Genomic DNA, 72,089 nt, shown 5'->3' with positions numbered 1-72,089 from the left:
ACCTGGTGGTTCACAACCTTCTGTAACTGCAGCTTCCAGGGATCCAGCAGCTTCTTTTGACCTTTACATGCACCATGCATGCACGCTGCACTCACACATACATTCAGGCAAAACATTTATATATGTGAATTAAATGTTAATTGAAAGAGTGTGTCTCGATTTCTTCTAGTGACACTAGAGAGATAAGTGTATAATATATCATAAGACGATGCTGTTATAGCCCAATAATAAGCAAAGGTGCTACAAAAAGCATATGGAAACAAAACATAACAAAGCATCTAGTTGGTCTTGTGACATGGCTCCTTGGGCAGACAGAAACATGGGCAGACCTATTAGCCTGAGTTTGATCCCAGGAGATCAGCTAGCAGATTGAAGATTGATTCTAAGTAAGTGACTTCTGATCTCTACATGTGTTTATATTTTTGTTATTTTTTAGTTGAAGTAATTAATTTTAATAAAATAGTGCAGTTAATCATGGGTGTATTCACCAAGTGATCTGTAATGTGGGGAATATGGACCCTCTGAATTAATTAGAAAAGTCCGAAGAGAGGGGCACCTGGAGTAACTCCTCTGAAAACGTATTATTTGCAGAGGGGAAGTCTATCCATTCAGGGAAGAACAAATAGGAAGCTGTCCAGATGAGAGAGCATGACCAGGGTAGGTGGAGAGGGGACTCGACTGGAGGATAAATCAGAAGTGAAAAGAGGAAAATTTGGTTAGTTATGTGGGGTCAGATTCTGGAAGAGAATGAAAGCCACTTAATTGTCTGAATACAGAAATAGGAAATTAGAAAATCCTTGAACCAGTGCACCTGCTGTTGATAGAGTAACAAACATTGCTCTAATCAAAATATTTTTCCTTTCACCCTTTGCTTTATATTTTGGAATTCTTCGATGGAATAGAAGAGAACATCTCACTGCTGAAGTGATAGGTGTGGATCTTTAAGAATTTACTCAGTTCTGAATAGCGATTGTCACCTGAGATTCTAGAAATTATAATCCAGATGCTCAAACTTACAAGGCTACACTTGCTAAAGTGATGCAGCAAATCAGTAGCCAGTGAATGGCTAAAAAGATTATAGACAAGGAGTGAATCAGATGACCTTGTACTTGGAGTGTGTGTGTTTATAAATGCAATGTGAAACTGTCAAAATCTGACCTTGGGCATGATAGAAAATATATTTCCAACACCTTTCTCCATGCACTTGCTACATTCATGAAAAATATCCATTTTCTTTAATTCCCAAATGTATTTTTATAAAATTATAGAATTTTAAGACTGTAAGGAGCTTCAGAGAGCCATACATGCTGTTCTCAGGAGATGCACTTGTCTTGGGGCAACTATACAATGAAGGGGGACTTTTCTCAGTCTGAAATTTTATGTCAGCCATAATTTTGTACATCTGTACCTGACTTACTATTGACTCCAAACTGAAACATCTCTTGTTTCTGATTCTTTGAACTACCTTTGAAATCTCCATTACCTCTTACCCAGATTATTTCCATACAAATAAAAATTCTTTTTTTTGAGATCTGTTTTATTTTTTCTTTTTTAAAAATTATTATTATTAAGAATTTTTCTATTCATTTTACATATCAACCACAGATTCCCCTCACCTCCCTCCTCCTGCCCCTCAGCCTTCCACACTCAACCCCATCAATTCCCACCTCCTCCAAGGCAAGGTCTCCCATGGGGAGTCAGCAGAGTCTGGCACACTCAGCTAAGGCAAATGCAAGCCCCTCTGCCCTAAAAATTCTTACCTCCTGTTTCAGGCTTCTTACAGGCTGATCTTTCCAAGGCTCCATTCCTGATTATAAAGGACAAGAAGAATTGTTTACCTTTTTATGAGACAAATAAAATATAGTCTTTAACTCATGTAATAGAATATTTTTCTTTTTAAAAATTTATTTTTCATTTTACATACCAACCACAGTTCCTCCACCCTCCCCTCCTCTTGCTCACCCCCACATTCCCTCCAGGCCACCCCTGATCTACTCCTCAGAGAGTGTATGGCCTCCCATTCAGAGTCAGCAAAGTCTGGCATATCACATTGAAGCAGAACCAAGCCCCTACCCATGGATTGAGGCTGAGCAAGGTATCCCTCCATAGGGAATATGTTCCAAAAATAGAATATTTTGATTCAAAAACAACACACCATTTAATTATTCAGCCAGTATAGCGGGAGAAACCAACTTTATCACTTGTCCAGATCCAAATTCAATGTATTTCAGTGAACTTCTCCACAACTAGACTGACCATTCTGAAGCTGTGGAGTGATTTTTTTATGGTTTTACCCTTTCAAGATCAATATTACAGACTTAAAACTAGGAACAAAATAATTGCTTTGCATTCTAAATCCTGTGTCCTTTTGTCTGTATTCTGTTCTTCCTCTTTACCTCATTTTGCTCTCACTTGTTCTCCGTTCTCAATTTTATACTCTACGCACATTTACACATGTTTACACATGTGCCTGGTAGGCTAGGATACACAGAGGAGAGACATGTGGTTGTGTGTTTGAGTCGTTCGTTTTTTTTCTTTTTAAATAATTGTGTGGTGCTTTTATTTCTGAGGCAGCTATACCAAAGTGATCTTATTTTAAGCTAATATAGATGGAGTGTTAATGATAAGCCATATACTGCATTCAACTAGACAAATATGTCTTGTATTTCCTAAATCCTATAAGACTTTACAACATAAGAATCAATATTTGTAATATAAATCTGAGCAATAAAAATAGTTTTGTTTATATTTAATATTTTTGGAGATAGAAAATATATCCATTCCACTTTTGTGTACATATATGTAAGTAGATGCATTTATACATAGACATGAATATCTTTGATCAAATAGATTAATATCATAAATGTAAACAATTTAGATATTTCAGAAGAGAATCTGTATAAAAATCTTTAATGCTATAATTATTTTGGTAATAGTATCTTTAATGTTACTGTTCTTTATTTTTTTCTAAAATAGCCTTTATCATAATTTGAATTTGAATTGAATTGAATAACTTTAATAAAGAATTTCAAATTTTTATCAAATTTCTATAGACAGTTCATTGTCTATAATGGTGTTTTTCTCTTAAGAAGCAACTCTCTTTCCATAAACTACTTAACATTGACCAGATGATGCCCTGAGGTTACAAGCATATTGATGGTGAGCTCTTAGGATGTTTGTGAGTATTAACTGAGAACACACACACACACACACACACACACACACACACACACACATGCACTCGCACATTCATTCACATAAACTCTTAAAACACTCTTTAGAGGCCCATGTAGATATATGCTCCAAGGAGACTATGAAAGCTATCACTTAATACTTGTCAAATGTTGCTAGTATTCACAACTAGTTCTAAAATTTTGCATGAACAGTCACATAACACTTTGAGCTAAATTAGTCTCAGGTTCCATTTAAAACTCTTATGACATTGATCCAGAAACTCTCTACAGATGTTTTACCTTGCTCCACTTCAACATAACTGAGTTTTGCCAGAAAAATATTGACTATTGTACTAAAAGGTAAAGCTCATGACAATGTATAATGAAGATGTTGCTTTGGTTACTTGACAAAGGAAGTTAATGGCATCAGGGATTTGAGTTTGTTCAAGAGTTATAACATGGTAATTAGGATCCCTCTGCCACTTAGATAGGATTTGAATGATTTCTAAAATGAATCAAATTCTTGCAACACTTAGGCTCTTGGATATTACTTTAGTACCTTACTATATATGCTTTTACAGATTAACACTATGTAATATAGTCACCTAGTAACCACTCTTTTTTGACTAAAGTGAAAAGGAAGGATTTTAATGGCTTATAAATGTTACTATGCATCATAACACTAGATTGCTTATTGAAGAGCCATTACTAATTCTTGCCCCCTAAGAAGATCGCTCTTGAATGACATCAGAGAAACGACAATTGTAACAAGTCCCGAGCACTGTGCTGTTGTCACTTTGGATCCCCATTCTGAGAGCAGCTGCTCAACTCTCTCCAAGGCCAACTTGTCTCCTCGTATTCCTACACATTTCTGTCTGCTTAATGACAGTTTTGTTTCTCTCTCTGCTTAGAAGAAATTCTGGGCTTCTGTTGCACACATACAAACAGATATGGAAATGTACTGACTTGTGTGTCAGACACAAAGGAAAAGATCCAGCTCAGGTCCAAGTATTTCCCAGTCAGGCTCACTCTTCAAATTTATATCCTCTCTTTGCTTCATCTTCCCCTGCTTATGAGTATTCTTCTGACTGTTCTTGATTCTTATACCAGTCTAGTGCTCAAGGATCACCTGTAATTCTGTTATTTTATACAGGTTATTTTTCTCTGTCTGTGATAGTTAAAAATGTCAATTTGTCAGGATATAGACTCACCTAGCACTCAAACCACAGGGTGTGTTCTGTAAAGGACACTAGCCCATCTGCATTTTTCCCAATTTCCAGGCTTTACCCTAGTTGCACATGTTATGTACCACCCCAGTATGATCAGATCTTCTCATCCTAGCCACATGTACTGTATCCAACCTTCAGATCTTTCCTGGGCCAAACATACTGTGCTCTGATTCAATCTGATGAGTTCCTGTACCCTACCCTGCCTGCACCCTTCCCAAACTACACGCTTGCTCTATTTTAAAGACTAGGTCAGTCTGATGAGTCAACTGGACCATAGGCCACCCAAGACATATCAACCTCCAGGCTTAGCCTGACTCATACATTTTTTTTCACTGGTCCAACCTAGTGAGTAACTAGAAGATTGCTTATTAGTACCATCCTCAACACTCAGGCCTATCCTCAGTCTCACACATTGCATGCCAGGATAGCCTGATGAGTGTCCATGAAACTTGCTTATACATAGTATTCTTAAGCTTCTAGCTTGAGGAAATAGCTCAGGAAATAGAGCTTGCATACCAGCTCAAGCAGATGTAGCCATTTATCCTATGTACATGCTCTTTTGCTTGTGACTTAATAGGAATCACCCACACTCCATTAATCAAAAATCAACAATGAGATTGTAAAGAACTGACCTACAGGCTCCTCATATCTGATCTGAAATATACTAAGCTTGGGCTACAACAAAAACAAAACAAAACAAAATAAAACTTCCACCCAACTGAGTAAGCCTAGAATCTCGATCAGATACATAATCAATAAAAGAAGTCCCCAAGCCCAGGTCTCATCACAATAAGATAAACAATGTGAAAGGCCAAAATAATATGTGCTCCTCCAATATCCACCAGTATTACTGAATGCTCTCCAATGAGAATCACCTATATACACCAGGACACAGAAATTGAAACAATATTCATAAGCTTACTCAAAGAAATTTAGAAGTTTAAAGAATATACAAGCAATCCAATGAATATAAAGAGAATTGTAACAAATACAAACATAGGGTGAATGAAATGCCAAAGTCAACTTATGATTTGAAAACTGAATTCAGTTAAGTGATGCTAAATATTTAGCAACAATCTTGGAGCAAGGTTTTACAAAATCAGAGTTTAGAAAATGTGTGCCTGAGAGGACCAGTGTGAATCTACTGGGGCCTCAGAGACAGAATTTGATTTATGTAGTTTTCTAAAGACTGCTTTTATCCAAACAATATGGACACTCATTCGGGTAAATTACAAGAAGGTAAGAAAATACAGAATTAGTGGCTTTGGAGATGGCTTTGCAATTAAAAAACACTTGCTCTTGCAGAAGACCTAGATTAGATTCCCAGTACCCAGATGGGAGCTCACAACCATCGGTAGCTCCAGTGTCAGGGCATCTGGCACCCTCTTCAGTCCACTGAAGGCAACAGACATGCAAGTTTTGCACATATGTATATACAGGAAGAGCAATGATATTCTTGAACAATAACAAATAAATGAATTAAAAAAGAAAGAAAACAGAGAACAGAATGAGCACCAAATCTGAACTGCGCATCCCACATTTTCATTCAATCTCAGAACAATATATGTGCATTTGATAATGCAAAATTTGTATATTTTTTTTTACTAAATTCAAAGGAGGGACTAGTCATCTTCTGTGCTTATTTACCTGAAAAAGAGACCTGTACATCTTTAAAGGGTCTAGAAAATATCACAGGTTTAAACTACGATACTTCAGTAAAAAGCAAATTAAGATTTCTTCGTTTGCAATTTCTTCTCAGCTTCTGGAGACTATTGGCAGATTCCTAAGGTTTGAAGTTTCCTCATTTTGTTTTCGGTCTTATATTTCCTCTCTGTTGGTAAACAAAACATTATTTCCTCTCTCTTTTTCATGTCCGATGTCATATGTGCTTCACAGTCAGTCTGTGGTTGTCAACTCTCTTTCAAGTTGATCTTGCAGACACTTCCCAAATATGTAATTTGTTTATTGTGAAATAACAATTCTCTTGCTGATTATGCTGTGCTCTTTCCTTTCTTTCATTGAATTTTTTTTGTTTTTGATTTTGTTTTTCAAGACAGGGTTCTCTGTGTAGCTTTGCGCCTTTCCTGGAACTCACTTGGTAGCCCAGGCTGGCCTCGAACTCACAAAGATCCAACTGCCTCTGCCTCCTGAGTGCTGGGATTAAAGGCGTGCGCCACCACCGCCCAGCTTCTTTCATTGAATTTTAAAGTTTTCTTATGTTTGAAATTGTTCCAAGTCAAACAGTAGGTGTGCTTATTTCATGATCTTTTATTTAAGAAATTGTTCTTGGAAGTACCTATCTTGTGTAATTACCTTTTGCAAAACACATGCACACACAAATAAACACATACACAATTTGCTAATAAATCATAACTAGATATAATTCAATTCTTTCCATCTTTCCTTATTTGGAAATAAAAGAAAAAATTCAAAACCTATTTCCCTTTGACAGTCAAGGAAGTATGGAATATATATATATATATATATATATATATATATATATATATATATATATCCTTTTAACAGAAATGATTAAAAAATGTTTCAATAATATTTCAATTTATACAGACATTCACTTAAAATCTGTGGCAGCATGACTGTGAATCATCAACTTAAATATTTATATAACTAAAGACTTTAGTAATTCTTCAGAAGATCTATCTTATTGACAATGATTATTGAAAATAGTAAGCAATTGAACTGTATCACCAGTCATTTCCATAGTTTTTATGATAGTATAGTTTGAAGAATATGTAAAATTTCCATTTTTGGACTAAAAAAATCAAACTTTTATTCATAGAAATTCTATGGATAAAATAGAGAGTCTCTATGGAATAAGTTTTAATATTTGACAGAACTGTACATTTAAGTCAATGTAGAGTTTAATTTCACTTCCTCCCAGCAATGCATAGCAGTGAAGATTGGTCCTTCATTATGGAATATTTGGTAAGAGATTATAATTTATAATGGATACACACAGAATCCCATATATCATGTAGCATTTCACTCAGTATTTCATTTTCTATGTAAAATTCTTAGAGCATGGTTGCTTATCTATTGCTCTGCACTAAAATGTTTACTCCCTTAAATGTAGGGCAAGTTGCAATTCATGAGGGAAGTGTCCATCCACAGGAGAAATAGCAATCCGCATGGGAAGTGATAATACATACAGGAAGTGGTAATCCTCACAGGAAGTGGTAACACATAAGGGAAGTGGTAAATCCACAGGAGAAGTGGCAATACATAGGGGAAGTGGTAGTCCAAGGAGAAGTAGTAATACTCATGGGAAGTGGTAATACATATGGGAAGTGATATACATAGGGGAAGTTGTAAATCCCACAGCCATAGTTCAACCAAAGTGAGAGGTTTCCACAATAGACATCTCCAGAATCCCTGAATCTCCTAAAGTTTCAACAAACAATGGCAGAGTTCAAATCATTCTGAACAATTATGTTAACTTGATAGTCATTGTTTCACTTGCTACAGATGGCTTACCAATTATACGGAACTGGCTTATAACAACTTGGAAAGGTGGTTAAGGAAAGGAAGACTTATACTGATCCACAACTCCAAATGTGCAGCTACAGACTCTTTAGATGAAATTTGAAAAACTATAATTTGCAAAAAGTTAAAACACTGGGGCCAGCAAGATGGCTCAGTGGGTAAAAGCACTTGCTGAGCAAGCCATGACCTGAATTTGATACTTAGAATTCAATGAGAAAAGAAAATAAGTGCCTGAGGGTTGTCTTTTGTCCTCAATAGAGAGGTGAATGGAGCCCAGGCACGTGCTTGCCCCTCCCACTCACAAAAACACCATACATAGATACACACACACACACACACACACACACACACACACCACACTAGCAATAACAGTAAAAAAAAAGAAAACAACACTTTCTTTGAAAAATTAAATTATTGATTTTAAATATATGATTAGATAAATGTAAAGATATATGTATGCAATATATGTTTATATAATAACCTTTATATAAGATCATACAGAAATCTTAAACTCAGGCACGCCCACTTTGTTGTTCCTTTTCTAAATCCATATTGGGTCTTCTAGTCTTACCCTGAAATATACCTGCATCTGTAGCCATATCTGTATCTATGTCTGCATCTGCATCTGTACCGAAATTGACATCTTCACCTCTATCTGCATCTGCATCTATATCAACATCCACATCTATATCTCTGCACATGCATTGGTATCTAAAACTACATCTACATTTGCTTCTATATCTGAATCGTTATTTATTATTATTAAGAGATTTTCTATTCATTTTACATACCAACCACAGATTCCCCTCTCCTCCCTCCTCCTGCCCCCCAGCCTTCCCCCTGCCCCATCCCTCATTCCCACCTCTTCCAAGTCAAGTTCTCCCAGGGGGAGTCAGTAGAGTCTGGTACATTCAGTTGAGGCAGGTCCAAGCCCCTCCTCCCTGCACCAAGGTTGTGCAAAGTGTCCCAACATCGGCATTAGGCTCCAAAAGGCAGGCTCATGCACCAGGGATGGGTACCAATCCCACTGCCTAGGGGGGCCCTAAACAGTTCTAGCTAAATCACTGTCTTGCCTTTCCAGAGGGCCTAGTTCAGTACCATGGGGGCTCCTCAGCTATTGGTCCACAGTTCATTCATTTTCACTAGTTTGGCTGGTCCTCTCTGTACATATTCCTGTAGCATGAATCTTAACAGGTCTTATTAATAAAACAAACCCAGGCCAGGTATTGGGGTGAACACTGGAAGATCAGAGAGACAGAACAAGCCACAGCTAACCTCACCTGGCCAACTTCTCAGCTGGTCTTGTTTCCTCAGACTGGAAGCCTCTGTGTCCTCATATCCGAATGCCTCTCAGCTGAACTGTGCTGTCCAAAAGCCTGAAAGCTTAACAAGCCAAATGCTTCTAGTTTCTGGTTCTCACGCCTTATATACCTTTCTCCCTTCTACCACCACTCCTGGGATTAAAGGCTCGCTTTCTGGGATTAAAGGCGTGAGTCACCATGCTTGACTGTATCCTTTAACAGATGGATTTCTGCCTCTGGAATGCTAGGATTAAAGGCATGTGCTACCGCTGCCTAATTTCTATGTTTAATATTGTGGCTATTCTGTCTCTGACCCCAGATAAGTTTATTAGGGTACACAATATTTTGGGGAACACAATACCACCACATATTCCATTGTGATCTCCATGTTACAGCTCATAAAATTCCTCCTCTCTCTCATTGACTGGACACCTGGAGCTCGGCCTGTTGCCCAGCCAAGGATCTATGCATCTGCTTTCATCAGTCATTGGATGAAGGCTCTATGATGATGACAGTTAGGGTATTCAGCCACATGATGACCAGAGTAGGCCAGTTTAGGTACCCTCTTGACTATTGCCAGTTGTCTAAGGTGGGGTCATCCTTGTGGATTCCTGGAAACTTCCCTAGCACTCTGTTTCGCCCTATTCCCATGATGTCTTCATTTATTGTGGTATCTTTCCTTGCTCTCTCACTCTGTCCCTGTTTCAGCTCTAATGTCATATTCCCCTATATTCTCATGCCCCATCCCCTGCCCTCCATTAGTGCCCCAAACCCCCAGTTTGCTCCTGTAGATCTCATCTATTTCTCCTTTGCTGGGCGATCCATGTGTCCTTCCTAGATACTGAAAAAGCCTTTGACAAAATCCAATACCTCTTTATGATAAAGATCCTAGAGAGATCAGAAATACAAGGACCATAACTAAACATAATAAAGGCAATTTACAGTAAGCCAACAGCCAACATCAAATTAAATGAAGAGAAACTCAAAGTGATTCCACTAAAATCAGGAACAAGACAAGACTATCCACTCTCCACATATTTATTCAATACAGTACATGTAGTTCTAACCAGAGCAATAAGACAACAAAAGAAGATCAAAGGGATAAAAATTGGAAAAGAAGAAGTCAAGCTTTCACTATTTGTAGAAGACATGATAGTATACATAAGTGACCCCAAAAATTTTACCAGGGCACTCCTACAGCTGATAAATTCATTCAGTAATGTGTCAGGATACAAGATTAACTAAAAAAAAAATAGTAGCCTTACTATATACAAATGAGAAATGGGCTGAGAAAGAAATCAGAGAAACATCACCCTTTATGATAGTCACAAATAATATAAAATACCTTGTGGTGACTCTAACTAAGCAAGTGAAGGACCTGTATAATAAGAACTTTAAGTTTCTGAAGAAAGAAATTGAAGAAGATATCAGAAAATGGAAAGATCTCCCATGTTCATGTATAGGTAGTATTAACATAGTAAAAATGGCAATCTTACCAAAAGCAATCTACAGATTCAATGCAATCCCTATCAAAATATCAACACAATTTATCACAGACTTGGAAAGAACAATACTTAACTTTATATGGAAAAACAAACAAAAAAACAACCCAGGATAGCTAAAAGAAGCCTGTACAAAAAAGCAACCTCTGGAGGCATCACCATCCCTGACTTCAAGCTCTACTATAGAGCTATCGTAATAAAAAGCAGCCTGTTTCTGGCATAAAACCCACATGTGGACCAATGAAATAGAATTGAAGACCCTGACATTAATCTGCACATGCATGAACACCTGATTTTTGACAAAGAAGCCAAAACTGTATAATGGAAAAAAGAAAGCATCTTCAGAAAATGGTGCTGGCATAACTGGATGTCAACATGCAGAAGATTGCAAATAGATCCAAATCTGTTGCCATGCACAAAACTCAAGTTCAAGTGGATCAAAAACCTCAACATAAATCCAGTTACACTGAACTTGATAGAAGAGGAAGTAGGAAGTAGTCTTGAACACCTTGCACAGGAGACAACTTCCTAAATATAACACCAGTAGCACAGACACTGAGAGCAACAATTAATAAATGAGACCTCTTGAAACTGAGAAGCTTTTGTAGTGCAAAGGACCCGGTCAATAAGACAAAATGACAGCCTACAGAATGGGAAATGATCTTTACCAACCTCACATCTGACAGAGGGCTGACCTCCAAAATATATAAAGAACTCAAGAAACTAGACATCAAAATACCTAACAGTACAATTAATAAATAGGCTAAAGAGCTAAACAGAGAATTCTCAACAGAAAAATCTCAAATGCCAAAAGACAATTAAGGAATTGCTCAACATCCTTAGTCATCAGGGAAATGCAAATCAAAACGATTCTCAGATACTATCTTACACCTGTCAGAATTGCTAAGATCAAAAACACTGAAGACAGCTTATGTTGGAGAGGATGTGGAGCAAGGGGAACACTCTTCCCCTGTTGGTGGGAGTGCAAACTTGTGTAACCACTGTGAAAATTAATATGGCGGTTTCTCAGAAAATTGGAAATCAATCTTCCTCAAGACCTAGCCATATCTGAATTTTAAGGCACCTAAATATTTTTACATTTTTTATTGAACTGTTCAAAGACTGATCTTTGATTTCCTTTTCCTATTTCAAAGCATTCCTTAGTTATCTCATTTCTACACTAATCTTCCATATGTCCATGATAAACAAAACATGAATATGTATGATTTTGGTATGGAAACTAAATAAAGTGATAGTATGTGAGTATTCTAGAAACTGTTTTCCTCTCAAATTAATCAATTATTGATATAGTGCTAATTTTTTAAGCTATAGTTGTAGTTGGTTAATTTTTTTCTGTTTATTTTGTTATTTTTCTTCTTGCATTATTGAGCTCTGTTTTAATTATAAAACATTTATTACTGTTGGGTTTCTAAATTCATTGTCACTTTGTCTTCTTTCTCTGCTTCTGCTTACATTCTTGCGTTGAATCTACTTTATTTCTTATAATACAAATTGTAATGTTTTCATTGGATTACTCTTTCTCTTTGCTATGGATGTCTGTTACATTTATTTTAGTTTTGATAAATAAGCAGTAACTGTAAACATTAATGTATTGTTCCTCATGGCTTGCTCGTCTATCTTTCTTATATCACTCAAGACTGTATACTTAGGTGTGGCACTCCTCACTGTTGACTGGGACCTCACATATAAATCACTATTTCAGAAAATGTCCTACAAACTTCCCTACAACAATTTCATGAAGGAATTTTCTCAGTTAAGATTTTTCTCTTCCCAGATACACCTATGTTTATTGTCAAGTTGACAAACACCAACCAGGACAGTGAATTTAGATAATTTGCATTTAATAGAATTATTGATGCAGTTGCATTTATGTTTTATATTGTTCCCTTCTCTAAGTATTGGTCCCATATATTTAATCCATTTTCCATACTCATTTGTGTTGAACTCTTTGCATCTCAACCATATCTTCTCTATTGGTTAATGTGTTGAAGTCTTATTTTGATAGTTGCTACAGGATTTTAGGTTTATTTAAAAATCAGTTGGTGTCTCCATTAATATCATTCCACCTTTCCAGCTGCACAGCATCCTTAAAACTGTGTACTATTGCCAATATTCCTTTTTAACTTTTATACTATTCTCACCTTAGTGTTACTTAATTTGGCTGTGCATGAATTCTCTTTTCCTGTGCTGACTTGAAGAATTGTTCTTTTGCTTTCAGTATTCTGAAATGCTTCCTTGACATTGTATTCCAGGTTAACAGTTTTTAAATATTTTCAGTTCTTTAAAATTATCTGCCCTATATAGTTTCTGATAATAATTCCCTTGCAATTTCTGTTTTTATTCCTCTGAGCTCCATGTGTCAATTGCTTTTGGAGTTTTGTATCAATGGTTTTCAGCACCTTTCACATGGAGTGTGTAAATGTGCTTTTGCTTGTGTGTATGTGTGTGTGTGTGTGTGTGTGTGTGTGTGTGTGTGTGATAATGTTTCACTTTTTGTTCTCTAACCAGTTTCTCTGATATGGAAAAAGGTGTATTGTCTCATTAAATTAGAAAAGTTTTAACAAGTACTTACTTAAATGATGCTTTTGTTTTTTCCTTTTTATCATTTCCATTTTTGAAAATATTTATTTCTATTGTCTTTAATTACATGTAGGTGTGTGTATCTGCAACCTTGAGTGCAGGTGCCTCAAGATACAGATCCCCTAGGGCTGGAGTTAGAAATGATCATGAGCAACCTGATATGGGATCTGAGAACTGAATTCAGGTTCTCTGGAAGAGCAGCAAATACTCTTAACTGCTGACCTATCTCTCCTTTTCATTTGTAATCCCCATTTTCCCTTATGTGAAACCATTTTATCTTGATCCATGTTTCTTGAGTTTGTGCTCAGCGTTCTTCTTGTTTGTATTTTTTTAATTTGGTGCATATTTGTGACTATATTTGATTAGTACTTTTAATTTTTTTCAATTTAAAGTTTTGATACACTATATGTTGATCATGTGTTTTCCTCTCCTCAATTCATTCCAGATCTTCCCCAACTTCATGTTCTCTCCTCCTTCTCTCTAAAAAAGAAAAAACAAACAGAAAATCTGTTTAACTCTGTTTTTAAGAACATCAATAACTTGTTTCATAGTAAGTTTCATCCCATTGTGTTCATATTTTTTTTTAACTTAAACCTGGTGCTAGGGAAATTCCCAGGAATCCACAAGGACAACCCCTGAGTAGACTACTAGCAATAGTGGTGAGGGTGCCAGAACTGGCCTACCCTGGTAATCAGATTGGTGAATACCCACCTGTCATCATAGAGCCTTCACCCAGTAACTGATGTAGATGCAGAGACCCACAACCAAGCACTGGGGAGAGCTCCAGGAATCCAACTGAAGAGAGGAAAGAGGGATTATATGAGCAAGCGGGGTCAAGATCATGATGAGGAAATCTATAGAGACAACTGAACCAAGCTCATAGGAACTCATGTATTTTAGACTGACAGCTGTGGAACCTGCATGGGACCTGACTAGACCATCTGCATAGATTTCTGGACAGTTGTGTAGCTGGGTGTGTTTGAGGAGCCCCTGGCAGTGTGATCAGGATCTATCCTCTGTGCATGAACTGGCTTCCTAGATCCCATTACCTATGGTCAGACACCTTGCTCACCTGTAATGCAAGGGGGAAAGGGCTTTATCCTGCCTCAGCGGAATGTACCAGACTTTGCTGTCCCCCCATGGGAGAACTTATCCTTTTGGAGGAGGGAATGAGGGATGGGTTGGGGAGGTTAGGTGGGGGTGGGGGAAGCAGGAGGAGGGATGAGAGGGGGATCAGTGGTTGATATATAAAATGAATTATTTTTTTTAGTTTTAAAAAAGATACTTTGCTTTTCATTTTTCTGAAGTTAGACTTGGCTTTTCATTCGTGATTATGTAATTTCAATATTATATTTGCATTTTCCTTTAGTTCCTTGTATATATTTAAACATCTAAATAGCTATTGCCCTTTGTTATTAATGTAATGTGTTTCTATTGATAAATCTGATTTTCATTGCTTTATGCTGTTATTTTACTGCTCTTTTGTATATGTAATAGTTTTCTTTTTTCATTAGGATTCAACAATTGTAAGTCTTTTTTTTTTTTAAAGGGTATATGGAACCTGTCTTCATTTAAGAAAATGTACTGGGTGCTAATCCAGCAAGATATTTATTGAAACAGTTTAGTCATTTCATGTCGTTCATCACACTTTTAAAAATTAATTCTCCATGGTTTCATACAATATATTTTCATTATATTCTGCCCATCCTCCAGTTTGGACCAGATCCAACCATCTTTCCCTTCCCATCTGATTTTATGTCTTTATTAAAAATACAAAAACTATTGAGTCCAAATTTTGCTTTCAAATATACCCCTATGTCTGTGGCCATCCACAGAAGCTTGTTGAACCGGACAGAGGTCAGCTCTTAAAATGAATGCTCCTCTCTCCACAGTTATCAATTGCCAATGGCTCCTCAGCTAGGGGTGAACCTTTGTGTCCATTTTCCCTCTCCATGTTGGGATTTTGCCTGGCTTATACAGGTCTTGTGCATAACAGCATACCTGCTGTGAGTTTATATGTTCAACTGCCCTGCTGTGTCCAGAAAACATCATTTCCTTGTAGTCACCCACCACCTCTGGCTTACATTCTGCCTGACTCTCTTCTTCAATGTTGTCTGAGCCTTAGGTGAAAGAAGTGAGTTATAGACTTCTCTTTAGGGCAGAATGTTCCATAGCCCTTACTCTCTCCACCTTGACCAGCTGTCATATTAATTATATTATTATCCATATTAATTATTTTATATTGAATATAGAAGCTTCCCAAGAAACAAAAAGAAGCTAAAGCTTCTCAGATGACTGTTTTGATATGCATTAACCTGTGGGTAAAATTATAAGTAACTAGGAGTTAGTTTAATACTTTGTCCAGTTCCAATTATCAGAACCTTAGTAGGGAGATCTATAATTTTTCTACCTACACATTCTCTGCTCCAATGATGGTGCCAGCTATAAGTTTCATCTTCTGGAAATGAGCTTAAATTGAATCAGAAAGTAGTTGGTTACTCCCAGAACATTTGTGCCCCCAATGTCAGTCCAAATTTAATTGAATAAATTCATCTGCTTATTTTTTTGGTTTCTTATGGTTTTTTTTTTTTTTTTTTTTTTTTTTGGTTTTTCGAGACGGGGTTTCTCTGTGTAGCTTTGCACCTTTCCTGGAACTCGTTTTGGAGACCAGGCTGGCCTCGAACTCACAGAGATCTGCCTGGCTCATTTTGGAGACCAGGCTGGCCTCGAACTCACAGAGATCTGCCTGGCTCTGCCTCCCGAGTGCTGGGATTAAAGGCGTGCACCACCACCGCCCGGCAGTTTCTTATGTTTTAAACATCATAATTAACAAACCATTACATGTCAAAAGCACAGAAAGACTTGTGTCTTGTTTTATTTTTAAAGAAAGATTTATTTTTATCATTTTTATTTTATTATTCAATTATATGTATGTATATATGCATGTAAAGGAATGTGTGGTTATGTGGACATGAGTTCGGATGTTCTGAAAGTAACAGGTGTCAGAATTTCCAGGAATTGGAGTTAGAAATGCTTGTGAGTCTCTTGACATGGTTCTGGGAATGAAACTTAGCTCTTCTACAAAAGTTCTATATGTTCTTCAACTTGGAACCATCTTTTCAACCCCAGGCCTTATTTTCTTTAAAGAATTTTGTTGTCATTCATTGTGTCTTTAATTAGTTGAGTTAGCTTTTTTTTCATGGTTTAATACAGGCATTTAATTTTATTTTTGGCATGTGGGTATCTTATTTCAGTACTATTTCTTGAAAGGATATTTCTTTCTCCAGTGATACTTCTCGACATTAAGGTGAAGCATCAATTAGTAAGGTACAGATTTAGTTCAGGTTTCATTTCCGTTCATTGATCTATAGGTTTGTCCATAGTCATCTAGTACACAATGTTTACTTCTGTAGAAAGATTGTAAACCAAAGAGCACGAGTCTTCCGTGGTTGCTTTTCTTTTCTAAGATTTCTTTTTTTTTTGTTTTGTTTTTTGTTTTTTTGAGACAGGGTTTCTCTTGTAGCTTTGCACCTTTCCTGGAACTCACTTGGTAGCCCAGGCTGGCCTCGAACTCACAGAGATCTGCCTGGCTCTGCCTCCCGAGTGCTGGGATTAAAGGCATGCGCCACCACCACCCGGCTTTTCTAAGATATTTGTGCTATTCTTGGATTTTTAATTTTTCACATGCCTTAAAGGATTAGCCTATGAATTTATCCCAGTAAATGTAGCTGCGATTTCCAGAGTAATGTAGGCCATCTGTTGACAAGTTTGGGGTTTACTGCCATTTTAATAACAACAACTCTTTCAATCTATGAATACAGGATGAATTTTCATCTATTCAGTCTTTTTATAACCTTATCGAACAATTTAGTTTTTATTTACTGTTTTCCTCTATTTTTGTATTCTTTATTTTATTTCTGTACTGAAATCTTTATCCATCCTTTTTGCTTGCTTTTCAAATTTTAATACTGACATGCATATGGAATGCAACCGAATTTTTTGCAGCTATAAACTCTATAATGATCTAATCTTCTTCATAGTTTGTTATGTGCTGAAAATATATGTGTTTATATTGGTGTTATTCTGAAGATAGAGTAAACTTTTATGATGATCACATGTCATTTTTGTTCATTCAAGATGCTGTATTACTATTTTATTTTGTCTAATGCTCCTTGGTTTGTTTAGTTACCATGACATATCATTTCCATGCTGTAGCTTTCAATCCATTTATATCTTTAAATGAAATTATGTTGTTTGTATCATTTTATTAAATTTATTAAGAGGGTCTCTGTCTTCTAACTGGAGAACTTAATACATTTAAATTTAGTGTAATTACTGCCAAATCTATACTCACACTTGCCACTGTGATATTTCACACACACACACACACACACACACACACACACATACGTATATGTATATGTATATATATGTATATATATATTTATGGTCCTATATGTTACCAAATTATTCAGTTATTGAATTCTTTTGTATTAAATGCATATTTTTGTGACATCCTTTACCTTTTGTGTAATTTCAAAGATGATATGTCCTCTTACTTAATGATTGCCCAAAGTTTTGCTATTAACATTTTAAATTTATAGTCATCTAACTCAGGCTAATTTTAACCTGTTTTCGGCAGCATAGAATCTCCTCTATCGCTCCTTTATTTCTGCTCTTCATTTGCTCTATTATCTTACAAATTATGTCTTTATGCACTATGTGCCAATCAGCTTAAATTTAGACTTGTAGTATTATACAATTATCTTTTGAATCTGATATGAAAAGTAGGGTTACAAAGAACCTTGTATATGCACTCAATCAGTTATGAACTACACTGTAACCTTCCATTCTTTTATAGAGACTCAGGATCACCTGTAGGTAAAAACTGAAGACAGCCTTGAACATAGATACAATTACTAAGATAGGGAAGGAAATTAAGCTATTATTCCTAGATGTGCAGACAAAGTAAAAGCTTTGCACATATAGCAGCTAATAGTTAACTTGAAAGGTTTAGGTCTTTGAGAAGCTCTAAAATTATTTTTCAGAAAGACTTTTACATAGAAGAGGATACTGAGAGACTGGTAATGCTAATATGAGATGCACAGAATCTCAAATCTTAAAGAAAATCTTTGTTGATGAGAATGCTCAGCATTTGTAATGGTTTGTTACCAATAACAGCAGTGAGTGAATTCTGTTTTCATTGTATAGAGTATCTATTTTATATTATTTTTATTTATGATTAAATAAAGTTGTACTTTAATCTTAGAAACTGAAGACAGACAGACAGACACACACACACACACACACACACACACACACACACACACACAGGGCTTGGGGAGATCAGGGAAGGGAAGAACTATTCATCCTGCTCTTTATGACGTATGTTAGGGCCAATTGCATACTTTTACTTTTGAATAATGCAAGTGGTATGTTATGTGTTCTCTGAAACTGTGGTGAATAACTGCTCAGAGTTTCCCACTGTAGTTGTGGGACCAAGTTGTTGTGTATTAGTCAGGGTTGTCTAGAAGAACAGAACTGATGGAATGAATATAGTTTACATAAAGTTGTAAATGTTCTGGGCATTCTATCAATGACTGTCGCACATCTACATTTGAAGCTGAATGTCTCAGTAGTTCTGAAAGCCAATCAAATTCTGAAGTCTCAGAGGTCTTATAGAAAGTCAATGGTCTTCAATACATGTTGTAAAGCTCAACCTGGATTCTAATATTAACAAAGGAATGCAGAAACTCCAGCAAAAAAGAAAGTAAATGAATTTGCTAGCAAGTTCGAAGGCAAGAAGACAAAAGCTTCTCTGCTTTATCTTTGATCTGCATAACTGTTAGACAATGCAACCCACATTTAAGATTGGTCTTTCTACTTCAACAATCTGATCAGAGAAAATCTTTCACAGAAATGCCCTGTGGTTTACCTTCTAATTTATTTCAAAATCAGTCAAATTGAGAACCAAACTGAACCATCACAGTAACACTTGTGATGAAGCCATTGTATAAGAAAACTCTGAAATTATGTAAAAGTAGAAATAGAGGCCACCATGCCTGGGTCCTTGACCACTGATGCGATTCCACCAGAGAGACAGGGTTAGCCTGGCCATTATATGAGACTGCCACACTGAAATAGGACCTTGCTGACCTTATCTGAATGGCCAATGTTCATTTCTTTTCAGCCTTGATCAAATTGAAGATGACTAAATAAAATAATTATTTTTATTATTTTGAGAAACTAACTTTACCAATCTGATTACTAGGGTAGGCCAGCTCAGGCACCATCTCCACTACTGCTAGTAGTCTAAGCTGGGGTCATCCTTGTGGATTCCTGGGAACTTCCCTAGCACCAGGTTTCTCCCTATCCCCATGATGTCTCCCTCTACCAAGATATCTCTTTTATTGCTCTCCCACTCCATCCCTGCTCCAACTAGACCATCCCATTCCTTTATGTTCTCATTACCCTCTCCTACCCTCTATTGCCCCCCACCCTCAGTTTACTCAGGAGATTACCTATGGTGGGACACCTTTCAATGCCTTGATGCAGGGGGAGGGGTGTAGCTAGAGTTTTCCTGCCTGGCCCACAGTCAGGGCAAATCTCTCTCACCTGCCAGTCCCACAGCCATCAGACCCAACCAAGTAAACACAGAGACTTGTATTGGTTTCAAACTGTATGGCCATGGCAGGCTTCTTGCTAACTGTTCTTTCAGCTTAAATTAATCCATTTTTATAAATCTATACCTTGCCACATGGCTCATGGCTTACCGGCATCTTCACATGCTGTTTCTCATCATGGCAGCTGGCAGTGTCTCTCTGACTCAGCCTTCCACTTCCCAGCTTTATTCTCCTCCTTGTCCCGCCTACACTTCCTGCCTAGCCAATGGCCAATCAGTGTTTTAATTATTGACTAATCAGCAACACATTTGACATACAGAACATCCCACAGCACTTCCCCCCCTTTTTTTTAAAAAAAAAAAGGAAGGTTTTAACCTTAACAAAGTAAAATTACATATAATTTGGGAATTTGGGCGTAGCTTCTCTTACTACTTCCTGCTGGAGGGGGGCGCTGTATCTTATGGGGATACAAAGAAAATTTTAGGATCATGGAAAAGTCCATGAGGGTGTATCGTCTGAGCCAGTTGCCTTCAAACCATTCTGGATGTTGGATCATCTGGGCTATGGTGTCATCGGAGACCTTTCAGGGGGTCTTGGCTGGTCAAACCTGATGTATCTTAATCTGGAACAAATCCATAGCCTCTGGCTTTCTGTGGGAACAAAAGCAGAGTCTCCTTTCCAAAGTAACATATCCTTATATTCAAATTTTGACGTCAAGATACCTTTAAAATATACATTTTGGCGTAACTCAACAGCTTTTACAATGAAATGTTTTTCTGCAGTTAAAAGTCCCATAGACAACACAATGCAGATTCTCTGTATAATATCCATTTTTACGTGGCTTATTTTTTATACTACCTTTACTGTCTCTTTAAAGACTTTATTTTTTAAAACTATGTATTTGTTTCTATAACTCTATATATCATCTTTTTTGTCTCTTTCAAGCCTACGTATCTTTTACACACATTGTAAACTATTACATCTGAATCTGTCTTATTGTGAATCTATTGCCTTAAACTGCAGCAGCTGTGGCTGCTGGCTCCGCCTACCTCAGCTTCCCAACATGGCTACGTTTACCACCAGCTCTGGGAGCTATCGTGGGTCTATGCTTTTATCCAAGCAGCGTGTAGCCCAGAAACCTCTTTTTTTTGTTTTGTACTAGCAAAGGCTAAATCCACAATGCAGCTTAATGTGCCCCTTGCAGAGGCCTCATTCCCGCCAAACTGCAGGTCGAGCACGCACAACAGAAACCCACAAGTAGCTCAAACCGGCAGCTGCTGCTCATTTGAGAGAGACAATTAGGAAGCTGTTTTTAGCTCCGTTTTAGAATCTTTTTTTCTCAGTTTTTTGGTGGAAACTCTTGCCACCACGTTGGACGCCATTTGTAGCTAGAGTTTTCCTGCCTGGCCCACAGTCAGGGCAAATCTCTCTCACCTGCCAGTCCCATAGCCGTCAGACCCGACCAAGTAAACACAGAGACTTGTATTGGTTTCAAACTGTATGGCCATGGCAGGCTTCTTGCTAACTGTTCTTTCAGCTTAAATTAATCCATTTTTATAAATCTATACCTTGCCACATGGCTCGTGGCTTACCGGCATCTTCACATGCTGTTTCTCATCGTGGCAGCTGGCAGTGTCTCTCTGACTCAGCCTTCCACTTCCCAGCTTTATTCTCCTCCTTGTCCCGCCTACACTTCCTGCCTAGCCAATGGCCAATCAGTGTTTTAATTATTGACTAATCAGCAACACATTTGACATACAGAACATCCCACAGCAGAGGGGCTTGGACCTGCCTCAACTGAATGTACCAGGCTTTGCTGACTCTCCATGGGAGACCTTGCCTTTCCAGAGGACCGAATGTGTGGTGGGTTGAGGAGGGAATGATGGAGTGGGGGAGTAGGGGGAGGGAAGAGAAGGGAATCTGTGGTTGGTGTGCAAAATGAATAAAAAGTTTCTTAATAAAAAAAAAGACACCCACTTTTACAGTCGTTTGTTCAACTAAGTTTTGATGCCTCTAAAAAGGAGATTAGTGTTGGGGAGATAGTGGAACACATAACATTAACATTGAGACAAGCTAGAGAGCCTTGGCAGATACTCTTAGTAAAATTCTTAAATAGATCATTTTTTTTTTAAAAAAAGTTTGTTTGCTTGTTGTTTTGTTTTTTTTATCTATAAGGAAATTAGATCCTTACTATATAGTCATAAAAAGTTTGGCAACAGTTTTTCTTGCAGCTATGGAGAAAATGCAAAATGAATTATTCAGCTAGGGCTACTAAAATAAAAAAAAATTAAGTCAGTGTGCTTAAAATGCCATCTGGCATATTTTGATTGCTTATAATAAGACAGAATGACCTAAAGGACACCTGCAAACATCTCATCCAAGATACCTAAGTTAGAAAATAAATTCTTAATTATTCTTTGCTTTTTCCACTTAGAAAATTGATCTCAGATTAGGAAAGGGCCTAAGGGTAAAAGATCATGTCAATGGGCAAAATCTCAATTGTGTGCTTTCTGGTCTCAGAATGATGGTTGTTACTGCCTCAGTGGATCATTCAGAAAGAAATACTCTTTAAAAGTATAGATATCAGTTGATGTTATCACTAATTTTACTGATATTAAAATTATTACCTTATCAAGTTTCCTCATGAAATGTGATTTTTTAAACTTCTTTGTTCATTTATTTATTGGTATTTAGTTGAGGCATATTATATGCTCACATATATGTAGATAGTGAAGCGATTTTTACATGCAAACACATTAATATATCCATGGTCTCACTGAGAAGGAACATGCATGCATATGTTTGTACATGCACAGTAAAGTGTCTAAACTGACAGATCACTTTTAGAAATTTTTTAGTGTTTTATACAATATTTTTAAATAGACTTTGTGTAGTATTTTAGTTACCAGACACCCATTATGTCTCTAATTTTGTACTCTCTTTGACCTACATCTCTTAATTTCTTTTGATCCCCCTGTTGGTGACCACTGTTTTACTTTATCCCAGCATATTCTAATTTGTTTAGAATCCACACATCCATGAAACAATGAAACATTTGTCTTTTTAAAAATGCATTGGAGCCAGGCGTTGGTTGCGCACGCCTTTAATCCCAGCACTCAGGAGGCAGAGCCAGGCGGATCTCTGCGAGTTTGAGGCCAGCCTGGGCTACCAAGTGAGTTCCAGGAAAAGGCGCAAAGCTACACAGAGAAACCCTGTCTCGAAAAACCAAAAAAAAAAAAAAAAAAAAAAAATGCATTGGCATTTCTTTTTTTGTTGAAAAGTGTTTTTTTTTTTCTAACAGTGTATTCTAATCACAATTTTCCATCCCTCAAGTCTTCCCTGATCCTCCCCACTTCCCTATCAACCCCAATTCACACCCTTTGTTTCTCTTTCTCATTGGAATAAAAGCAGGAACTTAAAAAAAATGGTAAAACAAAATAAGATAAAATAAAAATGAACATTTGAGAATAGGATAAAAACAAAGAAACAAACAGAAGAAAAGGAACCAAAGAAAAAGCACAAGAAACACATGTAAAACACGTATAAAAGAGATATACATTTTCACATACACACACACACACACACACACACACACACACACACACACACACACACAATCCCATTAAAATCTCAACAAAAACTGGAAACCATAATATAGATGCAAAGGAGCTATAAAAGGAAATTTTTCAAAAAGTCTTGTCAAAGCTTTAGAGACAAAGAATACCCCCCTCCCCCTGCAAATGCCTTTGATCATTTTGTGTGGGCCATCTACTGCTGGGCATAGGGCATGGCCGTAAGAGTGGTTTGTACACCCAGTGTAGCTAGAGTTTTCCTGCCTGGCCCACAGTCAGGACAAATCTCTGTCACCCGCCAGTCCCACAGCAGCTCAGACCTGACCAAGTAAACACAGAGACTTATATTGGTTACAAACTGTATGGCCGTGGCAGGCTTCTTGCTAACTGTTCTTACAGCTTAAATTAATCCATTTCCATTAATCTATACCTTGCCACATGGCTCGTGGCTTACCGGCATCTTCACATGCTGTTTCTCATCATGGTGGCTGGCAGTGTCTCCCTCACCCAGCTTCCTGTTCTCTCAATTCTCCTCTCTGTTAGTCCTGCCTATACTTCATGCCTGGCCACTGGCCAATCAGTGATTTATTTATTGACCAATCAGCAACACATTTGACATATAGACCATCCCACAGCACTTCCCCTTTTCTTTTCTTAAAAAGGAAGGTTTTAACCTTTACACATCTCCAAAGTCAGCTTGGTATATTTGGGAATTTGGGCGCAGCTTCTCTTACTACTTCCTGCTGGAGGGGGGTGCTGTATCTTATGGGGACACAAAGAATATTTTAGGATTATGGAGTAGTCCATGAGGGTGTATCGTCTGCGCCAGTTGCCTTGAAACGGTTCTGGATGTTGCATCATCTGGGCCATGGTGTCATCGGAGACCTTTCAGGTGGTCTTGGCTGGTCAAACCTGATGTATCTTAATCTGGAACAAATCCATAGCCTCTGGCTTTCTGTGGAAACAAAAGCAGAGCCTCCTTTCCAAAGCAACATATCCTTACATCTAAATTTTGAAGTCAAGGTACCTTTAAAATATACATTTTGGCATAACTCAACAGCTTTCGTAATCAAATGTTTTTCTTCAGTTACGAATATCAAAGAGAACATAATCCAGATTCTCTGTGTGGTAGCCATCTTTGCGTGGCTTATTTTTTTATATTAGCTTGAGCCTATTGCTTTAAACTGCAGCCTTCTAAGCCTGAAATGGCGCTGGAGCTATGGCTGCTGGCTCCGCCCACTTCAGCTTCCCAACATGGCAGTGGTACATTTTCCGCCAGCTCTGGGAGCCATCAACTCTCAGAAATAGTGGGTCTATGTTTTTATCCAAGCAGCGTGTAGCCCAGAAACCTCTTTTTTTGTTTTGTACTAGCAAAGGCTAAATCCACCACGCAGCTTAATGTGCCACTTGCAGAGGCCTCATTCCCGCCATACTGCAGGTCAAGCACACACGTCAGGAACCCGCCAGTAGCTCAAACCGCCAGCTGCCGCTCATTTGAGGGAGACAATTAGGAACTGTTTTTAGCTCCATTTTAGAATCTTTTTTCTCAGTTTTTAGGTGGAAACTCTTGCCACCACGTTGGACGCCAGATATTGGTGAAATTATTAAGGCCACTCCACGTAGTTAAAAGGAGATTTATTTAATGGCATAACTTACAAATTAAGGGATAGGTAGGTTGCGGGGTCTGGGGAAGGTGTATCACAGTCCAGCGGTGTTCTCTGGAGCTCTGCTTGGTCCACCTCTCCCGTCCAGGGTCCCGGAACCGAATTTTTCATTTGCAAGAGGTTATCATTGGAGATAGCTTCTGAGATAGGCATGCAGGCTTATGTCTACTTCCCCTCTTTGTCCTGGAACTCCATCTAGCCCACATCTGTACAGGCTCTCACAGTCTGTGAGTTTATATGTGCATTGGCCTTGCTATGTTTAGGCCTTATTTACTTGATCTTCTCTATCCCCTCTGACTCTTACCTCATTCCATCTCTTCTGCAGATGTCCCTGAGCCCTGTGAGGAGGGATTTGATGGAGACATCCATTTAGGACAGAGTGTTTCAAGGTCTCCCATGCCCTGCACATTATCCAGTTGTGTATCTCTGCATTTGTTCCTCTTTACTGCAGGAGGAAGCTTCACTGATTATAGCTGAGCAAGACACTTATCTATGAGTAGAGAAGAATGTTGTTAGGAGTCATTTTATTGATGTTATTTTAGCAGAATAGTAGTATTTATTTTTCCCCAAGGTCCATGGTCTATTTGGGATTCTTGATCACCTGAGCAGTGTCAAGTATAGGTTTATCTCATGGAATGGACTTTAAATCCAAGCAGATATTGGTTGGCTACTCCCACATGCTTTGTATCACTATTACATCAGCACATCTTGCAGGCAGGTTGCCATTGTAGATGAAAGGGTTTGTAACTAGGTTGGTTTTTACCTTTCTCCTTTGATAGCATGAAGGGTATCTTCTAGTACCATGAATACTAGTCCCTAGGGGTAAGGGCTTTAAGTAGGTACCTGCTCGAGTTTTCTATATTTAGTGAGTTGTTTGAGTACTTTCTTCAGCAATAGGACCTTAGCTTCAGTTTGTGGAGAACAACAAATAGTCTTGGAAACAGGCTGGACTGTCTCAGGATTCCCACAGATCCCTTTGCCCAACAACTCAACTAGGTGTAAACGATTCCTGAAAACAGTGGCTTTCGTTTGGTGATGAGCAATATCAAGTGGGAGATTTCTCTCCTGCATTATTTGCTGATACAATTTAGATTGCCTTTTTGTTGAGGAATTGAAAACATTGATGTTGACAGTTATCAATGAGCAGTGAATATTGATCCCCATTAGTTTGTTGTGATGGTTCTCCCCTCCTTTTGATTTGCTGGTCTGGGGTTATTTATTCCTTGTGCTTTCATGGGTGTGGTTCACCTCTGCAGTTTTAAGTTTTCCTTGAGCAACTTCTATAGCGCTGGATTTGTAGACACATACTGCTTAAATTTGCCTTTATTGTCAAAAGTTTTTCTTTCTCATTTATTGTTGCTGAGAGTTTTTCATGGTATAGTAGGCTGGGTGGGCATCTGTTGTCTCAGAGAATTTGTAGAATATCTATCCAGGCCCTTCCAGACTTCAGAGTTGAAAATTAGGTGTTATTCAAATGGGTCTACATTTATATGCTACTATTTCCTTTTGCAGCTTTTAATTATTCTTTGTTCTTTACTTTTAATGTTTTGATTATTATGTGTTGTGACAAATTTCTTTTCTGGTCCAGTCTATTAGGTGTTCTGTATGATTCTTTTACCTTGATAGGCATCCCCTTCTTTAGGTTAGGGAAATTTTCTTCTAGGATTTTGTTGAAAATATTTTATGTACCTTTGACTTGAATTTCTTCTCCTTCCTTTATTACTATTATTCATAGATTTGGTCATTTCATAGTATCCCATATTTCCTTTATTTTTTATGTTTTTCCTGAACAATATCTTTTGATTCAACCTTGTTTTTTTGATGGTGGTACCCATTGTTTCTGTATTGTCTTCAATGCCTGAGATTTTCTCTCTCATCTCTTTTCTTTTGGGAAGACTTGTCTATAAGGTTCCTTTTTGAGTTCATAAAATTTTATTTTCAGTTTTAACTCAGTTTGGGGTTTTTCTAAGTGATTCCATTTCCACTTTAAAGTATTGAACTATTTTCTTTGTTTCATTCCACAGTTTGTTTGTGTCTTCTAGATTCCATTAATGGATTTATTTATATCCTCTTTAAGGTCCATGGTAGTTTGAAAGAAAATAGTTCCCATAGGCTCAGAGGGAGTGACACTATTAAGAGGTGTGGCCTTGCTGGAGTAGGTATGGTTTTGTTGGAGGGAGTGTGTCACTAAAGGGTGGGCTTTGAGGTACTGGAAGCTCATACCATGTCTAGAGGCTCAGTCTCTTCCTGCTGGATGTAGAACTCTCAACTCCTTCTCCAGTACCACGTCTGCCTGCATGTCACTATGCTTTTTTACCACGATGCTAATCGACTAAACCTCTGAAACTATAAACCAAGCCTGATTGAATGTTTTCTGTTATCCCCAAAAATATGATCATTAATAAGGATTTTCTATGGCAATGTTACACTAAGCCCAAGGCAGAGAAATATTTGTATGCCTGGCTCTTATGTAATGGAATTAATTATTAATTGCTTTAAATGAAAAGTAGATTATAGAGCATGTGGTGGTACATGCCTTAAGCTACAGCACTCCACACCTTCAATTGCAGCACTGAGAAACAGATACAGGTGAGTCTCTCTCAGTTCCAGGACAGTCCGGTCTACATAGTGACTTCCAGGCCAACTTGGACTACACAGTGAGATCCTGTCTAATTTATGTATACATATATTTTTTTGGCTGAGGAGACTGGTCAGCCGCTAAGCCCTTGCTACACAAGCATGAGGATTGGAGTTGAGATCATCAGAACACTTATAAATGCTGGGTACCTGGATAGGCCCACCCATAATTCCAGTCTCAGAAAGCAAAGGCAAGAGTTCTCCAGAAGAAGTTGGCGAACAACACTATCGTATCCATAAGCTTTAGTTTGATTGAGAGGATCTGTCTCTTTGAATAAAATGGAAAAGTAGACAGGGATGATTCTCAACACCAACCTTGTGCCTTCACACACACATGCACACATATATGTGAATCTTTACATTGTGTGTACTCATGCATGCAGATAAGAATACACACATGTGCACATACATAAGCATAGTAAAATGTAAAACAAAAAAATATGTTTTATAAAAGTATACCTAATAGTCAGGCAGTAGTGGTGCATGCCTTTAATCCCAGTACTTGGGAGGCAGGGCCAGGTGGATCTCTGTGAATTCAAGTCCAGCCTGAACTACAGAGCGAGATCCAGGACAGGGAATGAAACTACAGAGAAACCCTGTATCGAAAATACAAAGGAAAAATACAAAAGTATACCTAATAAACTTAAACAGAAGAAAATGGTAAACAATTGAAATATGTGTTTCATCCTTAAATTTTTTTGGCAAAAGGTGGGATGAAAAAATGTTCACTTACAAAGAGGTTACTTTTAGTGGAAAAGGAAGATTGTCTTGAGGAAATTTTTAAATCACAAAAGTGGAGTCTATAACCAAATAGAGCCTATTTTGGTTAGAACTGAAAAGTCTCTGTTCACAGGGCTCAAACTAGACTTACAAACAGTATAATCAAGGAATTGTTCTTTTCCCATTCTTCTCCACCTTTTAAAATGAGAACATCTTTAACAATTATCATTGCTCTTTCTACTTCTATAGAATGTGCTTGTGTGGCATGAGATAACTTGTCTCCTTGGATCTGTAAATACAGAAGAACAGAGTGATAGATTACTTCTGCACCTGAATCTGCTTTCGTTTGAACACATATTTGACATGGAGCAAATAATTTGAAAGCTGAGTCCTGATGCTCCTGTTGGAAGGATGAGTACAGTTTGTATATGGAAGTGACATAAGTAGTTAGAGTCAGACCTACAATTTCCCCAAGATATGTATTTTTGTTCCTGGTAAATATTATTAAAAGTCACAACCTGGACAGCATGTGAGAAACAAGGCAACATGAGTTCTAAAGCTGGATTAGTATTAAAGATCAGTTCATTTTGCTCTGTAGATAGTTATTTCTGAAAAGCAGTTATTATGATATTAATAATCCTAAACTAAGGCTGAAAAGAAGGGTAAAGAGCACTGGCTGCTCTTCTAGAGGATCCCGGGTCAATTCCAGCACCTTCCATAGCCAGAAACTTAAGAGTGGAAAAGTCAATGATAGCAATTTTTAAAAACACAGGAGATGACCAAGAGAAGAGATAACAGGATACTGAGAAACCAGCTGGAAATAAAGAAGAAATCTAGGGAGTTGCCTTCTTGTAGTATCTATCTTCCTCAACTATTTTTTTGTAGTATTTTTCAACTTTAGACAATTGGAGTAGTTTCAGTGAAAAATCCATTGTTTAATTTTACCTTTGTTACAGTACATTTTCTGCTTATTTGTTATTTGTACTTCTCATATATGCATTCTATTCTTTTTAATGCCTTTATGCTTACTACTACCTTGATCACATACACTTTAATCCTTGAAAAATGCACAGACAAGCTAAGAAGTTAGGTAGTAGCAAGCATTTCTTCTAAGTGTTAGCAATCTGGGCTAGGAACATGCACAGTGACACAAATAATGGAATGGAAAATTTATTTAAGATATGGCAGGAAGAAAGGAGAAAAGAACAAAATGGTGGATTTTAGAAATAGTTTTGCAGATAAAGTTTCAAACAAAATCCCAACAGAGACCCAGACTATACAAAAGGCTGGATAATTTTTTAATTTAAAATTTATTTTTATTTTTGTATGTGTATGTGACTAACATGGGCATGACAGAAGAGGCCAGAATTATATGTTGTATCATCTGGAGGTGAAGTCGCCAGCCACTGTGAGCTTATTTGCTTGCTGAGTACAGAATTAATGTTTCTGCAAGACCACGAACACTCTTAAACACTGAGCCATCTCACGAACCTCAGAAGTCAGAGAACTGTTGATGTAAGTGACACATAAAGCCTAGTTGATCAGCTACCCTGGAAGTGTCCTGGTAGCCTGTGAGAAGCATGCATGGGAAACTCTGAATTTAGCCAGTCTCCACAACCTGCTCTGTTCTAAACCTCACTTTCTGAGTAAGAGCAACTACTAACAGAGGAGAGGAAGCCAAAGCTGAAATGAACTTGGCTAAATTCTTGTAACTTGGGAAAACAGTCATCAATTTGCTTAAGACACTTTAAAGACGATAAAAGAGACTTCTGAATCCCCAAATAAGCACCCATCTGCCCCCTGACATCTGTGAGTGGAAAATTCAGTACATTAGAAATGGTTTAATTGACATAAAATTCAGCAGGGTTTACACAGAGTGAGTCATTTTAAGCCAATCTCAATCTCTTTGCTGACAGACTAACAGATTGTTTATGACAGGGACCAAGTAGACAAAGCTGAACTCCAGTGATGAAGTTGTCATGGGCTCTTGAAGTTGTATATGTTATACATGGGGCCAGATAAAAAGATACTTGGGATAGAATTTAGCTCAGTCATCACACACATGATATCACTTATGAAAGCATTGTCAATCCAATTGATATTTCTGTATATATTTGCTTGAAGATTGTGACATCAGTTCATTCTTATCTGTGCTAATAAGGTTTGGTAGCCACAAACATGCTATATGAATCAAAAGTGCAGAGAAATATGCTAAATGGCAAAAGAATTCCAAATGTTCCAACGGACTAGGATAAGAGATTATTGTGTTCACATTTGATTTAACAAAAAACAATCTGTTCGCTCTATTCACACTACTTAGTAAAAAGACTGAAGCAGAAATGTAGTAAGAATGCTACTATTTTCTTTAGGGGTGGTGGACTGAATGTATATTACAAAATGATGGTTCACATTCATAGTCATTTTTTTTAGTTTTGGCTCTTAATATCCAATTTTGAGTAATTATTAAGAAAACAAGGATTTGAAAGACAGCTCAATGGTTAAGAGTACCTGGTGCTCTTGCAGAAGACCTGGGCTTGGTTCCCAGTATCCATGCTGGGTAACTCAAATCTGCCTGTCATTTGGAGCTACAGGGAATCCAAAGTTCTCTTCCTTCCCCCACAGAAGCCAGGCACATATATGGTGCACAAACATACATAAAATACATACAGGCAAAACACTTATAAAAATAAAATAAAAATAAATAAATATCTAAGAACAAATGTAATACTTTACATTCAAATATAGAAAAACAGAACATGGACATAATATGAACACAAGTTCCTGACACAACAACACTATCAAGTATGATTTTGGGATAAAAGTATAAGTATATAGATATTTATCCAAAAACTACAAACATGGAGTAATCACTTACTAAGGCACATGGGTGGGTCTGGATGAGTATTAAGTAAGAGTGTTATATAGTAGGAGGTACATACTAGGTGTGAAACTGTGTATGCAAACTCTGCTCCAGTAATTGGCTTCACTAAAAAATTGACTTTTGTTACAAATGTATAATAAGTATGTCCTTACCTTTAATTTTAATAAAGACAGTTAATGAAAAATATTTGATAAATTTTAGGATACCAAGAAACCATAGTATATGGCGGTGAAGATTGTCCACTTAGGAAAGTGCTTCCCACTGTGTGAGCAAGAAGACTTGAATTCCTTCCGAGGACTCATGTGCAAAAGTCCAGCTTGGTGTCACAAGCTTGTAGTCCTAGCACTGGGACCAGCAGGGACAGACAGATGCCTGGGGCTTGCTGACTAGACTCAGACCAGCTTCCCTGGTGATCTCCAGACCAATGAGAGATATTATAATAACATCATCATCATCATCATCATCATCATCATAATAATAATAATAATAATAATGTGGATGTTGCCTGAGGAATGACATTCAAAGGTTGTCCTTGGCCTCTTGCATTTACTTTTTATATATGTGACATTTCCCTCTCCACCACACACATAGACTAAAGAAATAACAATTTTGGCATATAAGCAGTGATCAAAAATTTCTCAAGGTTTGTTAGGGCTAAGTTCAAGATCTTCAACAAACTGAATTTGGCTTTCACTGTTATTGAGATCGGGGTGCCCACCATCTTTGCAGCACTTAGGATTTCTATTTCCTACTCCAGATTCCCTCTTCCACAGACTGCAGCTAGTTATCTGTCTCTGCTTCTTCTGAGTCTACTAAACACCTGTTTCTGTAAACCCTTTGTCTCCACACCCTAGGAGAAAGTGTCTGACCTATGGGGCAGTCAGTGTTTCCTACAGATTGTCCTTTAGGGAAAGGCCATGTGAATGTTGGAACCATTGGCCTCTTTCAAATCAAGTCCAATCTCTCATCCTAATGGAAAACTGTCTTCATTTATTTCTCACAAAAGGGGATTGTGAATACAATAATTCAGAGCAACATGAACCAAGATAGATCTCTATAACCAAGAAGATAGTCAGTAAGATAATTTTCTAATCTCAAAATTATTATCACTTTCTCATGGTCAGTACTATGCAGGATTCATGAACATGTTTTAGCTTCCTTTGTTATACACCATGTTTTGTAGCCATATTGATTTAATTATGGCTGAGTACAAACATTAATACATTAATAAATGAACACTTATCCACACATATAGTAACAGTACCTGTCTGGTACATGTGTTTTGGAAGATTGTTAGATCAAGAAGGTAAAAGCAAGAATTAATGATCTGTTCTGTCTTTATTGTTGAAGACTGGTCTATTCTATGGCTATGGAGAACATCTACATGTCCAGTTGCCCTGAAGTCAGCTTTGTTTTGATCTTAAAGGCATGCAAGGTCACATAAAGTAGGTTTTGTTTTCTGGGGTCAATACAGTGAAACCTCAAAGTCTTGAGGGATATCAGAAAACATTGCCAGTTCTATTTTTCTCAAGATAGTTATAATATAATCTTGGACCAAAAATTTTATTAATATGCAACTTAATCTCATCTGATGCCATACTGATGACTATATAGGATGCTTGGAGTAGTTACACTATTGAGTAGTTTGGACAAAGCAATGTTTGTGCTTGTATTAGTAATGTATGAATTATGTTGATATAATCTTATAATAGCTGGTGTACCCTCTTTCTCTCTGTCTCATTTTTTTATTTCATTAATACATACATATAGTCTAAATATTGGGGTTAAATCTTTTCCAATAGAATCTAATTAAAGCATAGAACTGCTGACAGTGAGTCCTAGGCTGTCAGAAAGTACTCAAAATTTCACATTCTCAAGGACGTGACAGAAATGAGAACAATCTGAGTCATTGACTTCTAGTATAACATCTGCAACCTCAAGTTGTTGGAGCTAGATTTCAGGAAGGAAGGACTATGATTAGCAAAACAAAGTCAGTCTTGACCTAACTTTACCTGTCAAGCTGGTTTCATTAATGCACCAATGTTATAATCTCCATCACTGCACTTTTCATGAATTTAACTTCTGCTAGGTAAAAGACACTGCCACTGTATAGTTAGGCTTAAGTTTCTCTTAGCAATACTCCTTAAACTGAGCTCTATTAGTGTGGGTGATGACATTTCTGCTCTGTGACCTTGGAGGGGATGACAAGCAGGGTGACAGACACAGGCTCTCACAAATATCAATTTTAAGGTGAAATTATGTAAAGCAAAAGTATTCCATGAAACTCAGTTTATGCCTTATAATTTCTAAGGTTATTTCTGTTGCAGGGAGTTTTGGTGGATGTCTAGTGTACTCCTCTGTATATGTGTATAGTTTTGATGCTGCAAGAAGGAACCAGCTGAAAAATATTTAAATATTTCAGATAGTTGAGGAATGAGAATACAGAATGATTGATAGCTTTGGATAATGGGAAATGTATATTGTTGAATTAAACAAAGGGAACCACTTTATTTACTTTATCACAGTATTGTAGGTTGAACTTGGGCCTTACACTGGCTAGATAAGTGCTCTTACCACAGAATTATGTCCCAGGCCATTTTTTTTTGCCTTTCTTATTTGTGTGCTTGATTTTGAAATATTATTTACCTAAGTTGTCCACCCTGAACTTGGACTTTCTCTGTAAGACAGTCGTGTCTTTAAATTGCCGTTTTCTTGTCCCAGCAACTCCAGGGCCAAGGAAAAAAAGATACCTCTCAATACCTCAGTGGTTATACATGTTGGGATCCTTATATAGAGAGAATTATTTCTATGTAAAGTTTACCACTTTAGCTATTTAAAGAGTGTAGTTTACTTCATCATATGGGTAAGTTTGAGGTCCCACAGCTCTGAAACAAAAAGAAGTTCGTGAGAAATTGTAAGGAGCTAACAAAAGGAACAAAAAGTTCTTAAGTGAGAAATAGAAGGGCCTTTGGTAAAACAAAAGGGAATGGGCTGAGGAAGTCTTCTCATTTATGAATGTCTGTAGACTGTATTGAGAAAACTTTCTTGCTCTAATCTTTAGTTGTTCAACGCAAATGGTTAACACATTGAAAAACATATTGCAAGTGCATACTGGTAGGCAATCTACATTGAAGAAGACAGACTTGCAAGGATAGGTGGATGATTAGCTGATTATATGACACAGTGTTTGTCTTTTCCTTTTAAAATATATGTGATGATTATGTGACTACAGATTTCTATAAGTGTTTTGGAACAAGATCATTTTAATATTGCATTGACCACACATCTATAACAAACTACTGCCTGCATTTTGAGTCTGCTCTAAGAAAGGTGTGAATAAAAACCCCTACTGAGTATTCTTGTTATATTTTCAATAAGCATTTGAGAGTCTACTGAATGATAAAGTTGCTCTCTCTTAGTCTTAGATAGGATGGATAGTTAATGCACTGGATTGAGTGTGCTTCCTTTGGACCACAAAGATCCAAGAAGAAAGTTGTCAGGGGAATGTGAGACTAAACACTCAATGACATACAAAAATTCATGCTTTCTTCAGGGGCTCATAATCTCAGAAAATTCTGGTTACCAGGAAGAGCAGATTCCAGACTTTGATTTTAGGTATTGCTTTTTTTTAACTAAAATATGAAGAATAATTCCACCTTTTAAGGGTAATGAAAGATGAAAACTGAAAAAAAACTGTAGCAGAACAAGAATAATTAACATAATACTAAAAGAAATGAGATAGAATAAAAATGAAAACATTACCCTAATTAAATGTGAACATCCTGGACTTTTTATTAGAAAACATTCAGTTTGAGTTATAAAGACAAGATAAAACAAGTATATAGTATACATGTTACAAACCTATACAACATCCCTTAAAGATTGGAAAGTCAAAGGATATGAAAGAAGACACACTAAACTGAAAACAAAACAAGAAACCATAGAAGGTTTAGTGACATTAATTAAAACATGTAGATAAGTCCTTGTTTCAAGCAGTAGTCAAGTGGAATACTTTGTCATACCTATAGCTTAACCTGAAACTGAGAAATGATGGTGATTAGGAGGGAAAAAGAAAACAGTAAAATGCAGATATTTTTTTGGGGGGGTAAATAAACAAATAGCTTCCACCTGAAATTATTTTTGAAAAGTCTCTCTAATTCTGAAACTACATATAATTTTTTTAAAATGATGGTATAATAGACTGATGAATGTCATAAACTGAGTCTCCTCTTTTCCCTTCCCACATCCACATGGTGCCTAGTGTGAGGCCTACTCCTAACACACTTTCATAGGAATTCTCTAGCTCAAACTGCCTAGTATCACTAATCAGCATTTCTAGCTCAATGACTCAGAATATCTGCATTAGAGAGGCATGTATCCATACTTTCTATAATTCTGAACAAAGCAAAACTATATTGCTATGGTTTATTTTGAAAACATTTCCCAAGCATTTTTATATTTCTTCAGGCATATATTTTCAAATTATATATTCTGTCTATATAAAATATTTGAGACATCAGATATAAGATGAGTTTTAAGGAAGCTTTGAAAGTACTTGAGTGTGTCTATAAAGTGTGATTGCATAACTTTTTCTGTACATGACTTTCTAACCCATCACAAATGTGTTTATCCGTTTCTCAAAATATGCTTTAACAACAAAATATAAACGATATGTGTGCTGATTAGTTTTTGTCAACCTGACACAAACCTAGATATATTTGGGAAGAGAGAATCTCAATTAAGGAATTTTCTTCATCAAATGGGCCTGTGGGCATGTGTGTAGGGGCATTTTCTCAATAACAAATCGATGAAGAAGGGTCTAGCACACTGTTTGTCATGACATCTCAGGGCCCGCGGACCTGGGTTGTCTAAACAGGTAGCTGATAAAGCCCAAGGAAGCAAGCTGGTAAGCAGCATTTCTCCATGGTTGCTGCTTCAGTTCTTGCTTCCGGATTCCTGACTTGAGTTTCTGTCCCAGGTTTCTTCAATGGTGCACTGAAACCTCTGAAATAAAATAAGCCCTTCCTGTCCCAAGGTAGTTTTGGTAAATGTTTTATTGCAGCAAAATAAAAGAAAACTTGGACAATATGTGAAGATTGTGGAACATTTTTGTTTGGAGAGAAGTCTGTGTAGTAACTCCCAATGTGCTTAAGGAGACAGCCTGTAAAGTAACTTAATTGGGTGATGCCATGCATAGGTTGGGTTGTATAATAGCTAGGTGAATTCTTCAGTCCTCATATGCAAGAAAGAATGAAGGAATGAACAGGGATTCTGTGAATGAAAACATCCTGGTGTGTGTGACATCAAATGAACATGCCAACTAATACTCATTCCTCTATCCATTCTTCAACAATGGTTAGTTTGTTGACTTTGTGTACAGAGTATACCCTGGTGCAAATACACCCAGTAATTGACCTCTAGATCTTACTGTATCATGTGACAGCCATAGAAAGAGGTCACATTCTTATATAGAGTCTATCTCAATCTCCTTTCCAAGAATTTCAACAACTTTACAAAATACTATTCAACAACATTCAACTTGAAATGTTCATTAAAGTTACACATTACTATGTTTAATTTAATAAAATACATTAATGACAAATTTGGGCAATTAATATCTTATTTAAAACTATGGACATAGATATACCATGAAGAGAAAAGAACATTGGTATGCATAGAGATACTAGAAGGATGAGCAATAAGAAAAAGTGTTTATTATTTCTTTTTTATTTTTTTCAAATTATTATTTTTATTGTTTTATGTGTATGGGCGTTTTGCCTGAGCGTGTTTTTGCAACATATACATGCACCACCTGCAGAGGCTAGAAGAGAGCATCAGCTCCCCTAGAACAGGAATTACAAGCCATTGTGAGCTGCTGGGAATCTCACCCGGGTCGTCTGGAAGAATAGCCAGTTCTTTTTTTTCTTCTTCTTTTTTTTTTTTTGGTTTTTCGAGACAAGGTTTCTCTGTGTAGCTTTGCACCTTTCCTGGGACTCACTTGGTAGCCCAGGCTGGCCTCGAACTCACAGAGATCCGCCTGGCTCTGCCTCCCGAGTGCTGGGATTAAAGGCGTGCGCCACCACCGCCCGGCTAGGAATAGCCAGTTCTGAGTCAACTCTCCAGCCCCCTTTAATTGTTTCATTATTCATTAATGCTTAAGGTGTATTTCTGATGCAGGGTCTTATAATATAGTTCATGCTATCCCTGAGCTCAGAATTCTTGTCTCAGTTTCTTAAGTGCTAGGAATGTGGGTGTATGCAACACTGGACTCCAGAATGTTTTAAATGTCAGGTCAGGAGTATTAAATTCATCAGATACCTAAAAAATAGTCTATATAATTCCTCAGTAGGACAAGGGGTTTTATGCCATTCAATGTTATCAGTAAAATGAGAGTTACAATGATTTCCAAAATCAGTTCCAGCTTTGTTTTCGAAGCTAGTAGTATAAGGCAAATGGGCACCTTTGGCCTTAGGTGTAGTCTAAGGTAGCTTTCAGATAAAAACGGAACTGCTGGTTGTGGCCATAATTGGGAGGCATATTCCACAATACACAGGGTTCACCAGGTCCCTGGGGAAGAGGCAGGGAAACTGGACAACAGTATTTGTAAATATTAAACATGAAGATGTGCATAGAGTGCTGTGAGGACACAATACTGTATCCAGTTGTGGTGCCATTCACGAACCTGACCCCCTCACAGTATATCCCTGATTTTCTCAAGTCCTTTTCTATATAAAGTCTTTTATATATAAATCTAAGAAGTTATTTTTAAAAACAAACCGAAATAGTTCACACCAATGCTTTGAAGTCAGCAAGCTATGTAACTGTAAGTTGGCTCACTGATCTAGATAGAAAATCCCAAAGGGCAGAGTCATTTCAGAATCTATGAGAAGGGAGAGAGGCACAGTTTGACAAGAGCATTCACGTCCATATTCTATTTATCTTGTTTGTTCACACTATTGATATTATTTTATTGTCATACCAGAATAATTTTTATATTTGTATTTATAATATTTATAATTTGTATTTTTATAGTTTGATGACTTTAAATAACCCAGCATTGTTGTAGGAATACTGACACAATGAATTTCAATACAGAATTTTATATGTTGAAATATTTATAGCCTCATACAACTGTCACTGTAATCATGACAGTGAGCACATTTCTCATCTCTAAAGGTTTCCCTTTTCCCTCCGAGTTCTTTGCCTTCGTTGCTTTCTTTCTATTCCAGACAACAATCAAAGTACTGTTTTCCAATACACACTCATTTACGTTCTTCAAATTTTAGGTAAATGAAATGACACCACACGACCTAATGTCCTCTCTGGTTCTTCATTTAGTGTAGCTGTTGTGGTTTGAATGAAGACTATCCCTTCTAGGCTCACACGTTGGAATACTTAGTCCTTAGCTGGTGGCAACGTTTTTAGAAAGCTATGGAGCTCCAGAAGGTGGAGAGTTGATGGGGCAAGTCCTCAGTTTTATATACAGTCTCCACTTGCCGTTCAGTCTGTTTCCTGTTGCTTCCCCATACTGCTGCCAACATGTCATGATGGACCGACTGAACCTTCTCGGAGAAATAAACTGTAATAATTTTTTTCTTCTTAAGTGGCTTTAGTCTCTTTTTTTGTAATCTTTACATGTTTTCATGTGTACATATGTGTGAGTGCATGTGTGGAAGTCAGAGAACAATTTCTCCATACACACTGTGCATTTCAGGTATCAATCTCAGGTCCTCAGGCACGGTAGCAAGCCCTGACCTACTGCGCCATCTCAACAGCCCTTTGCAGATATTTTGTCACAGTCACATGGTGTAAGGTAATTGAGAGCAAAATGATTCTAAAATTTACCTACCTTCAATTTATTATGTTTGACACATAATCATGCATACTGTGAGTTCATCATAGTGTTTAGATACATGCACAGAATATATTGTGATCGCATCAGAATAGTTTATATTTCTACATTTTAAAAGTTCTTTTTCCTATAGTAGATGGTGGATTTCTGTGATCTCTAGTCACACTCAAAAACTAGAACTTCTTCTATCTGTGTTGACACCAATTATTTAACCTCTGTTGACAATCCATCCTCCCTTAATCACCCATTCTCCTCCATTTTCAAGCCTTGCATAATCTCCTCTCTCTCCAAATTTGAAACTAAATCACCAGAGTGTTCATATATGAAGACAACAGAGAATGCTCATCTTAAGTCTTTTAAACACAGTTGAATTGTGTTCCAGTATAGTATGCTCTATAATTTATCTCTTCATCTGCTACTGGAGATTTACTTTGTTGTAGGATTTGAGTATCACAATAAAGTTCTGTGTTTAGAGGTTTTGGGGAAGTGATATACTTTTTCTAGTCTTAGTTAAATGGGGTAGAAGGGAAAGTTCAGTCTATGGTAGGAGTTTGTCTAACTTTTAAGATGTTCATAAGGTGATCATTAAAATGCTTATACTATTTTACATTGTTCCCTGCTCTATACATGAAATTTGTCTTCATAATCACACTTGTGCAGTCAATCTTGCTAATGATAGGTATTTCAGTAGGATAGTAATGAGGCTTCATATGGTTCCTCATTTCCAACCCTACTGGCTTTTTGATGAGTTGATGATGGTGAACATTTTGTAATAAGCTTATTTGTCAGCTAAGTATCTTTGTTAGCAATGTGTTTATTAGTTTATTAAAATTGTTTTTTGAGTCACATATTTTCTGTGTATGAATTAATATATAATATATATGCTAATTTTTTGTAGTCTGTTGCTTCTATTTAAATTTTTCTTTAGAAAGGAAGGAAAAACTCCAGAAGCAAAAACAAATTTTAGATGACAGATGGACAAGTTTTTCAGGCCTTTACAAATTAGAAGACATTATAAATAAATTAGGATATTATAGGCATTATAGTGTGGGTAGAAATGAGCTGAGATAAATTACTCTTCAGAATATGTTTACTGGGAGAGTTAAAGCTTTCATTGATGGCAGGACAGCAGAGGAGTTCTAAAGGGAGAGAAAGTTTTCACTCTTGAAGAACAAACGGAAAGTTTTGCTCGTATAATTGTGGGGATGGATGAAATTTTATAATACATGACTCTAGATAAGTTGACATAAATTAGAGGAGCAGGAAGGCACTAGATAAGGACTAGGACAACAATTCATGAATGCCTTGGAGTTGAGCATCATGGCAAAATAGGCACTGGATAAGAGTCCTCAGTGGTCTTTTGTTTTCGGCCTACTTTGTAACTGCAAAACTCTCTTTGACAGCTGTAAGATCAGAGGAGAGCTCTGGAGAGTCAGCTCCAGAGAGACTCTCTGTAGTTATGTAACAATTATGATTAATGATTGCAGTATATATGAATTCTGTATCTTTGCCTATGGTAACTATGCTGATTAAAATTTATTTTATTTTATTTTTATTTAGCATGTATTGTGGGGAGGGGGTGTGTATGTGCCTCAGTGTATGTAGAGATACATATGTGTGCAGGTGCCTACAGAGGCTAGAAGAGAGTGAAAAACCCTCTGGAACTGGAATTACTGGTGGTTGTGAGCTGCCTGATATGGGAACTAAGAACTAACCCCAGGTCCTTTGCAAAAGCAGCAAATGTCCTTAACTGTGATATACTAAAAGGCTTCCTTGCAAGCTGTGTGAACAAAATTATTTAGAACTTTTGTGATTGGGGCTGGATAGACAATTCAGTGGTGAAGAGAACTGGTTGATCTTCTAGAGAACACATGTTTGATTCCCAACACTCACATGGTGGCTCATAACTGTCTATCTCTTTAGTCCCAGGAGATTTGACACACTCTTCTGGGCTCTGTAGTTATTTCATACAAGTGGTGCAGAGACACACATGCAGGCAAAACACTCATACACATAAAATAATGATAAAGGTGAAAAACCAAAACATATATACAGGGCTGAACGGTGCCTCAGTAAATAAGAGCACCTTCTGCTCTTTCAGGTGACACAAGTTCAGGTCCCAGCACCCAAGTGAGGCAGCTCATAGCTGCCTGTAATTCCAGCTCCAGCAGAACTAATATCTTCTAGAGTCTTCAGGCACATAAATGGATATGGCATACATACACACAGAAACAAAAACACATAATGATAAAAAATAAAGAAATACTTGTGGTGACAACCTTAATACATGGCACCATGTTATGATAGTACCATAGAGAACACTTCCCAGTTTCAGATAATAAATGAAAGTCCAGCCTTAGTGTTGGAATTCAAATGACCCACTGAACTTCATCTAAACAACTCTTTAAGGCAAAACAATCCTATAAAATTATCTGTGCAAAATTCACAAAACCCAGATTTTTTTTATTATGAAATACTTTTCCAGTTGTAAGTATGCTTCCTCAAATAAACAAACAAGGAAATAAAGTTACGTAGAATCTAGACATGTTTAACCATCTCTTTCTCTCTTTCTCCTGTATTTTATATCTCTCTCTTTTTTTCTCTCCCTCCTCTCTGTACTTATTTCCACTCTTCCTCTTCTTGCTATAATATAACACATATTTTGTCTCATTATTCATCTTGTTCTTAGACTCCAGACACTCATCACCCCCAATGATGTACTAAACAAGAGATGTGTATGATCACTGACAGATGCATTAAGCTGGGTGAGTCTGAATATATCCTAGAAATGTAAGAAGTCTCTCTTGAATTCATTGTGTAATCTTAGTTATTTTAAAATAATCTTGCTTTATTTTCAGTGTGCTAAAAATATAGAGAACAACAATTTGTCAATGTCTGAAAATACTACACATATTTGAGTAATACTATTACACAGCATGGGAAAAAATACCCACATTGTGTTTTTTTTATGCCAGGCTGATAGCTTCTTTGCTATTTTCACTGAATAAATGTAAGAACTATAAGAGAATAAATGTGCCAAGTAGGGGACAGGTAGAAATAAATAAACAAAAAAGAAAGAAAGAGAGAGAGAGAGAGAAGGAAGGGAAAGTGAGAAAGAAAGGAAGAGAGAAAAAAAGAAAGAAAAAGAGAAGTAAATGGCTCCTTTCTTTTCTTTTCTTGTCTCAAATGCAACAGCTTTTCAGATTTAGTTTCCATTTATTAGAACTGATTGAAATTACTTATTGGAATTTCTTAGTGCTCTTGTATAAGCCCAGTGAGCAGGTGTAATTGTGTTTGGTAGATCAATTCATCTATTGCACAATGCTTAGAAAACCTGCCACAGTTTCCAAACAACAGCAAATAGCCTGCTTGTTTAATTATATCAAGTAAATCTATGTCTATTGATAGATGTAATCTATTCAAAATGAAATAATAAATCTTACAAGCTAGACAATCTATCCAATTAGGTAGATTTTTTTCCACTGAAGTCCTATTTCAAATTAATGGACATAAATTTAACATCTATACAATCCACTAATGGGATCTTATCATTTTAATGTGTGTTAACATCTACATTACTGAAATCCTAACAAATCATAAAAGACTGGAGAGAATAGGTATAAATAATCATTTAATATTAATCCTAATGACAATGTCTGTTTCATCTTAATGGAGGAATTCTTTTGTTAATTTGTTTTCAGTTCCATAAACAAGAAGTAACTTGGAATATTCTGTTTAGTCATGTACCTTTAAGTGGGACTTTAACGCAACAGTATTGAGATATAAGAATTTTACATTTTTCTTTATTCTGACTCCATTTTTTTCATCTGTTGAAGGAATGATAAACATAATAGTGCCAAGGATGAATTAATAAAGAAGAGAAAAATCATGGCCAGCAATACCTACTTTTAGGGCTAGCTCTCCAGATTGTGGGTATGACTGTCTAGACACAAGAAAGGAGGTTCTTCTTAGGCCAGTTTCTCATAAATTTTTTGAGGTTGGCATAAACCCCATATGTGCCTCACTGTGGAACAGATTATCTAGCCAGAAATTCATTTACATCCTTCAACATCAATCCCTAAAACAAAAGGTAGGATTTATTCATTGACACTATCTAGAGATAAAGGAATCTGCCAAGACAGAAGGGGAATGTCTATTTGTTTATATATGTTATTTTAGTGTCATGAATAAAATTAAAAACAGATGTCAAACATGCTAATTTTATTTTTTCAAAAATTTATTTTTATTTGTGTAGCTGTGTCTCTATGTGTATATGGAGGCAAGAAGTGGACATCAGATTTCTTGTTGTATAGGTGCTGAGAATTAGACTCCAGTCCTCTGCAAAATCAGCAAATGATCTTAACTACCAAGCCACCTCTCTAGTCCCAGTGGTTCCCTTTAGAAAAGAAAAGGGACCTTGAAAGTTTCTATTGTAACTGTTTTTTTCTTAAGATCTGTTCCAGTTATTGTATATCCTTAGTTCATGATACTTTATCTCAGCAATCACACATTGTTCACATTTTCTCTGAATGAAGTAGAATTGATGTTAAAATTTTACATTAAAAGCAGAGAGAAATAACGTGTCTACAGCAGAAAAACTTAGAAATATTGAAAATGAAATGTCAACCATGAAAGTGAAGGGAAAACAGTTTTTTTATGTAGCCCCATGGTTCAGGGAAATATGCCTAAACAGACATGAAGTGTTATTGAGTAAGAGGGATGTGTTGTTTTGGTGGATACACTGCTTGTCCTGAAAGCAAAAAGACTGCCCTTTGGATGACCAGCTTTCACATGAAGGCCAGGTTGTCATGATGACTCTCTTGTAATCCTAGAGTATGAGGACATGGTATATCCAGGGCTAGCTAGAGAACCTGAATTGTCAAGCTCTGGGCTCTTCAAAAGATTCTGTCTTCATGAACAAAGTGGAGACAGAGTGAGGAAAACAACCATCATCAGCCACTGCCCTAGACAGAGGTGTGTATTCAAGTGCAAATATACCTGTGCACATAAGCACCTCACCCACACATATGAGCATTCATATACATATGCACATATCCACATCACACACATCTACACATATAAAATCATTTTAGATATTAAAATATATAGGAAAGTTTTTTTGAGTCATTGTGCTGTGGTTCTGTTACAATAGATACAACAAATAAGAATTTATGGTCAGGAACCTGGACCAGAACTCAGTTTTGTAATGGATCCAGACATGCAATAAGTAAAAAGGGTTATATGTTAGCATTAGTCTATGTACATATGTCTGATGAGGAAAGGTAAGCAGCAAAACAGAAAATTCAGCTCAAAAGGGGATGTGAAAACATTTATAATTTCTCAGTCAGGTTGTTGAATCATGCACAGTAGAACATGTAAAAAGAGAAATTTTCTTAAAACTATGGTGACCACTGTTGTGGTGACTGCTACCACACTCTTCTAAGATTTACATTGGATTTCTGTAGGAGGTGGGATTGCTGTACACAAACTTGAGCTTTTCACTTTCTTCAATCATTAAGAAAAGTGTCTTAATAATATTCACAGCCACTAAGACTTCCTTATAATGACTAGTATTTTTGAGTGTGAAGATCTCATTTTTCTGTAAGTCAATAACTGTAGATTTGCCTCAGATTGCCAGCTCCCTAAACCTCTTTGCGGCCCTCTGTAATCTTATATCAAAGATCTGCTTCTTCTTATCACCCTGTCTTTCTTCTTCATATGTATTGACTCCAAGAAAACTTCTGCACAAGGATTCACATCACATACTCAGGATCCCAAACTGTAGTCATTATCTGATATGGAAATAATTTGTAGCTTCTTAGAAATTCATTCTTATATTTTTGAGCATACATGATGCCATAAATAGTAACTGAAGAAGACCTCCATTTTGTTACACCTTTACTCAATGAGCCACTTCAAGAGCCCAATAATAGTATCTTACTTAAATGTTCAGAGAGTTGTACAATAGGACAACAGAGGCATAGGCCAATCACATCAGCTGTTGGGTCTCCCCTCTCCTTTTTCTTTTACCTCACAGTTCTTTGAAAGTGGAATATCTTTGTCATTTCCTTTAATAGAATTAATGCTACATCCAGGTATAAATCTGCTGCAAACTTAGTACATTTTCTGGCTTCAGCGTTCTTTATTTGCAATTCCTCTTTTCTTGACTTATCTTGGGTAAGTTATTAATTATTGTATTTTCATCACCAATTACTTAATCATTTACATGACCACTTATATTGTTTCATCTGTGCTTATTGTAAATATTAAAAGATATTAAAATATAAAGTTTTATATTTTTCAAAAACAAGAGTCTAACAATATTTCAATATTGTATATTGTATATGGTTGTGATGCTGCACATTCTACTGCTGTCTTCCCCAAAATATCTCTGCATGGTTTGGAGACATGGTTAAAAAGTTTAACTGAGTTTTTATTGAAAATATTATTTTAGATATGTCCATATACATGCCCTTCCTTCTACTATAAATATTTCATTTGTGTTGGATTATCAAGGTTTGATTGATGGTACATATTAATGTGGTTAAGTTTAACATACAGCTTGTACATTTTCAATCTAATCTTTCATACACTCTTCCCAATCCTCATCTACAATATCAACTAATCACTATTTTACATGAAAGTTTGTCACTGGCATGGAGGCTTAGGTTTTGCTGTCTCTGATACCTGGGGGCAGGGGATGAACAGATGCAGAGACAATGACACAGACCCCAGGAGTTTGCAAACATCTTGTTCATTAAACAAAAGGCTGAGGTTTATATGTGGGGCTTTTTGGCAGGCTTTTGCTTCTAGCTGCCTTGGTGTTTCTTAGTTGGCTCTAGGCTACAAGTCACCATTTTTCATTTTAGAGTTTATGGGTCAGGTTTCCTCTGTCCGGAAAGCTTACTGCACATCACAGCTCATTGTTTGCTTATGGTATGGCCCAGTGCTTCAGCCTTACCCACCTCATATCACCCTTTTTATTTTATTTCATGGCTGCTAGTAGGAATTAGAGTTCTTTGCTCTAATCTTGTTGTCTCCACCTCAGGGAACCCCCAGCATTTGGGCTGTGCCTGTATTAGGTTGGCCTGCCTACCTAGTTGACAAGTATCTTACCTGTCATTGAGTACCAGACCTGGAAGGGAGGGTTCCTGGAGAGTGCCTAGGGTGCAAGAACATTAGGCAGAAGCATGACAAATTTTCATGAACCAGGCTCTTATTACTTCTTTAGGGGGGTGATGATAAGGGTGTTCCAGAGCCATTAGCAGTTGCAAGGTCATTTTGTTGACACAGCACTGCCAGGAAACATGCTGTAGGAAACACTTAAAGAACAGAATTATTATTAAGAGTACCATTCTCCCTATCATTCCCCATTCTATAATTTTTGAAGGGTCTAGAATTGCCTTTATGTGATCCTAAATTTGAGCAAAAAATATTGTAGACACCTCCATTGGTCTCATATGTGTGGAGTTCAGCCTTAAGATTTCATTAGAGAGTTGTACTGTAAGGCTTAAGAACTCTTTGCTCCATGGTCCCAACATGATTTCCCTTAACCCACTCCTGGTTTGTGTTATATCCAAGACTGGGTAAGAGGTTAAACCAAAGAAGGACAATTGGGAATCACAGTTTCCTCTTACCAGCCATCTTAATGTCTGGACTTCTTCATCGAATAAATCTAGTTGTTGCAATAAATTGAGTATAGCTGATTGGAAATGGGAATTAATCAGCTATTGAGTGCTTAATGCTTGAGCTGATTCTTCTATGGCTATATTAAGTGAAGAAGTGGTGGCTTCAACTAGAACCAGGGAGGCTGTCGCCACTGCCCCACCTGCCACAGCAAGTAGAATAGTGGCCAAAGTTATACCAAAGTCTCTTTTTGTTTTTTTTTTGTTTTTGTTTTTCGAGACAGGGTTTCTCTGTGTAGCTTTGCACCTTTCCTGGAACTCGCTTTGGAGACCAGGCTGGCCTCGAACTCACAGAGATCCGCCTGGCTCTGCCTCCCGAGTGCTGGGATTAAAGGCGTGCGCCACCACCGCCCGGCGCTCAAAGTCTCTTTTTATTCTGGTTTGTTCCATCAATTCTACCCCATGAGAATGTGTTACATTGGTCAAAGGTACCCAAAGGAAAGTGGGGAGGTGCACCACCACTGCCTGTGAGGCCTCCTCAGGATTCCAGCAGGGTCTCAGCTTACAAAGGTCTCCAGTGCAATTTAGCATTGGCATGGAAGAATTGGTTAAGATAAAGAAAAAGGGGGTCTTTATGCATACAGGGTGGCAGAAAGGGCAATATTGTTTTGCATGATAACATAGAGATTATTTGTAACTCTGTCAGAAGCAGAGATGGTATCATAGTATAAAAAGGTACAATCTCCATTGAAATAAGTGCCTCTTCTTATAAAAAGAAAGGGCCTTTAATACATGCAGGCATGGGGACCACATAGAGGCCAGGCCTTTTATACTCATCTCTTGAGGCAACCATCAGTAGTTTGTGGTGTGCTAGAGTTCATAGATAATGGAGCCTCACTGTCCTCTGGTGTCTGGATCCAAAGTCCTATGTTAGCCTTTTTTTAAATGGGGCAGTGTACAAAACTGGAAAGGCAATAATCCAAGTTAATAGGTATTTCGATCTTGGTGATATATTCCCCCGAATTTTTTTTTTTTTTTGGTTTTTCGAGACAGGGTTTCTCTTGCACCTTTCCTGGAACTTGCTTTGTAGACCAGGCTGACCTCAAACTCACAAGAGATCCACCTGACTCTGCCTCTTGAGTGCTGAGATTAAAAGTGTGCACCACCACCGCCGAGCCATAAAACCCCTGAATTTAAAGAAGATGAATCAAATGGTTGCTGAATACCTTCAGTGACATATTTTCCTTTTTTCTCAATAGTGGGACCTGTTATTTTGATACCCCTCATAAATCAAGTCAGTCTTCCAGTTACCCCTTGTAGTCCCTTAAAGTCGCCTTGTAGCATAAGAGGAGAAAGGGATGCACCCAGAAGCATTCACTCTATGATGTGCATCAAAGCAAAGGATATCTACTGAATCATAAAATCCAAATGGATAATTAAAAGAACCTTGCAACAGCTTAAGGAAGGCCAAAGATTTTGTTAGTTGTATAAATTCCCAGGAAAGTAGGGACGATTACCACAACAGGCATTGGGATAGGTGGGGCAGGGACTAATGCCCAAAGATCTTTGGCCTGAACCATCAGTGGCAGGATCAGTAGTAGGAGGACTGTCAGTAAAGGGAGAGGTCTTCCTTGAGATTTTCTTAATCCATAGCAGGCTGTATGTCTCTGATTGGCACCTATATTGGCTTCGTTTGATCCTGTGGGAAAACACAAGCATACCCTCATCCCTGTGTTAACAAGAGAGTGGGAATTTGCCAGGTATTGAACAGAGGGTCTCTCCATCTGACTGGGGGAGTGACGTCTCTGAGGAGGCAACCTAATGCTTATATGCTGGACTCAGGCCTTTATCATCAAATGATAAGAAATTCCTTTTAAACAGAACTTCTACAAATGGCAAATGTGGATCCCTCTGTGTTTCTTTTGATAATTTTTGTAGATTTTCTTTTAATGATAAATTTATCTTTTCTACTATCCCTTGTCCTCATGGGTTACATGGAATACCCATAGTATAGTCAATATTCCAGTCCTTTAAGAAATCCTTGAACTGCTGGTAGGTATATGTGGGAACATTATCTGTCTTTATGGCCCAAGGTACTCCCATGACCATCATAGCAGTTTTTAATGCCTTGTTGACCTGTGATGCGTTTTCTCCTGATGGTGCTAGGACATAGGTAAATGAGGAGTATGTGTCCACTATAACATGTATGGATTTAAGATTGCCAAAGGGGGAATGTGTATAGTTGATGTGTGGTGTTTATGGTGTGTGTGTGTGTGTGTGTGTGTGTGTGTGTGTGTGTGTGTGTGTATGGGTATGTGTGTAGTTGATGTGTGGTGTTTATGGTATATGTGTATGTGGCATGTAGTGTGTTTGGGTTGTGAGTGAATTAGTGTTCTTTCACCAATCTTCTAGCAGTCAGTCCTCCATCTACTTGGATGGCAGACCCACCAAGATACTGGTGGACACAGGGGCAGAAGCCATTGTAATATCTCTTAATGATGCCCAGGCCTTCCCACATTGGAAACTTAAAGATGGCCCAACCATTACCAAGGTAGGAGAAGATAAGCCATCAAAAGCAATCCTTCTCTAGTTCACTGGAAAGACCTCAATGGCAATCAGGGACAATTTTGCCCTATTATAGCTGATATCCCCTGTACTCTTTGGGGTCGTGATCTATTAGAGGAAATGGGTTTATGCTTACCAGAGATGATGCAGCCTTTTATGAGGATATAGTAGCACATGACATGACAGATCAATCTGGTAGAAATTCTAATCATCACCTCCAATTCTAAGGACCACTGCTCCCAAACAGATATAAATATTCCAAGGCCCATACTATTAAGTTGAACATCACAGAAGCTATGTTGGTAGACCAGAGGACTATTAGAGAATCTAAACTATCAGCACTGAGAAAATTAATTGAAAAGCAATTGTCACAGGCCATATATAATCTTCCTGCTGTAGATTTAACACCCCCATTTTTGTAATTAAGAAAAATCAGGAAAATTTTGTCTTCTGCAAGACTTAAGACAAATCAATGCACAAATGGAAAAGATAGGGTCCCTTCAGGTAGGGCTACCTCACTCAGGTGTTATTCCACCAGGATGGCATATGCTTATAATAGATATTGAACATTGTTTTTTTTCTCAATAACCCTGGCTCCAGAGAACAGAAAGTGCTTCACATTCACTGTTTGGGAGCCCAATGTCCAAAAACCTGCTTCCTATTATCATTGGAAGATGTTACCACAGGGTATGAAAAACAGTCCAATCATCTGCCAGGTATATGTTCAACAGGCCTTAGCTAGAGTCCCCAGTGAGGTAGTAATGATTCACTATATGGATGATATTCTGTTGGCCCACCCAAGCAGATAGAGACTTCAGGAGTTATTGCCCTGGCTCCATGAGGACTTAGGAGCTCTTTGCCTCAAGGTGGCCCTGGAAAAGATATGATGACTATCCCCATTTGCCTTCTTGGGTTACCAAGTCGGGCAAGTCATCTAACCCCTCAATGCCTCTATTATAATACGAGAGTCCTACTCTCTTACAGACCTCCAGGAACTCTGTGGCACCATTAATTTTCTGAAAATATTTGCTCCAAATTCCCGATGAAGACATAAGACAATTGTTCTCCCTTCTTGAGTGGCATTCCTCTCCCTCTGCAAAAGTGTAGTTGATGGAGGGGGCCAGGCATCTCTTAAACAGGGCTAATGAACTTGCCTATAATGCTTTCATGAGGAGATATGATCCAAATATTCTCCTGATAGCCCTAGTCCTTTGGACTAAGAGCAGCATATGTCCTTTGGACTAAGGGATCACTGTGGCAAGCAGGCCCCTTAAGCTGGATACATCTATCACATTCTGAGCTATCCCGTATCACCTCAAAGTTTGATCTTGTCTTTGAGATAGGCATTAAAGCAAGAGCAACTGCAATGAGGATCAAGCAGTGGTGATCAACTGAGGCAGGCTGTCTGTGTTTCTAAAATGGTCACAAGACTTGGCCTTCCTTGGAATTCCTTCAATCTTACTTTTAAGTACCATGAAGCACCACTGTCATTTATAACAGCTTTCTTTGTTCCTTCTAGTCCACAGTGAACTGATTTTCCCCAGCAAGATGAAATACATAGATGCACCATCTTTTTAGAAGGAAACAATTTGCCTTCTCCTACAAGAATATGTGATTTTTCTTAGATCAAGGGTACTATGGATTCGAGACAAGAGAAAAGAAAATATTAGGAAGAATGTTGGTGTGAAAATTCTACTTTACTTGTGGCAACAATGGTTAGCTTCTGTCCCATACCCAGAAACCCTTTTTCTTGGACAAGAAACCCTCCAAATTCATCCATTACAGTTAAAGGACATTGCCTCCTTACACTGTATGACTTGTGACTAAGTTCTGACTGATGAGCTACAAGTGTTGAAAATGATGGAGGACTGACTGCTAGAAGATTGTTGAATGAACACTAATTCACTCACCACGCAAGCACACTACACACCACACACATACATACACATCATAAACACCACACATCAACTACACACACACACACACACATACACACACACACACACACCCCTTTTCTGTCTTCTTCCTTCTTGTAGACTGGAAGGTGACGCATGAATTTCATCAGTTTTCTAACAGACAAGGTGACTTTGAAGAGAAATGCCATTCACAAAATGGTGAGATGGGGTGGTAGAAAAGCCTCAGCCTCTGCTGACCATAACAGACACCAAAAGTCCTCTTGTTTGTTTTGTTTCACACTAAAGAGAAGCAAGCCTCTCTCTAAAGCATTGGGTATTGTTTTTTTTTGTTTGTTTTTTGTTTTGTTTTGTTTTGTTTTTTCTTTTGGAAACAGGGTTTCTCTATGTTTTGGTGCCTGCCCTGGATCTCACTCTGTAGACCAGGCTGGCCTTGAATTCACAGAGATCCGCCTGGCTCTGCCTCCTGAGTGTTGGGATTAAAGGCATGTGCCACCACTGCCCAGAGGCATTGGCTATTAATGCCACTGAATGCAACTGTGGTAAATGCTAAAACGCAATTGACTTGAATTACGTAAGTCATTTAATCTTATTCCTTAATGTTCCTTTTTCACTTATCATGGTAAGCATTTTCTTAGACTAAAAAGAGATTTACCAATTTCACCACTGCCTCACTGACTAGGGCTAAGAAGTCAGTAAACATTTCCCCAGGCTGCTGTAGAAGATTATGAAAGTAGGCAATCAGATCCAGAGGAGTGCAGGATTTCAAGGTTTTTAAATGCAATTTCAGAGACCTGTTGAAAATAGGCAGGCAGGCCAATTTGGGCTTGAGTTACAGGATTAACATATTGGTCCCACCCAGTCAGCATGTCTAGGGATATAGAAATATTATATTGAATATTGAGGCATGCCTGCGCTTCAGTTTGACCATCATAGGCCACCCACCAATTAAGAAAAATTACAGAGTCCAGCAGTGGTGGCACACTCCTTTAATCCCAGCACTCAGGAGGCAGAGGCAGCCAGATCTCTGTGAGTTCAAGGCCAGCCTTCCCTACAGACTGAGTTGCAGGACAGGCTCCAAAGCTACACAGAGAAACCCTTTCTCGAAAAAAAAAAAAGAAAGAAAGAAAGAAAAAGAAAAATGGCGGCTTGAGCACAGCTTTCATCAAATGATACCAGTCATAATAGGCTTGAAGGTGCATTGCCTATTGTCACAGTACTTGCTCAAAATAGGGGCAATCAGGGCCTGACTCATTGGCAGCCTTATGGATCAAGGAAAGATCGGCTAGAGGGGTAGGAACCCATGGCTGCTGTGGGATGGTCTGTATGTCAAATGTGTTGCTGATTGGTCAATGAATAAATCACTGATTGGTCAGTGGCCAGGCAGGAAGTATAGGCGGGACTAACAGAGAGGAGAATTGAGAGAACAGGAAGCTGGGTGAGGGAGACACTGCCAGCCGCCATCAGGACAAGGAAGATGTAAAGTACCGGTAAGCCACAAGCCACGTGTCAAGGTATAGATTAATAGAAATGGATTAATTTAAGCTGTAAGAACCGTTAGCAAGAAGCCTGCCACGGCCATACAGTTTGTAACCAATATAAGTCTCTGTGTTTACTTGGTCGGGTCTGAGTGGCTGTGGGACTGGCAGGTGAGAGAGATTTGTCCTGCCTGTGGGCCAGGCAGGAAAACATTAGCAACACATGGCTGAGTAGCTGCATTGGGTCCAACATTAATTGAAAATGAAAAGGGATTGGTTGGGTGATAATGGGAGAATTTAAGCCAAGGAGTGTCCTGCATGGTAGTCTCAGTTATCCCTGAGTATTGGTGAAATTATTAAGGACACTCCACGTAGTTAAAAGGAGATTTATTTAATGGCATAACTTACAAATGAAGGGATAGGTAGGTTGAGGGTTCTGGGAAAGATGCAGCAGTAGTCCGGCGATGTTCTCTGGAAAACTCTCCTCTGTCCACCTCTAGTGTCCAGCTCCCAGCAGCAAGCATGGTTTGTCCCGATCTCAGGTCTTCAGGGCCCTCCCTTGGGCCCGCCTTGTGGGCGTGATAGTTACCAAAGCGTCAATGGGGGTTGGAACTTCCAGACCAAAGCTGGAATGGCTACCCACTACATCTCCCCCTTTTGTCTAAATAAGAAGGTTCTAACTTAATACAAGACTATATACAAAGGAATGGTTATCAAATATTGTCCAGGAGTAATGAGGGATAATGACCTAGATAAGGTGGAACTACAATCAATGCGAACAATATCAAGCAAGAAACACATACTAAAATCCAGAGAAGTCTAGAGCATAGGTAAATGGTATGTTACAAAGATCATTCCAAAGGATATCCTATCCTAATTAAGAATCCAATACTTAATATGTTCTATCTAAGATATTATCTATATCTATATCTATATCTATATCTATATCTATATCTATATACATTAAGTTGTAACTCTCTGTGAGTTCAAGGCCAGCCTTCACTACAACTGAGTTGCAGGACAGGCTCCAAAGCTACACAGAGAAACCCTGTCTCGAAAAAAAAAAAAAAAAAAAAGAAAAGAAAGAAAAAGAAAAATGGCAGCTTGAGCACAGCTTTCATCAAATGATACCAGTCATAATAGGTTTGAAGGTGCATTGCCCATTGTCACAGTAATTGCTCAAAATAGGGGCAGTCAGGGCCTGACTCGTTGGCAGCCTTATGGATCAAGGAAAGATTGGCTAGAGGGGTTGGAACCCATGGCTGAGTAGGTGCATTGGATCCAACATTAATTGAAAATGAAAAGGGATTGGTTGGATGATAATGGGAGAATTTAAGCTGAGGAGTGTCTTGCATGGTGGTCTCGGTTATCCCTGAGGGGCAATGGGGAGCAGAGGGTGGGGGGGTATCTTGTAAGTCTCCCCAGGGATAAACAGTACATCATGTGTCATTGTCCTTAAGGACATATTTCCTGGGTGGTTACATGGCAGGGAAGTGGGTCTGGCTGTGGAATGTTCTCTTCCCCGTCTGAGGTGTGCTCCTCATAAGGTGGTGGAGAGGTGAGGGAGAGTGAGGGGGAGTTCTGTTCCACCCAATGGTCATTAAAGGACTGGAGGACCCCTTTGTAGTGCCTGATTTTATACACGCTATGATTCCCAAAAGTATCAGGACAAAGGCCGTATGGGGTTTTTCCCTTCCTGCACTTCCAGTTTTCTAGCTAAAAAGAGGACCTTCATCCATAAAGATGGGTCCTAAATGTTTTCAGGTGACATCCAGCATGTGATAACAAGTCTCATTCCAAATTTTTTCTAGATGAGAAGTTTTAACACTTATTTCCCTGGTCTGAAGCAGAGCTTTAGGAGCTCTGAGTTTGGGATCCCTGGTGGCAGAAGGCAAGTTTCCCATGACAAAAGAACTATAAGCAAGGAGGAGACAAATTAAAGGAGCTGATAGTCTGCCCAGCAAATGCTCTCAACTCCCTGGGAAGGGGTTGGGGGATTTACAGCATCTGGAGAACCAAAAGCCTGGCCATGAGTTTCAGAAACCAGGCAGATCCATAGTAAACAGTGTGCCCTAAAGACAAAGCAAACAGGGCAAAAGAATGAAGAGACAGAGATAAAAAGACCACAATATTCATCACTTCGGGGAGGAAAACATAAAACGAGAAGAGGGCTCTACTCACCAGAAACAGCCTATTGTGGGATCGGGACAGCAAGCTGGCCAGCAATAAAGTAAAAAGATGACCCAAAAGAGGAAGTTAGAAAGGACCCCAAGTTCAAGTCCCAGGTAGGGGCCCATCCACTCTGGGTGCCAGAATGTAACTGGCATTGAGGCTTGAGTCTCACTGTCTCTGATACCTAGAGGCAAGGGATGAGTAGACACAGAGGCAATGACGTAAACCCCAGGAGGTTGCAAGCAATTTTGTTTATTAAACAAAAAGCTGAGGTTTATATATGGGGCTTTTGGGCGGGCTTTTGCTTGTAGCTGCTGTAGTGTTCTTGATTGGCCCTGGGCTGCACGTCATTATTTTTCAGTTTGGAGCTTATGGGTCAGGTTTCCTCTAGCCGGAACTCTTGTTGCACATGTCACAGCTCATTGTTTGCTTAAGACATGGCCCAATACTTTGGCCTTACCTGCCTCACAAGTTGACTAATTTAACTTCCACAAATGTGAGAGAATACGCACCTATTATCTGTGTCAGGATGATGTAATTTAACATAACCTCCTTTAGTTTTATTCATTTTCCTTTCTAAAGACTTGTATCATTTTTATGTGTATGTATGCACATCTATTGAATACCTGATGTCTATGGTGACCAGAGCAGGGACTCAGATCACCTGAAATTGGAGTCACAGATGAATATAGAAACCACATTGTCACTTGGACCTTGAACAAGTTCCCCTGCAAGAGTAACAACTGCTCTTACCTGCTGCACTGTCTTCTATTTCCAGTTTTATGCAGTTTCACACAAATGACAATTTTATTCTTATTAATAGACAAATACTCCATCCATTTTCCTGTTGGTGTGTACCTGCCCTGATTCTCTTATATAACTCCTATGAGTATTGTTCATATATACTAGAACTCTTATTTCTTCATATATGTTACTACAACAGGAATATCTGATCATATGCTCTTCTATTTTATTTACAGAATCTGCATACTTATTTCTATATTGGTTTGACTAATTTACATTCTATAACAAAGGTCTAAGTGTTCCTTACCCAAATCATCACCAGAATGTATTATTCTTTCCCAAGATAGTATCTTGCTGTGCATATACATGGTGTAGACTGACTTTGAACTTGCTACACTCCTACCTCTGTTACTTAAATGTTCTGATTATAAGCCTGAGCCATCATATTTGTCTGCTTTCTACATTCTTCATCATAACTACTTTAAGTCAAGAGAATTACTTGCATTTTTTTGTTGGAAATTTGTACATGCATTCTAAAGAAAACTCTGTTTATCTCATTTTCCATTTATTGATTGCATGCTATACATAAAGAAAAGACCTTCTCTTGTTCTTTTGGTTGTCTTTTCACCCTGGTAATTGTTCTTTTTGCTGTTTAGAAGCTTTTAAAACTTGAGACAATTTTCTTTGTGAAATCTTCCTTTAATTTATTGAGCTATGGGAGTCTTGTTCAGTAATTCATCATTTATTCTGGTATCTTGAAGTGTTTTCAGGCATTTTTCATTGGTACTTTCAGAGTTTCAGGGGTGCATTAGAGTGTTTCATCATTTTGAGTTTCTTTTTGTGTATGACAAGAAATAGGACTGTGGTTTTGTTGTTTCTACATGTGAATACCTAGTTTCCTCAGATCACTTGTTAGAAAACCTTTTCTTTCTCTAACACAAAACTTTACTCCTTTTTTTGAGGATCAGATGACCATTGCTGTGTGCATTTATTTCTGTAACTAATGTTCTACTTCACTGGTATACATGCCAGTTTTTTATTTCAGTATCATTCTGGTTTTGTTGCCATGGCTCTGTGATGTTTCAAAATTGCATATTGCCTCTTACATTTCTGTAGTTCAGTGTTGCTTGGAGTATCAAGGTCTTTTGTGACTTTCCCCCCTAGTTCTATGGAAACCACTATTAGCATTTGGAGGTTGGATAACTACACTAGTTTTGTTATTAGAGTAAGTTTGTTTTACTTGGATACATCATATATGCTGGCTAGCTTTTGTTAACTTGACACAGCTAGAGTCACATGGCAGGGGATTTTAATTGAGGAAATACCTCCATCAAACTCACCTATGAGAAAGGGGTATTTTCTTGATTGCTGATTGATGAGGAAAAGTTTAGACTATGGGATAATGTGACCCCTAAGCAGGTGGCCCAGGAAGGTATAATAAGGGATGTTTCACATCAGTGTTCGAGTAAACCAGTGAGCAGCTTTTCTCTATGGCTCCTTTTTCTTTTCCTGGTTGAGTTCCTGTCCTGAATTCCTTTGATGTGGTCCTGTGATCAGGATGGACCAGTCAAGTAAAGCCTTTAATCTCTAAGTAAGTTTTGGTCAGTGTTTTATCACAGTGACAGAAAACAAACTAGAACATCACACTTCTTCAATCTGTAGGCTTACCTATCTTCTTGATTTAGGAAATTTCTTTTCAGTTCTCATTTTAATTCAATACTTCTGTCTCATTTTTGTTTGATTGTGTTTCTGAGATTCTGGTGATATGTATCCTACACATTTTATTCTTGTGTGATGTTTTCAGGTTTTTCTGTATTTCAACCTGGTAGCCTCTATCAACATTTTAGTTTTCTATATGTCATCCATTCTATTAATTCTCTTCAACTGCTTCTAATCTGTTGAGAATCCCATCAAGATAAATTCATCACGTTAATATTTTTGCTACCAGAATTGAGTATGCTTCTGCTTTAATCCCCAGGAATCTTCTTCCCTGTAAGGTCCTGACCCCCTTTCTTTGTTCGCCAAATTGCATAAGTCCATTGAGAGTTTAGCTTCATTTCTGTAATTATCTGACCTAATTTTTTCTTCCTGTCAGCTCTTTTATATTCAATCACTTCTTTTCATGGCTCAAGGGAAAATCATCCTGAACAATTAGCATCATTTCTAAGAATCTTGTATTTTCTCATGTTTGACACTGTAAATCCTAGCTTCTCTGTGATGCCTTCAGGTAGTAGATTTTCTAATTGTTCTCAGCATGGGAGTGGTTCAAACAGACTAGTAATCAGTGGAGGAGGCACAACTTCCTTCCTGTACATGATTTTCTTAACAAATTGTACCTCATTTAACCCTTTTTAAACACACACACACACATATGATATATATCACATATGATGGTGCCCTTAGACAACGAATTTACATTCCTTTCCTAATTTTTTTTTTTTTTTTTTTTTTTTTTTGGTTTTTCGAGACAGGGTTTCTCTGTGTAGCTTTGCGCCTTTCCTGGGACTCACTTGGTAGCCCAGGCTGGCCTCGAACTCACAGAGATCCACCTGGCTCTGCCTCCCGAGTGCTGGGATTAAAGGCGTGCGCCACCACCGCCCGGCTTTTTTTAAAGATTTATTTATTACGTATACAGCATGTGTCCCTGCAGGCCAGAAGAGGGCACCAGATCTCATTACAGATGGTTGTGAGCCACCATGTGGTTGCTGGGAATTGAACTCGGGACCTCTGGAAGAACAGTAAGTGCTCTTAACCTCTGAGCCATCTCTCCAGCTCCTTTCCTAATTTTTTGTCAATGGTTTATCTACAGTGGCTACATTTTCCTCAGACCTGTTAAAGATCTGGGATGATAAGTTGTAAAGCAACAAATGAGTCTGGAGAGATGGCTCAGTGATTAAGAGTACCAGCTGCTCTCCTGGAACACCCAAGTTTGTGCTTGGGTACACACGTGGTGGCTCACAATCATCTGTATTTTCTGTTCCAGGGGACTCAACAATGTGGAGTTAAATCTCTTAATGAGGATTCTCAACTCCTTGACTAAATGACAGATTCCCATGGGGATCTGAGACATGTCTATGAAATTTATATTTTATAAATATTAAGGCATCCATTTTTGCAGAACAACCCTTTATAATGATAATATGGTCTTCCAGGGGTATTTAGGATGTGCCAGGAAAGATTCATAACTGCTTTATTATGCCACTATTTATCCTGACTTCCAAGCACTTACTTACAAAAATTGTCCATAGAACAGAGTCTCTTTCCAGATGAAATCCAAGTCTCAGGTGCAATAGACCACAAGAGAATTCTTTTCTCCCCATGGAATTTTCCAAATATGAGCTCGACAATACTTTTATCAGCCATGTTTCTAATCCATTAGCAATATTGACTTTGCTGTGAAACGAGAGTAATTCAATTTCAGATTATACTATAAAGCTGAAATCATTATAGCTTTGCCTGTTAGTTTTATAGTAGTTATGGCTCTGTCAGGGTTCTCTTGATAAAGCTTTATATTTCAAGTTTTATCATCAGACATTAAAAAGAAAAAAATTATATTCCCAAGAGTTTTGAAATAGCATAGGCTCCTACGAGAATTCAATGCCAAGCTTTACTCAGAAGTGAACATTGTATTTATACTCAGGTAATCTATATTCCAGATATGGGATCAAGGAATTTTCCATAAAATGACTATTGAATTTTAAGTGAAATTATTCTTAGAACTGGGCCATACTCTTTGTGATACTTTACTATTCCTGAGCTCCAAACTTGTGGATTTTCTCTCAATTCTGTAGTCTTGCATTTGGTGTGCTTTAAATTGGCATATTGTCTTTGTCTTCTGAACTTTCAAAGGGAACAAGTGATTCTAGCACAGAAGGAACCACAACATGCAGAGTGTTGGATGATGTCAGTTGTACTCCTGAATGCATTGAGGACTATTTATATTTAAATTTCTAATATTTTACAAACATGTTTATAGATCCTGTGGCGTACTCTGATGCCATCATAGCATATGATATGTAATCTAGGCTATGGTAGAAAATTGGAATATTTGATCAATGAATTAATTGATATTTTCTCTCTCCTTTTCTCTCTTGCTCTCCCTCTCATCCACTCCTAGGTATGACCCACACTTTGGATTACTGTTTTACTATGCTGAGGATTGTGTAGAGCCTTTTTTATATTATGCAAGTATTCTACCAATAACCCATAACCAAATCCAAAAGATACATGCTGATTGACTGAATTTATTTTTTAATATTTTATTTTTAATGTGTGTGTGTGTGTGTGTGCGTGTGTGTGTGTGTGTGTGTGTGTGTGTATCTTTGTGTGTGTCATGTGCCACTAATGTGCAGGTACCCATAGAAGATGGAAGAAGGCATCAAATATTCTGAAATACTCTGAAATTGGAGTTAATAATAGTTAGGAGCCACTAGTCATGGGTGATAGGAACTGAACTCTGGTCCTTTGCAAATGTCCCCAGACCAAACAGTAGGCTTTTTAGTGCCAGAATAGACACATTGCTGGCAGAAAACCTCTTAAAGGACAATCTTGAAACATTGCATGTATTTGTTTGCATTCTTTTTTGTGTTTGTTTGATTTTCATTTTTGTTTTAAATTTGGAAGTTTTTATTTTAGATTTTTCTCTTGGATTTTTTTTAGCATCTTAGTAAATGCTTGTACATTGCACTTGCTTGATTAAAGACCATAGAAGAGGAAATTAAGTTAATCTTTGTTTCACAATGCTGGAAAGTGAGAGAACTTCACCTCTTATGTACATTTAGCCCAGGAGCTTAGCTTCCTGGAAAGAGTAGCTGTGCTTAAGGATGATTGAGCCCTAATGGAGATTTACAAATTAAGCCTTTGGTAAACCATCAAAATAAAACCAAACCTCATTTACTTGTGTTAAAAATAACTCTTCTTTTTTTAAATTAAAAAAATATTATTTATAATTAAAATTGTTACAGACTTCCTATCCACAAAAGAAGTTCTAAGTAGAAAACAGAGACTGAAGAGACAGAAAAATTCATTAAAATTGTTTTCAGATTATACTAGGAACATGGTCCTCATGTGTGAATCTGGCAATAGAATAATGTGATGGCAGCTTTTATAAAGGTCTTATCACTAAATAATTATTCTAGATGACATCATAAAAACATATAATTTTTTAAGTATATAGTTGGTTTGCTTGAATGTGTATCTGTGCACCAAATGTATGCAGAGTGTAGTTGGTCAGTATAAAGTGTTTGATGCTCAAGCCTAGGAAATCGATGGTGAAAAGTTCTGGATAGGTTCTTTTAGACATGAAATCCAATTTATTTGGACTAATGTTCAGGATAGAAAGAAAAAATACAAGAACAACAATAAAAAGGGTTCTAGTTCTTCAAAACATGCCTTGAAGACATTCAGTTATCTAGCTACTGAATGCAAAGAGGGAAAGTCTGAGCTCCTGGAATGCAGGAGAGAAAGATTGCATTTTAGGATGAGGGGGGAAATCTGGACAAGTGGTGGGTATAGGGCTGGGTTAGATTGGTGCTAAGTCCTGAACCTTAGTCAGAGCACCTCTAGGAAGTCACGTTGAACCAAAGAGAGTGAGGAATCTTCCTACAGAAAAGCATAACTGTAGTGGGTAGCCACTTCAGCTTTGATCTGGAAGTACTACCTCCAGTGAGGCTTCCAGTAACTGTCACACCTACCTATGACCTACCCCTGAGGCGGGGCCCAGACAGGAGCCCTAAAGACCCAAGACCTGGATGTGCTGGCTCTCTTGATTCCTGGTGATCCTGGATGCTGGATGGTAGACCAAGCAGAGTTCTCCAGAGAACCCAGCTGGACTGCACCTCACCTCTCCTGGATCCTGTAACCAACCACTTTACTAGCTGTAAGTTACCCCCCAAAATAAACCTCCTTTTTGACTACATGGACTTGCCTTAACAAATCCTCCAATACATAACAGGGCTTCTTCTTGTGCTGTTACCATGCTGTCCAGGTGTCTCTTGAGTCTCGTTGATTCAAGATCAATTTCTCAACTATTTGCTATTATGCTAGGCCTCTAGAAATGGCTATTTAAGAAGTAGTTGTATGTAGCTGGAGTTTTCTCTCTGGGTCCTGCCAAGCCCCAGCAGTCCGACAGCCCACTTATAAAATAAACACACAGACACTTACATTATTTACAAACTGTATGGCCATGGCAGGCTTCTTGCTAACTGTTCTTATATCTTAAATTAACCCATTTCTATAAATCTATACCTTGCCACGTGGCTCGTGGCTTACTGGCATCTTCACATGCTGCTTGTCATGGTGGCGGCTGGCAGTCTCCCTCACTCAGCCTTCCACTTCCCAGAATTCTCCTCTCTCCTTGTCCTGACTGCTTCTTGCCTGGCCACTCACCAATCAGTGTTTTATTTATACAGAATGATATCCACAGCAGTTGTAACCAACCAACAATGTGTCTGCTCTAATTTACATTTGTATTTTACTGATACCTACAGCATGTCATCACTCTGAATATCTTCTAGATAGAAGCAGGGAATCCATGTCTTATGAAATAGGGGCTAAATTCTTAGGGAAATTGATTATAAAAATATTATCCTGATTAAGTCTGAACTTAATTGACTTTTGACATTCTAATTTTTGTACTTTTCAAAATTCAATTAGCTCATGCAGATGATTAGCATTTACACAGCCTGTAAATTTCTGTTGTTGTAACCTTCTTTTTCATTTTTAAGATTTTAACTCATATATGACAAGGGAATTTGGCAAAGTGTTTGAATATTAGCTACTTCAGAGCATATGCTACTAATGCAAATTACGCATTCAGATGTCAGAAAGCCATTAATAAAATAGGAAAGTAGGAACAGTTATCAAACCAAATGACACAAAACATGTAGTAATAGTACATATCTATTCCAGGTATACCTTTCATTTTATTTGCTTAAAGAAAACAAACAACTAATACTGTAGTAAAGATGGTACTTGGAGAAAACCAAGAAATTAGTCTCTTCATGTCATAAGAAACTGACTCTACTTCTCAAAGCCTTGAAAGGTGCCATGGTCTGTGTCTCACACATCCAAATCAGTAAGAATCTCACAACATCCTCTTCATTCATGATATGATAAATGATGATGCCACATGATTTCTGTATAGATACAAGTGCATGAGCCTAAATGTCTCACATGAGTTGTTTCCAGTTCAAAGTTAATCAATAATCTGATAATCATATTTTTGAGTAAATATTCAGATTAAAGCAACTAAACAGAAAACTTCAGATCCCCCAAATTCATACTGTCTAGACAGTGACTTACAAAGGAGAGTGACAGACAAAATCAGCTGTAGATTATGTATTCAAGGGGAAAACTTGGAACATCTGTACACAAAAGGATACAAAAATGGTGCAAAAAAAAAAAAACAAAAAAAAACAACCCACATAACAAACAATGAATATCATCTGATCCTAATGTGTACTCAAAAAAGTATAATGAGACAGGAAGATGGCTCAACAGGTAAAGTACTTTTTTGACAATTATGGGAACCTGATTTTGAATCCTGGGAAGCCACATAAGAGTGAATGCAGTAATTACTTTTTCTAATCTTTATGACATGATGGGAGTCAGGTAGAATCCTTGGAAACTCACAAACTAGCTGGAATTAGGACTGACACTTGAAGTTGTCCTTGGAATTTGTCTTAGTTAGGGTTTTTATTGCTGTGAAGAGACACTATGACCATGGCAACTCTTACAAAGGAAAACATTTAGTTGTGGTGGTTTACAGTTTCAAAGGTTCAGTCCATTATTGTCGTGGTAGGAAGCAAGGTGGCATGTAGGCAATCATGGTGCTAGGAAAAGAGCTGAGAGTTCTTACATCTTGAATCACAGGCAGCAGTGGTCTGTCTCATTATATGTGGCTTGAGCATAAATGAGACTGGCCTTGAATTCAGAGCTCTTTTAATTATGTCTTCTAAGTTATGTTGCTTGCTGGGTCTGGAACATGGGCTCCTTGTTCAATTACATCTTCATCAACTTTCTTTATTTGATGGTTTCCTTCACTGCCTAATCTTGGTTGTCTTAAAACTGGATCTGTAGATCAGGCTGGCCTTGAACTTAGAGATCTTTCTATTACACCTTCACCAGCTGTTTTCAATGATTTTTCTTCACTGCCTAAGCTTGGCTGTTCTAGAACCTTCTCTGCAGACCAGAGTGGCTTCAAACTCAAAAATCTGCCAGTCTTTCCCTCTGGAGTGCTGCAATTAAAGGTATGCTCCACCACACCCCACTCTAAACTTTTCTTTAGTTCCTTTACACAAGTTTGAAACTACCCTGGGTTGGATTTTGCCCTAAGGTCACTACTCCCTTTATTTCATTTCTTATTCTGTTTATCTCCTTCAACAAAGAACTTAGTGCCATTTCAGTTCTTGGTGCTCCTTTTCTCCTCAAATTCTACATTTTGTAATTTACCCTGTTCAACTTGCTCCATTTCCTTATAAATCTCCATTAGAGTTACCACTAAAAACCATCTGAGAGGCTATACTAGGCTATGTGTTCGAGAAGGAGCTGAGAGTTCTTAAGTCTTGTCTCACATACAACAGGAAGTGGTCTGTCTCACTGGGAATTGCTTGAGCGTATATGAGACCTCAAAGCCTACCTCCACAGTGACACACATACTCCAACAAGGCCACACCTCCTAATAGTACCACTCCCTTTGGAGAACATTTTCTTTCTAATCGGACTTTCACGTACACAATATCAGATATATACACCCCTGTTTATACATATGAACATGCGTACATGCATGCATGCCACCCCTCAACATACCACATAGATATATACAGAAGTTTGAAGAATACCCTCTGCAGATAATGCCTACTACGAGCCCGTCTTCATGAATATTTCCAGTTCAAATTCTTACTACTTTGTTGCCTTAGAAACCTTAGTTATTTCAAGATTGTGCCCTGACAAAAAGCACAAATTTATACAAGTAGAAAATAGATTGTTTATATACAATGCATAGAGCTTTAAGAGGCCTGTCCTGAAGCTATTATCAGTTTGTCTATCCTGTTGTCTGTGTCAATTTATACAACTCCTGGCATTAGATGAATGGCCATATGGGAAGTCATGATTGATTTGATGAAGGCTACAGCTGACTGCAGCTGACTACAAGGCATTTTTCCTCTGGGAATTTATAATCAGAATATGAATGTCCTACTTGCTTTCTAGAAACACAGCTGAGTAGTACATTTTAGACTGGGAAGACAGTACAGCCGGCCTCCATATGCATGTACAACTGTATACATATGCACACATCACATGGAGGGGGCATGAGAACTGAGACAGAGGAATACTCAAGCACAAAACTGTAGCAGGAAACTTAAATGGTCCTATTAACGAAAAGCCAACACAGTGCCAGTTATTGAGGTGAATGCTAGAAGATCAGAGAGACAGAACAGGCCACAGCTAACCTCACCTTGGTAATTCCTCAGCTGATCCTGTTTCTTCAGGCTGGAAGCCTCTGGGTCCTCACCTGAATGGCTCTCAGCTGAACTGCTTCTTGAAAGCCTGAACGCTTAACCTGCCTAGTTCCTGGTCCTCACACCTTGTATACCTTTCTGTTTTCTGCCATCACTTCCTGGGATTAAAGGCGTGAGTCACCATGCCTGGCTTTTTCCAGTTCGGCTTTAAACTCACAGAGATCCGTATGGATCTCTGCCTCCCAAGTGATAGTATTAAAGGCGTGTGCGCCACTATTTTCTGGCCTCTGTATCTAGTGGCTGTCTCTGACCCCAGATAAGTTTATTAGGGTGCACAATATTTTGAGGAACACAATATCACCACACAAAACACATCCACCCCCCGTGATACAGAAGCAGGGACAGCTAGAGGTACATTTTAACCTCATATTATTAGTCATTTATGAAAACCCCAAATCCTACACATCAATTACCTTTTAAAGTTCAGACATTTTTGAGTGCATATCTAACCTTTGAAACTAAATAACCCCTACTATAATAGGACATTATTATTAATTAGCTATATTATTACTCACAGATACAGAAATGGTCACCCAAAGAGAGTAATGGAAGTCTTCAACTGAAACTGAATGACTTTACCGTAACTCAATTCCAGGTTACCCACTTCCAGAAGTGTCTATGTTGCCTCCCTCTTTGATAGTGCCTTTACCTTTGGTTATTTAGCATGTGGAGATAAGTCTGTAGATCCATCTTTATTCTGCCACAGGCAAAACAATATTGGGAATTTGATGGGGAAGATTGAATAAACTCATTTATATAATCAGCAAATGCTGGTGCCTGAGAAATACATTTTTCATAGCAGATATATGAAAGAAACACACTTTTGCAAGTTTGGTACATGGGTTCATTCAATCTGAATGAACAAAAGCAACAAAGAATTTAAAGGTTCTAGCCTGCCTGTCACAATTTCTTAGCTAAATATGGCAGTCTACCTTTATCTCTGGAGGATATATTTCAAGTCTCTGAATGAATACTGAGGACCGAATGCCAAACTTTATACATAATAGATGTGTGTGTGTGTGTGTGTGTTTTCCTACACACACACACACACACACACACACACACACACACACACACACACACACACACACATATATGTATATATATAATGCTTAAAATTTAGGAATGATAATAGATTAACAATAATAAAAAGAAGCATTATGAAAATATGTAGCAATAGTGTGAGAATGTAGTCTTTTGGTAAGCTGTTCCCCCAATCCCATGCTATGTCTCTCATCTATTGTACTACAAGTACATTTCTTGCAATTATATGAGATAACACACTGCCTTTGTGAAGAGCTCATTTCTTTCTTTCTCAATATATCACCATCAATCAGAGATTTACCATTATTAATATCACTAATGTGATACTACAAGTAAGTCCTATGAGAATATCCTCTTCTACATTAGCATGTCTACTGATGTATTTCTCCAGGTCTTGTTTAGGCAGCAATATTGTTGAGATTACATGGGTGAAACTTCCCTTTCATTTCTAAGAGACAATCTCACAGCAGCTTTCTTGGTCTTCTGACTCTTAAAATCTTTATGATCCCTCTTTTCCTATGTTCTTTGAGGTTCAGGTACAGGAGTTGTGTTGCATATTTATTAGTTGTGATTGGGCACCTGACAATCTTTTTCTCTGTATTATGATTATCCCACTAGTCTGTGATATCTGATTACTGCGGCACTCTACACTAACTTCATTGGGATGCCTTGAGGATCTCTTACGATTATACCGTATGCAGAAAGAAGAGGTCTCTTTCTAGCTACTTCACAGCCCACTTGAAAATATCTGTGAAATTACTAGATTAGAAAGTGGAAGATTCCAACATCAAGGAGAGAATGCATGCTGAGCCTATATGCAGTGATGAGAATCTAGACCATCCTTGTCTTACAGAATTAGGTGCTTTTGAATGTATTTTAGGACAAACATTTTCAGCAATGACAGGGATGGTAAAATACATGAAAACAAGCAGGAAGTATCAGGTCTACCCTTTCCCCTGAGGAGATTTTTGAATACAGAAGAAAGTCATTTATTCAATGTTTATCAATAACATCAGATACTAATATCTTAGTATCTGAATATTTTAGGGTTCACTACAGGCCATAGAATTTTTTTTTTTTTTTGTAGGAACAAAACAAGCCTCCAAGTTTCTAGAACAATTAGAGCAGCTCTTAAAGCCACGGAGTGACAGAGTTATACTGGGACACAGCTTGATGCTTCCCTGCCCTGCTTGATTTTCATCCATCAACACATTATTTGACTTTCCTCCTAAGAAAAATAATCACCTGGCAGTAGGACTTTGCTAGTCAATGAAAGAAGTTCCCGTGTTTAGAAAGTGCCTTTTGTCCAGTGTCATGAGCCAGGTACCTCTGGGCTGATGAAAAAAGTCAACCTCTCTGAGGTTCTTCTGAATACATTTGAATTACAATGAAGGTAACAAGATTCCTGCTGCCTGCAACTTATCTGTTTTTGGTTATTTATCAACACAGTAATGGGATTATTAGTAAATTGCTTTTTTTTCCCCAACTTGATCCATTTGACTTCTTCCATTTGCTAGCATTATTGGGAAAATAATTTAATGCATGCTAATGAATTCTAAATTTGCATAAATCATCTTCCTATGTGATTTATAATCCTGAATTAAATATAACCCCAAATACCCACATGCAAGGAAAGCCTATTATATGTGTAGGCATAATTCTCATAATCATACAATTTATAAGCTGAGCAATTGAAAAGATTAGATGACCTCAAGCCACTCAGAAACGAACCTTTTTTCTCTTACTTCTTACCTCTTTACCGGTCTGTCAATTAGAGAAATTTAGCATATTCCCATCTTGTAGTATTTTCAGCAGTGCGTTAATGTTGGGCAAGTAATTAGAGTTCCTCAAAATCATTTTGACTTTTTACACTATGAAAAGCACAAATAAATATAATTTCACTAATTTATTTATCCATACAACAATACATTTTGGGGTGGCTTAATAAATATGCCAAGAACTAAAGTATGGAAATGGAATTATAAATAAAGGATGTGCATAACACACTATTATCTGAAAAACGAGAAACTTAGTGGATCTTAGTGAGCTATTTATTGCCTCATCTTTGATACTGATACTTAGGAAATACCAATTACTTAGTTGCAGGTGCTCTTTTAAGGCATTTATTCATGTTAACCGTTTAATTCCCCAAAGTTTTCTTTATCATCAGTACAGTTATCAGCCATAGCTTACAGATCAAGGTACTGTGACATGAAATGATAATAGAGATTAAATCAACTACAAGTGCAGCAGAAATTTTAGTCATTGTACCAAGCATCCCTAAGTATCTTCCAGGTAAAGTGACATAAATTTTAATTCTGATGTGTTTCTTGCTTATCATCAGTAGGTTCGATCTTTCTATGGTGCTCTTCTTTTTTTAAATTATTATATGGAGCACAATGTGTGAAAAAACGTTACGGTGATAACTTCTGTTTGCTAATCCTACAAATGTTTTGGTGGCACATATGAGTATGGAGTGATAATGATTAATCAAAAGAGGTATTTAAAGACATGTCAGCAGGGGAAGAAGATCTTGGCATTCATACTGGAAGAAAATTGAATAGCATATTAAACTTGTCATCAGAAAGGAAATATCCAATCTTAACAATATCAGAAAGAAGAGCTATTAACTAGCAGAAGATGAATAAAATTTTAAAAAATCTGAAAAATTGAAAAAAAAATTTCTGAATTTAGGTCTTACAAATGAAACAATATAATATATTGCAAAGAAGATAAAATTACACAGTTATTAAGTTTTTCACCTAACCATGATCAAAGCACTTTTTTTTTCATGTTCTATAGTCTTTCAAGAGTGTCCAATTTGCTTTTAGGGTGATGGGTGAAAACAAGAGAACCTCTCTGTTTCTGTTATTCAGTTTCTCAGGGGCAGTCTTTGTTCTGCTTTGACAATAGACTGACTTCTCATCAGCTGATAATGTTACAGATGACAAAGGCAGAGAATAAAGTGCTCACATCACTCTTGAGTAGCTACTGGACCTGTACCATTCAGACATGCTCAGGGATCGTAATAACCCACTTCTGGGACCTTAGATACACAGCAAAACCAAAAAGGAAAAGAAAAAAGGATGTACTCTTGAATAATGTGATGCTCAACAGAAAATGTTTGGAGAAAAGAGGTAGCATAACTACAGTAGAGATTAGAGGGTGAGAAAAGGTAAGATAATAGCTATAAGATTGCCAAAAACAATAAGCATCTGCTTTTCAGCCATTGAGCCTTTAAAATAGGTTATATATTTTTTTAAAACATCTGATGTATTTTTAAAAATGTAGTGATAAATAGTAAAATAATACTAAGAGGTATCCTAGATTCCAGCAGTCTGACTATCTATGATGTTCTCTGTCTTTCACTGAAGATATTTAACACTGTGGTAAACAAATCCAGCAGTCCGCTGTGCAGCTTTGGAATCGAAATAGCAGATGTAAGAATAAAGGTACCTGAATTTGGAGCTCAGAAGGCTACCTTTCCAACAGATTAGACGTAGCTAAAGAAAATTAAAGCTTTGATTTTTGGATGGGGTGAGTGCAAATAGACAGGCAGAGGTTTCTGTCTTTAGAGCTGCAAAAACCAATCAGTTCTATTAAGAGAGAGATGAGCTCCAGAGAAGACCGAGGTCTAGGTATATTATAGGGGAACAGACATGAGTCAGCAGAGGTTGTGAACATATGAGCTGGATTGTGACTTCTGGGTTACTTTGAAAATGACCATCACAACCCAGGTGAGTGGCAATGCTAGAACAGAAAACCACCCTGCTAACCTCAGGGCAGAAAAATATAACTTGTTTCAACAACTCCAGTTGAGTTTCAAACTGCGCCTGTCCTATCAGTGCACTATTCTACATCAAACAACAGAACAGGGAAGAAATTCAAAACTCATTACACCAAGGAAGAAATACTGAGTAACACTGTGATCTCTTTTAAACTACTGTACTCTTATTTCTCAGATGTATTGCTTTAATTGTATTGCAGCATTAGATGTTTTTGGTTGTTATGTGTAATTCTGTACCTGTTCAATTATGTAATCTTTATTATTGCTTCCATACACATCTGCATACAGCCTCCTTTATTATTGCTTCATTTCCTTTATCTTTCTAGTCTGTTTCATTCCTTTAAAATTTTATTAAATTTAGTTAATTTAATTTGTGTGCAGGGCACATGCCAAAGCATGTATATACCATTCAGAGGACAATTTGTGCCTTCTTCTAGTTCTATCCTTCCACCATGTGACTCATGGGATAAGGCTCAGTGGCGAGAGGCCTGTGTGCTAAGCTCTCCTACCAGCTCCACTTTACTTTTACTATTATAATTTTTAATTGGCAAAGTTTTGATTTCAAAATCTGTTTTTTTTATCAGCACTGATACCACTGACAAGGTATCTCTAATACTGATGCCATCTTCAGAAGATTGTACATGATTATGCCAGACAATAATTAATGCTAAAAATTAAAAAAAAATGTCAGGTTGCCAGGTGGCAGTGGTGCACGTCTTTCATCCCAGCACTGGGGAAGCAGAGTCAGGTAGATGTCTATGAGTTCGAGGCCAGCCTGGTCTATAGAGGGAGATCCAGGACAGGCACCAAAACAACGCAGAAGAACCCTGTCTCAGGCACAGTGGGGGAGTCAGGTCCTCAGTACCAGTTAGAATCCAGTTTCTTTTTATTTTTTAACTGCAATCTTCCTTGGCTTTACCCATCTTTAAAATATGTAGATACTAACAGTATTCAAATTTTCCTTATCCCATCCATTTTTCTTTCTTTGTTTTTTTTTCTCAGATGGTCTAATACTAATTCTTGTCCTTATTCATCCTGTATCACTTCGATCCTGAAATTTAGTAACTAATAACTTGGTAATACTATTCTATCCTTGAATGTTTATCTCAAAGCTGATATTGAAGGTAAAGGACCACTGTTTTTATCTTGCTATCATTATATTGTCATAGTGTGCTTACCCAGCAGTCATGGCTTTGTCAGTTGTTATTTTATGTTCAGAGTGAGACTAGATATTCTGAGTATATAAACTGAGGGGTTTGCTACTTAGCTAAGACTCTAGTCTACTGTGTAGGAATCACACCTCAATCCTACAATGTCATAAATACCCCATTGAAGTTTCAAATATTTCAACTGAAAAAGTACATCTGATGAAAATTAGCCAACCAATGAAATAATGCTAGAAGTACATTTCTAAATGCAAATATAAGAAATGTGAAAACTCATGGCTGTGTGACCACTCCAAAAGCACTATTTTATAGTAAAGTGTTCAAATCAGAATAAATTGAATGATAACACAGTCAGAGAAACACAAAGGTTTAGTGAAATCAAAGAGGAACCAAACAATCTCCTAAATTAATTCCAAGGTACATATAACAGTAAACACATCAAAATGGTGTCAGACTTCTCTATGCAAACCCCAAAAGCATGTCTTGATGCATTCTAATTTCTGAAAGACAATAACTGCATTCCCCAACTACTATATCCAGTGAGACTGTTAATTACAATTGATAAAGGAGAAAACTTTTCTATGAGAAACATAAACTAAGTAAAAAATCCATAACCACCAAGCAAAACTACAGATGATACTTGGGCATATACCCAAGGAATGCTCAACCACACCACAAGAGCACTTGTTCAGCTATGTTCATATCAGCATTGTTTGTAATAGCCAGAACATGGAAACAACCTAGATGCCCTTCAATGGAAGAATGGATAAACAAAATGTGGTACATATACACAATGGAATACTACTCAGCAGAGA

Source organism: Peromyscus californicus, unplaced genomic scaffold (assembly GCF_007827085.1).
Source record: "Peromyscus californicus insignis strain IS unplaced genomic scaffold, ASM782708v3 Scaffold_6__1_contigs__length_162567912, whole genome shotgun sequence".
Classification (NCBI taxonomy): domain Eukaryota; kingdom Metazoa; phylum Chordata; class Mammalia; order Rodentia; family Cricetidae; genus Peromyscus; species Peromyscus californicus.
The sequence above is the reverse complement of the archived record's forward strand: the minus strand, read 5'-3'. Positions refer to the sequence as shown.